This window comes from Mustelus asterias, chromosome 1 (assembly GCF_964213995.1).
Source record: "Mustelus asterias chromosome 1, sMusAst1.hap1.1, whole genome shotgun sequence".
Lineage (NCBI taxonomy): Eukaryota > Metazoa > Chordata > Chondrichthyes > Carcharhiniformes > Triakidae > Mustelus > Mustelus asterias.
Window position 1 is genome coordinate 168,319,812 of NC_135801.1, and position 57,719 is coordinate 168,377,530.

The 57,719-nt window shown below is 43.9% G+C and overlaps 2 protein-coding genes across 2 annotated transcripts; both read left to right on the top strand.

The window, feature by feature from the left end:
- The first annotated feature begins 8,091 nt into the window (after positions 1-8,091).
- Positions 8,092-16,859, top strand: ier3ip1 (immediate early response 3 interacting protein 1). Its single transcript, XM_078222640.1, has 3 exons — positions 8,092-8,272; positions 15,337-15,438; positions 16,533-16,859. The coding sequence occupies exons 1-3, from the start codon at positions 8,182-8,184 to the stop codon at positions 16,586-16,588; spliced, it is 249 nt and encodes an 82-aa protein (XP_078078766.1). The 5' UTR covers positions 8,092-8,181; the 3' UTR covers positions 16,589-16,859.
- A 3,711-nt stretch (positions 16,860-20,570) lies between these two features.
- hdhd2 (haloacid dehalogenase-like hydrolase domain containing 2) lies at positions 20,571-55,155 on the top strand. Its single transcript, XM_078222628.1, has 7 exons — positions 20,571-20,781; positions 38,667-38,787; positions 39,387-39,595; positions 42,256-42,340; positions 48,851-49,067; positions 54,001-54,064; positions 54,687-55,155. Exons 2-7 carry the CDS (start codon positions 38,687-38,689, stop codon positions 54,788-54,790), a joined length of 780 nt encoding a protein of 259 aa, XP_078078754.1. The 5' UTR covers positions 20,571-20,781; positions 38,667-38,686; the 3' UTR covers positions 54,791-55,155.
- The last annotated feature ends 2,564 nt before the right edge of the window (positions 55,156-57,719 follow it).

Consider the following 57,719-nt stretch of genomic DNA (forward strand, 5'->3'; position numbering starts at 1 on the left):
AGCTGGAATGGAATTTCACCACCAGACCAGTTTAGTCAACCAGACATCTCCTGTATTTGTGAAGTGGTGGGCGACATATGGAGAGAGAAGCGTGAGCACAGAGACACTTCGCTGAGTCGCCCTGTTGAATGTTTCACCAACGACACCCACATTACTATTCAACAAACATAATAAGACTTGTGCACATTAGAAAGTTAAGTTCAGCTCCTCTGGGCTCAGGCTGTTCTTTACCCCCTCAACCCTCTGCAAGGAGCAGTTAGTGCTAAAGCTGTTACTGGGGTGCTGATTCACATCTGAGAAATACAGAGTAGTGCAAGGAGCTCGTCAAGAATAACTGAGGGTTTCAAGAATAAGAACAGGGACAGATAACTGAAATGTTGAGTGGAGAATCTTGGTTTCCATGCTTCTGAGACCATGGAAACAGCATTGCAAGGAAAGTAACATTTCCAGAATATATAATGTTAAATCCAAGGCTAGACAGATATTCTAGTTAACAAGTTTCTTACCTTTGGGTTGGGAGGAGAATTTTTGCAGAACTCTCTTTAGGACATTAATTGGGGCAGGCGGGGGTTAAGTGGAGGGAGACTGGGTGCACTCCCTTTAGCATTGGACCCCATGCAGACTGAAGGGTGAAGAACTCCTCTTTCTCTGCTGCCTGTAAAGGCCATACATTAACACACTGTAATGAAGTTACTGTGAAAATCTCCTACTCACCACACTCTGGCGCCTGTTCGGGTATACTGAGGGAGAATTTAGCGTGGTCAATGCACCTCACCAGCACGTCTTTAGGACTGTGGGAGGAAACCGGAGCACCCGGGGGAAACCCACAAGGAGAACATACAGACTCCGCACAGTCAGTGACCCAAGCCGTGAATCGAACCTAGGTCCCTGGCGCTGTGAGGCAGTAGTGCTACGTCACTGTGCCACCGTGCCACCCATGAATTGATTCTTGCTTCCTAATGGACTTAGGCCCATACTTAATAAACCCTTTAATTTCATCCAAATTAACACAGAATGCCACTCAGAGAAGCCACCTTACTTGTGCCATTTCAGTATTGTATGCCTTAAAAAGGTTGCTTTTCGCTCATTCACTTGTTGAGACAATGGAAAAGTTCACATTGATGTAATGAAGTATGCTTTTCCGGAGTTCAGGATTGTGACAGAGTACAGAGAGTTTAACATGGCTGCTGCTGAAATATTCAATTCTACAGTTGGCTGAGAAAAGTGTAATATGTTTTTTCATTCCCTGCCACTGATATCCTTCATTATAATGAGTACAAAATTCATCAAGGTTTAATTTTAAGAAAAAAGTCATGAGAATTGGATCTGGTTATGGAAGCAGAATGATTTGCCAGCCAAAGTATCCTTTTCTCTTTCGGTGCTTTTTCATGTTCTGATCCTAAAATGGTGACTATTGCTTTTAATTTACAAAAATTGTCATTCCCTGGCAGTGCAGTGAGTACCTGAGCCCTACGGTTTCCCTATTCCTGCCACTCCATCCTCAGCTCCAACAAGTGCAAGAAGCTCACTGAAAATAAAGGACTTGCCTTCATAAAGCACCTTTCACAATCCCAGGCCTCACAAAGCACAATACAGACACTTTTGAAGTGTAGGCCAGAATTCTTCCATCCCGCCCACCACTGGAATGTTAGCGGGCGGGTTGCAGAGAATGTAAAACACCATTGACGGTCGGGTGGGAATCTCTGGCTTTTAGACCAGCGTGGCAGGTGAATTCTGCCCGTAGTCAATCGTAGGAAATACAACAGCTCGAGTCCATTTTGTGCAGCTATTTTGATGTTCTTTATTAGCTATGTATTTGTGGTTGGTTCCATTTTAAGAGAATTTGTCTAAACCAATCGGGGTGAACTGATGAAGGGGCAATGCTCCGAAAGCTCGTGATGAAGGGGCAGTGCTCCGAAAGTTCGTGCTACCAAATAAACCTGTTGGACTTTAACCTGGTGTTGTGAGACTACTTATTGTACTTTAATTGCGGTTAATTGTCTTAAGCCTGCCCTTTTTCTAAATTCCACCCACAGCCCAGCTTTGAACTTCGCAAAAGGTGGTAATATTATCATTGCATCTTTGTATTTCTCGTCTCCTCGACAAACCAGAATTTGTGTAACTCCATTGGTTTTTGTAGTGTTGTTTCTTTTATACAATTATTGTATAAAGCGTTTTCCTGGGACTTTGTCCCATTTGTATTAAAGGTTGTTAAACCCTCTAGCCCTCACCACTCTCACACCTTCACTCCATACAACAGGGGCGGCACGATAGCACAGTGGTTAGCACTGCTGCTTCACAGCTCCAGGGACCTGGGTTCGATTCCTGGCTCGGGTCACTGTCTGTGTGGAGTTTGCACATTCTCCTCGTGTCTGCGTGGGTTTCTTCTGGGTGCTCCGGTTTCCTCCCACAGTCCAAAGATGTGCAGGTTAGGTTGATTGGCCATGCTAAAATTGCCCCTTAGTGTTCTGAGATGTGTAGGTTAGAGGGATTAGTGGGTGGATATGGGGGTAGGGCCTGGGTGGGATTATGGTCGGTGCAGACTCGATGGGCTGAATGGCCTTTTTCTGTACTGTGGGATTTCTATGATTATTAATTATGTGAAGCAGTGTGCTGTGTGTTACTTGTGTTTTAATGATATCGATACTGTAGGCTGACTTGATTTGCTTTATTATTGTCACGTATTGGGATACAGTGAAAATAATTGTTTCTTGTGCGCTGTACAGACAAAACATACTGTTCATAGAGTTAATAGGGGAGAAGAAAAGGAGGGTGCAGAATATACTGTTGCAGTTACAGATAGGGTATAGAGAAAGATCAGCTGAATATATAATAGATCCATTCAAAAGTCTTATGGCAGCAGGGAAGAAACTGTTCTTGAGTTGGTTGGTACGTGACCTCAGACTTTTGTATCATTTTCCAGATGAAAGAAAGTGGAAAAGAGTATGTCCAGGGTGTGTGGATTCCTTGATTATGTTGGCTGCTTTTCTAAAGCAGTACAAAGTGTAGACAAAGTCAATGGATGGGAGGCTGGTTTGTGTGATGGACTGGGCTACATTCACAACTCTTTGTAGTTTCTTGCGCTCTTGGTCAGAGCAGGAGCCATACCAAGCTGTGATACATTTGAAAAGAATGCTTTCTATGGTGCATCTGTAAAAGTTGGTGAGAGTTGTAGCGGACATGCTGAATTTCCTTAGCCTCCTGAGAAAGTAGAGATGTTGGTGGGCTTTCTTAACTACAGTGCTGGCGTGCAGGGACCAGGACAGGTTGTTGGAGATCTAGACACTTGGAAACGTGTAGCTCTCGACCATTTCCACTTCATCACCGTTGATATAGATAGGGGTATGTCCTCCACTACACTTCCTGAAGTCAGTGATTATTTCCTTTGTTTTGTTGACATTGAGAGATTATTGTTGTCGCAGCAGTTCACCAGATTCTCTGTCTCTTTTCTGTCTCGTCAGTGTTTGAGATCCAACCCACTACGGTGCTGTCGTCAGCAAACTTGAAAATTGAGTTGGAGGGGAATTTGACCCCACAGTCATAAGTGTATAAGGAATATAGTTGGGAGTTGAGGACACAGCCTTGTGGGGCACTGGTGTTGATGCTAAACATTGGATCACTAATGAGACGGGAAGCTTGAGTTGGTAAACTACTCACTTCATATCAATGGCCTTTCAATGCTCTATTTTCACTCAGGGGAAATAGGGGGGGGATCAGGTCAGGCCTGCTGATCATGGAAGCATGTCGCATGAAGCCATGGAGGTGGGCGAGTGCCAAGGTGGGCTGGTTGAAAGGCCCACCCTGTTTTCCTGCGACTTTGTCCCATTTGTATTAAAGGTTGTTAAGCCCTCTAGCCCTCACCACTCTCACACCTTCACTCCACCACCCATTCCCTGTGCCCCCTTCATGCCACCTCCATGTCCTCCATGCCCACTTATCCATTATGCCCTATTTACAGAACCTTGAGCCATATGGTAACAGTGGCAATTATTTTTAAATTAATTTACGGGATGTGGGCATCGCTGCCTCGACCAACATTTATTTCCCATCCTTAAGTGCCCTTGAGGAGATGGTGGTGAGCTGCCTTCTACAACTGCTGCAGTCCCTTTTTTTTGTTCATTCGTGGGACATGGACATCGCTGGCTGGCCAGCATTTATTGCCCATTCCTAGTTGTCCTTGAGAAGGTGGTGGTGAGCTGCCTTCTTGAATCGCTGCAGTCCATGTTCTGTGGGTTGACCCACAATGCCGTTAGGGAGGGAATTCCAGGATTTTGACTCAGCAACTGCGAAGGAACGGTGATATATTTCCAAATCAGAATGGTGAATGGCTTGGAGGGGAACTTGCAGGTGGTGGTGTTCCCAATTACCTGCTGCCCTTGTCCTTCTAGATGAAAGTGGTCGTGGAAGGTGCTGTCTAAGGATCTTTGGTGAATTGCTGCAATGCATCTTGTAGATAGTACACACAGCATGCTACTGAGTGTCGGTGTGGAGGAATTGAATGTTTGTAGATGTGGTGCCATTCAAAGCGGGCTGCTTTGTCCTGGATGGTGTCAAGCTTCTTGAGTATTGTTGGAGCTGCACTCATCCAGGTAAGTGAGGAGTATAACACCTACAGTATTGTTAGGGATGGAGTTCCAGGATTTTGACCCAGCGACAGTGAAGGAATGGCGGTTATATTTCCAAATCAGGATGGTGTCTTGGAGGGGAACTTCCATGTGGTGCTGTTCCCATGTATCTGTTGCTCTTGTCCTTCTAGTGGTCATGGGTTTGGAAGGTGCTGCCTAAGGAACCTTGGTGAGTTCCAGCAGTGCATCATGTAGATGATACACACAGCTGCCACTGTTTGCTCGTGGTGGAGGGATTGAATGTTTGTGGAAGGGGTAGCAATTAAATGGGCTGCTTTGTCCTGAATGGTATTAATGAGCTGAATTCAGCAGTAGAATTCAAACTCATAGTTCATTTTTCACCACCTCCTCCCACATCACTATCGTAAAATCTTACACCCCAGAAGGAGGCCATTCACTCCTCATCCCTATGCCAGCTCTTTGGCTGTCCAATTGAACTCTACACTCCAGCTTTCCCCCATAACCCTGCAAATTAATCCTTTTCAATGCATGTCCAATTACCTTTCAAAGTTCTTATGGAGCCTCCTTTCACCACTCTTTCAGCTAATGTGTCCCAGATCTTAACAACCCTCTTAGTGAAAAAGAACCTCCTCATTTCTTCACAACTGTTTTTGCCAATTATTTTAAATCCAAGATTTCTGGTTACTGATTCACTTTCCAGAGAAAACAGTTTCTCCCTATTTGTACTATTAAAATCCCTCACTATTTGAGGACCTCGTTCAGGTCTCTACTGGTGTCATTTAGAAAACAACTGGATACTGCAGTACAGTCATCAGACCTTTGGGATTTTTTTTGGATAGATGAACTGAGATCAGTCCAACCTTCCCTTTCATCTTTAATGATCTTGTGAAGAGTTGCATGCATTGACAACCCAAATACGTAACACTTGGTAGGTCTTCAGGAAATCTGGCAAGTTTAAATCAGACGATGTTGAAAGCACACAGGGTCGGGCAGCACCTATAGAGAGAGTAAAGATTTCAGGCACAGCTAGATTTGCCAACTCAGATTGGGAATATTCTGGAGATTTCATCACAACCCCCAATCACACCGCCCCTCACACTCACACCAGGGTCGCATGGCATGCCCATCTCTGCACACCCCAGTCTTCTCAAGGTCAGTTGGAAAAGGAACGGATTCTTTGTTACCAGATTGACAGCAGGAATCAGCCAATCAAACAGCATTCTTCTGCAAAGTTTTAAAAACAAATTGTGACGATACTGTGCCTTTAAGAAATGTATTTATATCATGTTTCTTGTGAAGGGAATGTTTTAAACTTCAGCTCTGATTACGGTGCTGATTTGTCTGCTCCAGGCAGCCCACTTGCCGAGAATGCATGAGAATAATTGCTCCTAGTGTTTGAGGTCTTTATTTTATTCTGAGTTAATGCAGTTTTGTTATTTTCTGGGTTGTTCCCTGGGGTTTCAAAATAGGGGTTTACTTAGGTTGAGTGTCACGTGCTAATGGCAGGAGCTAGGCTTACAGAGTAACAAGCAGGAAGTTTCTGTTTGGATTTTCCAACGAGTAGCAACTCTACTCTCTCTCTCTTGAGATTGAAGTCTGAGACCTGCTAGAAAGTAGATATCTCTCTCCAAAGGTTTTCTGGAGGTTAGAACCCATGTAAGCCTGTGTGTTGTTTGTTAACTGACTCTGAAGAGGAGTTTACGGCTATAAGGAATATTGCCTAAATTGGAACTACTAGCAGTTATGTTTAAGTATTTAAATTGGTATAAGTTACACTAATTCTTTTCATTATAGTTAAATTGTATTGTTAAATAAAGTTTGTTTTCATAAAAGCTTTCTAGTGGGTCAATGGAATCACACCTGGAGTGAAACACCTTATCCTCACGCTAATGCCAAAATCAAAAATAGTTGGAGTCTCATCTAATTTCATAATTTACTTTGGGGATTCCGATCTGGTCCCTAACACTAATAAATGAAAATGATCAATTCAAATGAAAAAAATGCAATTTATTTAATTATCCACCATCGCTCATCAGAGTTTAATCTTCAATCCCTGGAGACTCAAGGTCCATTCTGGAAGGTTGGTAACACTCGCCCTTCATCAAAGCCTGACATTAATGTAGATTTTACAATGGTAAACAAAACCTCACTGAACGTGACAGCTACTTTGTGATTGTACACATGTGGAGAATAATATGAAAATTTACAAGCTGGTGTTAGTGATTATATGCTCCTACAGAGTTTGAGGTCCTGTCAGAGTGCAAACTCTAAGCAATCAGTGAATTCACAAAGATTTCTACTTTGATGCTGTTAGTTTTACTGTAAAAACCCTCAAAAAGTTCAACCTTGTTAAGACCGTTCAGCCTGTTCGGCCTCTTGAGCCTGCTCCGCCATTCAACAGGATCAAGGCTGATCCGACATTCCTTATGTCCACTTTCCTGCACTTTCCCCGTAACCCTTGATTCCCTTACTGATCGAAAATCTATCTATCTCAACTTTAAACATACGCAAGGACTTTACCCCCACAGCTCTCCATGGCAAGGAGTTCCAAAGACACTCAGCCCTCAGAGAAGAAATTCCTCCTCATATCAGTCTTAAATTGGTGTCCCTTTATTCTGAGACTATTCCCTCTGTCCTAGACCCTGAGCATGTACCCTGTCAAGCCCATTAAGAATCCAATATGTTTCAATGAGATCACCTCTCGTTCTTCTAAATTCCAAAGAATAGAATCACAACCTGTTTAACTTTTCCTCATAAAATAATCTCTCCATAGCGGGGATCATCCTAATTAATCTTCTCTGAACTGCCTCCAATGAAATAACACCCGGGTTTTCTCCGGGTGCTCCAGTTTCCTCCCACAGTCCAAAGATGTGTGGCTTAGGTTGATTGACTATGCTAAATTGCGCCTTGGTGTCAGGGGGGTTAGCAGGGTACATATGAGAGATTACAGGAATAGGGCCTGGGTGGGATTGTGGTCGGTGCAGACTCAATGGGCTGAATGGCCTTTTTCTGCACTGTAGGGATTCTATGTCTGACATAGCCAACGTTTGAAGTCTGGATGACCCTTGGGTTGGCTCTATTCTCTCTCAGTAAGAAGTCTCACAGCACCAGGTTAAAGTCCAACAGGTTTATTTGGTAGCACAAGCCACTAGCTTTCGGAGCGCTGCTCCTTCATCAGTGAGCACTCACCTGACGAAGGGGCAGCGCTCTGAAAGCTAGTGGCTTGTGCTACCAAATAAACCTGTTGGACTTTAACCTGGTGTTGTGAGGCTTCTTACTGTGTTTACCCCAGTCCAACGCCGGCATCTCCACATCTATTCTCTCTCCACAGATGCTGTCAGACTTTCTGAGGTTCTCCAGCATTTTCTGTTTTTGGTTTCAGATTCCAGCATCCGCGGTGATTCTGCCTTTAACAAGGGGCAGACCCTTTGGTTTCTAGTTGAAGTGATTTGCTGCAGCCCAGGTTATATTTTGACTTTGGCGTTTCTCGGTGAGGTTTGTCCCTGCTGTGTTCCTGTACAGCTCACTCTGGGAGGGAGGGGGCTGGTGTCTGTGCTGCTGCCCAGTGGGCCCGGTCCTGCCCTGAGCTGCCAGCATGGCGTTCACCCTGTACTCGCTGCTCCAGGCCGCTCTGCTGTGTGTCAACGCCGTGGCCGTGCTGCATGAAGAGCGCTTCCTCAACAAGAGTGAGTGAGTGAGGCCCAGGCCTAGTCTCAGGGCCGGGCCTCTTCAAGGGGAACCCTCCTTAAAGGGACAGGAACTCTAACAGTCAAACAACAACAATTCAGCGTATTATAGCGCCTCCGCTCTCACTCCTCCCCCGGGAACATTTTAAAACTTACAGACAATCTGAAATGACACCCAGCCGCACATTAGGGCGGATGACCCAAAGGGTGGTGGGTGTTTAAGGTGCGGCTGAAGGGAGGGTGGGGAAGTTCAGAGAGGGAATGCCTCACCTCAGGGCCTTGGCCACCAGTGCTGGAGCCTTTCAAAACAGGGCTGCTTATTGTGCTGCCCCAAGCTTATAGACATCATTTACAAAGTGTTGGGAACATCAAGCTCCCCCCCCCCCCCTCCTTCCTTCCTTCCTTCCTTCCTTCCTTCCTCTCTATCCAATTCCCTCTCTAGCTAGATCTCCAATTTATGATGGAAGGGACCTCGGTTCGATTCCTGGCTTGGGTCACTGTCTGTGTGGAATTTGCACATTCTCCCCATGTCTGCGTGAGTTTCCTCCCACAGTCCAAAGATGTATGGGTTAGGTTGATTGGCCGTGCTAAATTGCCCCTTAGTGTCCCAGGATATGTAGGTTAGAGGGATTAGCGGGGTAAATGTGTGGGGTTATGGGGATAGGGCCTGGGTGGGATTGTTGTCAGTGCAGACTCGATGGGCCAAATGGCCTCCTGCACTGTAGGGATTCTATGGGTTTCTATAAAATGGTGAGGGATTACAGCTAATAATCTGTTTTTGATGTGCAGCCGGTGAAGGTTTTTAAAGTATTATTTTCTCATTGCACTGTCTTTTGGATGAGATGTTCAACCTAGCCTCATTTGCCTGCTTATGTGGATCTAAAAGAACCCCTGGCACTTCTTCAAGGAAGAGCAGGGAAGTTGTCTGCTGTCCTGGCCAATATTCATCCCTCAATCAGCATTGCTAAAAACAGATTGTCCAGTCATTATCATGGTGTTATGGGTCAGGATGTTGGGTTTGGGTTTGGGTGAGTTGGAGTACACTCAATGGGCTGAATGGCTTCCTATGCTGTAGGGATTCTATGAAATTAGCTGTTACATTTCCGATATTACAACAGTGATTAAATTTCAAAAAGTACTTGTAGGTGTGGTAATTAGCAATAGTAAATGAGTACAGCAAGAAGTCTCACAACACCAGGTTAAAGTCCAACACGTGTATTTGGAATCACAAAATGTCACCTGATGAAGGAGCAGCGCTCTGAAAGCTCATGATTCCAAATAAATCTGTTGGACTTTAACTGGGTGTTGTGAGACTTCTTACTGTGTCCACCGTAATCCAACGCCAGCATCTCCACCTCATAGTAAATGAGGGGAGGGTGTGTGTGGGATGCCCTTTCAGATAATCAGTGCAAACTCGATGGGCAGCATGGCCTCTTTCTGCACTGTACGGATTGTATGGTTCTATGGTACTTCATTGGCTGTAAAGCACATTCAGACATCTCATCCTGAAGGGTGCTATCTAAATGCAAATCTTCCTTCCTTTCTTTCTGTTTTGGATTATTGTAAGGTATTTCTTTTTCAAACTAGTTTTGAAAAGACCAAGAATTGCATTCTTTATTGACAACGGCGAAAGATGACTTTCATGAAGACACTCATCTTCATCGGCACAGTGGCACTGCTACCTCACAGCGCCAGAGACCTGGATTCAATTCCAGCCTCAGGTGACTGTCTGTGTGGAGTTTGCACGTTCTCCCCATGTCTGCTTGGGTTTCCCCCCACAGTGAAAGATGTACGGGTTAAGTTGATTGGCCGCACTAAATTGCCCCTTAGCATCTTAAATTAGCAGGGTATATAAATGGGGTTATGGGGATAGGGCCTGCATGGGAGATTGTTGTCATTGCAGGCTCGATGGGCCTTCTGCACTGTCGGGATTCTATGATTCATTACTGTGAAGAATTACACTCTGTCCCATTCTCAGTTCTGTTAGGAAGGGATGAGACGGCACTGAACAAAATAAATAGAAACAGGGGTAAGTCATTCAGCTCCATGAGCTACTTCGCCATTCACCAAGATTGTGGTTGATTTGAACCACCTAATCAAGCTCCTTCAGAATCTTATGTGCCTTAATTAGGTCATTTCTCATTCTTCCAAACTCCAAGAGCATGGGCTTAACTTGCTCAAACTTCCCTCAACTCTTCATCCCAGAAAATGACCTAGTGAATCATCTCTGAACCATCTCCAATGCAAGTAGATCCCTCTTTAAATTATGAGAGGCACAGACAGGGTAGATAGAGGCTTTTTCCCAGGGTGGAAGTGTTATTGACAAGGGGCACAGGTTCAAGGTGAGAGGGGGAAAGTTTAAAGGAGATGTGCGGGGGAGGTTTTTCACGCGGAGAGAGGTCGATGCCTGGAACGTGCTGCCCGAGGAGATGGTGGAAACAGGCACATTAGCAACATTTAAGAGGCATCTGAATGGGTACATCAATAAGGAGGGAATTGAGGGATATGATCTGAGTAAGGGCAGAAGTTTTTTAAAAATTTAGTTAGGGCATCATGATTGGCACAAGCTCGGAGGGCCGAAGGGCCTGTTCCTGTGCTGTATGTTTCTTTGTTCTTAAATAAGTAGACCAAACCTATACTGTGGTCTCACCACCTTGGAGAGTATAATATGGTAGCCATTATTGAGACATGGCTGCAAGATGCAAGACTGGGAGCTAAATTGACCAGGTTATGAGGCCTAAAGGAAAGATAGAAGTGGCAGATGAGGAGAAGTAGTCTTAGGCCAGAATTGGCTCTCCACCTGCCCTGGGAATCGGAGTGGGCGAGGGGCGGACAATGGAAAGGTCTATTGACCTCTGGTGGAATTTTACAGTTTCGGGACGAATGGGGCCGTAAAATCCTGCCCTTAATGTTCAAGGATGACATCAGATTAATGATAGAGGATATAAGGTGGCAATGGAGGATATCTGGGTGGAATTAAGAAACAGGAACTTATTTAAAACTGGTGGGAATGGTATATAGGCCCTGGGTAGCAGCTGTGAAATGGTAGTTTGTATAAATAAACTAGCATGTAGAAAAAGCAGGGCAATTTTAATGTGGATTTTAATTTTCATACAGATTAAGATAGACATGTCAGAATGGGAGTGAAATTTGTGCATTCAGGATAGTTTCCTGCAACAAGAGGTACTCAAAATCATGAGGTCTGGGCAGAGTAGGTAGGGAAACCCGTTTCCATTGGTGGAAGGTTGAGAACAGTAGGGCACAGATTTTAATGCAATTGGCAAAAGATGCAATGGTGACATGAGGAAACGCAGCGAGTGGTTAGGAATGCCCTGCCTGAGAGTGCGATGGAAGCAGGCTTAATTGAGGCATTCAAGAGGGAATCGGCTTGTTATCTGTGAGGAAAGAATGTGCAGGACTGTGGGGGGAAGGAGGGGGAGTGACACAAGCTAAATTGCTCCTACGGAAGTGTGGTGCAGACGCGATGTGGCAAATGGCCTCCGTTTATGCTGTAACAATTTTGTGAAGATATCCTACAACCAACAAAGGGCAGGCCATATTAGATTTAGTAATCAGTCTGATTTAGTTAACAGCCTAATGATGTGTGAACATTTATTGAATGTAGTCGTTTTGTAGTACAGAATTTGAATATTGCTTTAAAAAAGAGACTTTTTTGTCAAAGCTTTTCATATTGCACTCATCAGGACAATTTGTAACAATACCAATGTAATTCATACTGTATGAGAAGAGAGTGCTGATTGGTTGGCAAATTGGCGCTGATTGGTACAGATGTTGCCATGGAGAGTGCACTAATTAATGGTGACTGACAGTTAATTGCCAACTTGAAATTTAAACCAGGCAGCTTGACTCTGGTCAATGCATTGCCCTGAGGAATAAACCCAACGACTGGCTGTCACTTACTTTGTTTAACTGAAACAGGCGCAATGTGTATACCTGGTCTTTCTGTTTGCAAAGAACCGGGCCCAGTGTAGCTTCAAGTACATGCAAATGCACAATGCTGCACGCCTGACTGGCGATCTTAAATTGGTTGTCTGCATAATTCTTAACACACTGAGCATTATTTAGCAAATGTCATCCAATTGTGGAATCATATCTAATATTGGGCATCGTGTTTTGAGTTTTGCAAGCATGGGCTGGTTGGGTACAGTCTGTACCTTGTCCGTTGTGAACAGTGGAAGGGATGCTCTGTTTGATACGATCCACCAGTCATCTGGATGTACGACCTACATACCTGGCATCACGCTGGTTCTGAAATTCATATACCATGTTACTCATTTCTGTGATAGGTAAAACGGCTTGATGGCAACACCCTGTTATGGCCGGATACCACTTGTGTTGCTACTGCATAATAGCAGTATGAAACAGCTAACTTCACCTGTTGCTCAAATTTTTGAGATACCTTGTCCTTCCAGGTAATTTGAATTAGACTGGACACTTTTCAGAACTGGAAGTGACAGCGCAAAGTGATCTGATCAGGGTAGCCATTATCCTGCAGAGTGCTTTGATGTGCCTTATTCCAGCATCAAACTTGCATGGTGAGCAGATGACTTTGGCCCTATTTACAAAAGAACAAAGAAAATTACAGCACAGGAAGAGGCCCTTCGGCCCTCCAAGCCTGCACTGACCATGCTGCCTGACTGAAAAAAAACCCCATCTCTTCCGGGGACCATATCCCTCCATCCCCATCCTATTCATGTATTTGTCAAGACACCCCTTAAAAGTCACTATCGTATCTGCTTCCACAACCTCCCCCGGCAGCGAGTTCCAGGCACCCACCACTCTCTGTGTAAAAAAAAAACTTGCCTTGTACATCACTTTGGGAGGTTGTCGATAAGACCAATCGAATAGTGTGTGGAACTGTAAATTCCGTGTATTGACCAGTGAAGGTAGGCTTGTGGTAGAGAATCCTTGGCAGATTTTGTAATTAGTACATCAAGGAAAGGGAGTTAATTTGACTGGCCCATTTCAAAGGTGAATTTGAGTGCAGGATAGAGTCCATTAAGACACGCAAGGAAATTGTTACATTCAACTGCGGTTTAAATATAGCAGACATATCATCCACTTATCGGAAATACTTAGGAGGTTAGGTGTCATTGCATCAAAGACCCATTTCTGATGGAACTCAAAAAAGATGTTTGCACAATCTGGGCCGAGAGGGTAAAGGTCATGGCAACACCTTCTATTTCGACATACATGATGTCATTATCATTAATCTGAGTGAGTTGCCAGGTTCATGATGAATACTCGATGAAGACTGATTCATGTATTGGTGGCAGGTCGAGATAGCCATGATCCAGCACTGCAGCACAAACATCTATGACTTCCTTAAGTGGATCATTGGTGAACAGGCTAGCAATAAATTTGTTATTTCCCTGACATTGATATTCTTGTGAATGTCCTGATGAGTGCAAGACAAAAAGCTTTGACAAAAAAAAGTCTATTTTTTCAGATAATGGCACTAAAGAGTAACAAATCGTCTGGAACAGACGGTTTCCAGTGCAGGATTGTAAATAAAATAAGTGAGAATATTGCAAATGCCCTAATCATAATCTTCCTAAATTATCCTGATTTGGGAACCTATTAGTCAATTCTGATCGGAAAATTTTACATGTCACTCTGCTATTTGCAAAATGTGAGAGAGGGAAACCAGGCAATTATGGACCAGTTAACCTACTGTGGTGTTAGAAAATTTCTAAAAGTTACTGAACATCTCAAAAGTTTTCAGTTGTCAGAGAGACCCAGCATGAATTTGGAACGGGCAGGTCGTGCCTGACAACCTGATTGAATTTTTTTGAAATGTCACTACAATACTGGCCACGAGAATGTCTGGATGCTATTTATAATGTATTTCAGAAGACATATGACACTGTTAGCTAATATTAAAGCTCATGGAATTGAAGTCAGATTATTAACCTGGTTAGGAAATTGGCTGAGGGGAAGGAGGCAGAGAATAGGGATAATGGACAGGTGTCACGCAAGGATACATGCTGGGGCCTCCGCTATGTGCCATTTATATTAACGACTTAGGTGATGGTGGAGAAAATCAGATATCTAAATCTAAAGATAAATGGCATTGTAAGCACAAAATTACAAAGATATTAAGTTAATGGCAAAACTGTGCTCAAAGAATTTCAACTTAGTCAAAAATGAGATTATTTGCTTTTGAGCTAAAAAGTATAGAACAGGTACTTTACTCCTCTTTCACTTACTCCAATTCAGGGTTGTGGGAGTTAGAACCTAGCCTAACAGGCACTGGGCGCTAATAGGATACACCCAGCCAGTCCATCATAGGGCTCACACACCGAGGGGCAATTTACCATGGCTGTTCCACCTCACCTGCATGACTTTAGACTGTGGGGGGAAGCCAGAGCACCCGGAGGAAACCCAGGGAGAAAACATGGAAACTTGACACACTCAGACACCAGAGGCCAGAATCGAACCCAGGAGATGTGTGACAGCAGCGCTAACCACTGCACCACCATGCCACACTGGAACAGTGTACTGCAATTTCTAAATGGAGAAGGGCTGGGAGCAATGGATGTTCAAAAGGACTTGGAGATCCATGTACATAGATCATTAAAATGTCATGACCAGGTGGCACAGTGGCTAGCACTGCTGCCTCTCGGTGCCATGGTTGCCATGATCTTGCTAACTGGCAGAATAGGCTCAAGGGAGTTAAATCGCCTGCTTATGTAACTTATGCTGTCTGTCTTATGAATGCACCAGGTGACCGGTGAATGATGGGGCAGGCTAGGAGAACTTGACTGGTTGCTGTTGTCAGCTCCAGGTACCTTTCCTTGGATTTTTTTAATGCGGAAGAGAGAGAATTTCAAACAGAAACCAGCCCAGAGATGAATAGACTTCTGTCTTTTAAATGTGTAATAGAAAGTCTGCAATGATTAAAAACAAAACTATGTAATAAGGCCGTTGTAAAACTATATTGTTGGTTGTAATTCAGAGTGATTAATTGCCAATCAAGTAGAATGACATGTATTTTTAAGTTTACATTTGTAACTAAATTTCATTTGACAATGTCTTTGTAGTTGGCTGGGGGACAGACCACAGCGTTGGTGGTTTTGGTGAAGAGCCAGGCATTAAATCACAGCTCGTAAATCTAATCCGATCCGTACGAATGGTGATGAGATGTAAGTCTGATAGTTCTGTTACCTGATCTTTATCATATTTAATCTGCAAAGACTTTGACCACGACCATCCTCTTATTTTAATTTTGATCACTTTTTAAAAAAATTATGGCCACCAAGTTTCAGTCGCAATCTCTGACTGGCCATAGGGGAAATGTAAGATGCTACTTGATCTCTTGTATGAGACAGCTTTTCCATTCTTCTGAATAAATGGTTGGGCAATGGAGAATCATTTACCCAGTGTGTGAAGCGCCTTGCATTGGCTTCTCTCCCCAGCTTGTTCACCTCCCACCTCCCTGAAGGAATTGAATCTATAACAGGGACAACTTTTTGTTTTGTTTTGATTTGTTATTGTCACGTATTGGGATACAGTTTAAAGTATTATTTCTTGTGGGCTATACAGACAAAGCATACCTTTCATAGACTACGTAATGGGAGAAGGAAGGGTGCAGAATTTGGTGTTGCAGTCATAGCTTGCGTGTAGAAAAAGATCAACTTAATATAAGGTAGGTCCATTCAAAAGTCTGATGGCAGCAGGGAAGAAGCTGTTCATGAGTCGGTTGATACTTGACCTCAGACTTTTGTATCTTTTTCCCGACGGAAGAAGGTGGAAGAGAGAATGTCCGGGGTGCGTGGGGTCCTTGATTATGCTGACTGCTTTTCCAAGGCAGCAGGAAGTGTAGACAGAGTCAATGGATGGACTTCATAGTCATTAAGTACTCAACAATACTTCACATTGTGGGACCACGCTATTAAATAGCAGCCCGTCACAGGTGAACCTCCTATTCTCTATGGATGCCCCTATTTTTGGCAGGAATCACTAGATAAGGTACAGAAACTTTGGCTTTTCTTCCCCTCTTTTGGTGGTCTATGTTTTCTGAGATGAGTTTTTGCATCCCCTCTGTCCAATGTTGCCTTGGTTACAATCCGCTAATTCAGTATAAACCAGCTGTAGAAATGGGAACCTGCCTCACCTATTTTTGTTCTCTGCATTTGTCAACTGTTGTCATCAGTCTCTGCTATTGAGCTTGTTTTAACATGGCCAAAATGATCAATAATAAAACAACTGACCTGTCCTTTATTTTTTTCCTCTCCAGTGCCGTTGTTAGTACTGAATTCCGTAACAATTGTACTCTTATTACTTTTTGGATGAAGAATTGAAAAAAAGAAAGCATCAATGCTCTCCTCTTATGATGATGAGAGAATGCAAAACTTTCTACATAAGTGGAGATTTGTAACATATTTTGCTGTTTAACTCCATGATCTCCTGCAAAGTTCCTTTGAACTATAATAAAAACAAATTCAAGGCATATATATTTCAATGTTTCATAGACATAAAATTAAAAGAAAATGGGATCAATGCAAAGAATGATTTGAACTTTTCAGTGTCCTGTTCCAATTAAAACTATGGAAATTTGCAGTTAGACTTGTTACTGTGCTGTTTTGACTTACCTGCACGCAGTGATTACATGGTGGTGTAAGTAGAGAAGGAGCACAAGTCATTTTACTACAGAGGGCCCAACATACAAGCCAGAGTTGGATACGTGGAGAAAGATACACAAGGTGGAGTTCTATGGATATGTGAGCTGGAATCAGATACATGGAGAGGAGCACAGTCTAAACCCAGAACGGTCCAGGAATGGAAACTAGTGTATTCCTCATCCCTGTGATTTCAGAGTAATAAATCATCGATTGCTCCACTGTCTCTGAAAGTGTCAGACTGCTTGTCTAAAACATAGCACCGGACGAGTTCCATTTGCTCCAAGTAAACATTGGGAAGGCCATTGTATATCCTCTCTGACACAAACTCTGTTTTTTTAGCCATTGATTCCTTTCACTTCTCTGGCAACTGTCTGAGGCTGAACCAGGCTGTTCACATTAGCCGGGAGAGAATAAAGCCAAAGTTTTGAGTCTAGATTACCCTTCGTCAGAACTGTGACGAAGGGTCATCTAGACTCGAAACTTTGGCTCTATTCTCTCCCCACAGATGCTGTAAGATCTGCTGAGATTTTCCAGCATTTTCTGTTTCAGATTCCAGCATCCGCAGTATTTTGCTTTTATCTGTTCATATTAGTGTCATATTTGACCCTGAAAAGAGCTTCCAGCCACATATCTGCATCATTACTAAGATCATCTTTTCAATCTCTGCAACATCGCCATGTTCAGCCTCTGCCTCAGCCTGCCTGCTGCAGAAACTCCCATCGATACCTTTGTTACCACTAGACTTGCACATTCAACCTACTCCTTGCCAGCATCCCTCTAAACTTGAGATTATTCAAAATTCTGCCAGCTGTGTTCTAACTCATGCCAAATCATGCTCCCCGAACAGCTCAGTGTTTAGTAACCTACATTGTCTTGTAGCTAAACAGTGCCTCAATTTTAAAATTCTCATCATTGTTTTCAAATCCCTCCATGGCCTTGCCCCTCACTATCTCTATAACCTCCTCCAGTCTCACAAGCCTTCGAGCTAAGTTTAAGTTTATTTATTAGTGTCAGAAGTAGGCTTACATTAACACTGCAACAAAGTTACTGTGAAAATCCCCTCGCCGCCACACTCCGATGCCTGTTTGGGTACACTCAGAGAGAGTTTAGCATGGTCGCTTCACCTAATCAGCACATCTTTCGGATGTGGGAGGAAATCCACACAGACACGGGGAGAACATGCAAACCCCCCACAGTAAGACACCCAAAGCTGGAATCAAGCCCGGGTCCCTGGCGCTGTGAGGCAGCAGTGCTAACCACTGTGCTGCCCACTCATGCATCTCTTTATTGGGGTTTACAGAATCCTACAGTGCAGAAGGAGGCCATTTGGCCCATCGAATCTGCACTGACCACAATCCCACCCAGGCCCCATCCCCACAACCCCATGCATTTTCCCCTAGCTAGATCCCTTACACTCGGGCAATTTAGCATAGCCAATCCACCTAACCCATCCACCTATACATTCTGCAAACCAAAAACCTTTGACTTTTTCTGTCCTCTGACAAATGTGGATTAAATTTTGAAAAAGAAAAACCATCTCATGAGGATAACGATAATATTGATGGCCATAAGGTGAGTCTTGAGAAAGGATTATCAATTCAGTCACAGTAATTACAGGGCATTAATTTAAAATCACCACCAAAAGCATAAAGCTAGGGTTTGAAAGGGTGGTCTTTTTTAGGTTGTTCGGACATGAAATGCTCTCCTAAAAACAATGGTGGAAGCAGAATCGTTTTTGAAAGGTAACTACATGCATTTTGAGGGAAAAGGAATTGGAATTAAATAGACCGGGCCAGTCCGGCAGAGGATGATGGACAAAATTCAGCGCGTTGATGGGATTTGATTTATTATTGTCACGTGTATTTGGATACAGTGAAAAGTATTGTTTCTTGCGCGCTACACAGACAAAACATACTGTTCATAGAGAAGGAAATGAGAGAGTGCAGAATGTAGTGTTACAGTCATAGCTAGGATGTAGAGAAAGATCAACTTAGTGCAAGGTAGGTCCATTCAAAAGTCTGATGGCAGCAGGGAAAAAGCTGTTCTTGAGTTGGTTGGTACGTGACCTCAAACTTTCATATCTTTTTCCCGACGGAAGAAGGGAGTGTATGTCCGGGGTGCATGGGGTCGTTAATTATGCCGGCTGCTTTTCCAAGGCCAAAATTGCCTGAATACAGGAAAATCTTGCCCGAGGTCAATGGACCTTACCATTGTCTCCCGCCCCCCCCAAATCTCCCATGGCGGACTGGACGGGAAAATTCCCCCCAGAGAGACAGAGTGGCACCTAAGCTGACAAAGTGAAAGCACAGTAAGAAGTCTCACAACACCAGGTTAAAGTCCAACAGGTTTATTTTTCAGCACAAGCTTTCGGAATCTTGCTTCTTCATCAGGTGAGTGAGGACTTGTGTGTCACAAACAGGGCATATACAGACACAAACTCAATTTACATGATAATGGTTGGAAAGCGAGTCTTTACAGGTGATCAAGTCTTAAAGGTATAGACAATGTGAGTGGAGAGAGGATCAAGCACAAGTATAAGAAGTGTGTATTGTCTCCAGCCAGGACAGTTAGTGAGATTTTGCAAGCCCAGGCAAGTCGTGGGGGTTACAGATAGTGTGACATGAACCCAAGATCCCGGTTGAGGCCGTCCTTGTGTGTGAAACTTGGCTATTAATTTCTGCTCAGCGATTCTGCGTTGTCGTGTGAGAATGCTTATCCGAAGATCAGAGGCTGAATGCCTGTGACTGCTGAAGTGTTCCTCGACTGGAAGGGAACACTCCTGCCTGGTGATTGTCGAGCGGTGTTCATTCATCCGTTGTTGTAGCATCTGCATGGTCTTCCCAATGTACCATTGGACCTCCTTACCTGCAGCGTATGAGGTAGACAACGTTGGCCAAGTTGCAAGAGTATGTACCGTGTACCTGCAGACAGGGAGATCATGCAGACGCTATGACAACGGATGAATGGACACCGCTCGACAATCACCAGGCAGGAGTATTCCCTTCCAGTCGGGGAACGCTTCAGCAGTCACGGGCATTCAGCCTCTGATCTTCGGGTAAGCGTTCTCCAAGGCGGCCTTCACGACACGACAACACAGAATCGTTGAGCAGAAACTGATAGCCAAGTTCCGCACACATGACGGCCTCAACCAGAATCTTGGGTTCATGTCACACTATCTGTAACCCCCACGACTTGCCTGGGTTTGCAAAATCTCACTAACTGTCCTGTCTGGAGACAATTCACATCTCTTTAACCTGTGCTTAACACTCTCTCCACTCACATTGTCTGTACCTTTAAGACTTGATTACCTGTAAAGACTCGCATTCCAACCATTATCTAGTAAATTGAGTTTGTGTCTATATATGCCCTATTTGTGAACACAACTCCCACTTACCTGATGAAGGGGCAATGCTCCGAAAGCTCGTGCTGCCAAATAAACCTGTTGGACTTTAACCTGGTGTTGTGGGACTTCTTACTGTGTTTACCCCAGTCCAACGCCGGCATCTCCACATCAATGAAGTGAAAGACCCCATTGCTCCAGCGTACAGCTCACAGACATGTAGGAGTCCTCCCAGCGCACGTCGGAGGTCACTCCTTCCCAGCAGCTGGGCTCATCTTGACTCTATTTGCCGTCCTCGATTCTTCTGACTCCTCCCACAAGATGGCTGTGTCTTTACCGTGAGCGAGAGCGGTCACCCCAAACAAATCAAAATAAATCACTCAGCGTATGGTTTACAGAGCGGCAGCAAGCAATATTATTTAAACAGCTAAAACAGCAAGGACGGAGCTGGTAAAGAGGGAAATCTATGGGCGGAAGACGCCGAGCTGACGAGACTGGCCCCAGTTGCCCTGGTGACGGACGCGGTGAGTCCTGGGAGCGCGGGGCGGGGCCCAGACCCGGATGTACAGGTGCTGCTGTCTGAATGAATGAAACACAACAGCCAGGGTAACACCAGCCAGTGCCAGGGTAACACTAACCCAGTGCCAGGGTAACACCAGCCCAGTGCCAGGGTAACACCAGCCAGTGCCAGGGTAACACTAACCCAGTGCCAGGGTAACACTAACCCAGTGCCAGGGTAACACCAGCCCAGTGCCAGGGTAATGCCAGCCAGTGCCAGGGTAACACCAGCCCAGTGCCAGGGTAATGCCAGCCAGTGCCAGGGTAATGCCAGCCAGTGCCAGGGTAATGCCAGCCAGTGCCAGGGTAATGCCAGCCAGTGCCAGGGTAATGCCAGCCAGTGCCAGGTAATGCCAGCCAGTGCCAGGGTAATGCCGGCCAGTGCCAGGATAACACTAGCCAGTGCCATGATAATGCCACCACTGCCTTCATCAATCAGGGATTGAGTTTAGGAGTCGGGAGATAATGATGCAGCTTTATAAGACCCTCGTTAGACCCCACTTGGAGTACTGTGCTCAGTTCTGGTCACCTCATTACAGGAGGGATGTGGAAATTATTGAAAGGGTGCAGAGAAGATTTACAAGGATGTTGCCTGGATTGGTTGGCATGCCTTATGAGGATAGGTTGAGGGAGCTCGGTCTTTTCTCCTTGGAGAGACGAAGGGTGAGAGGTGACCTGAGGTGTACAAGATGTTGAGGTATAGATCGGGTGGATTCTCGGAGGCCTTTTCTCAGGGTGGAAATGGCTGCTACGAGAGGGCACAGGTTTAAGGTGCTGGGGAGTAGGTACAGAGGAGATGTCAGGGGTAAGTTTTTCACTCAGAGGGTGGTGGGTGAGTGGAATCGGCTGCCGTCAGTGGTGGTGGAGGCAAACTCGATAGGGTCTTTTAAGCTCGGCACAACATTGTGGGCCGAAGGGCCTGTTCTGTGCTGTACTGTTCTATGTTCTATGTTCTAAGACACTTCTGGATGAGTACATGGAACTTAATAGGATTGGGGGTTATAGGTAAGCTTATATATAAGCCTAGGTAGGTAGGGACATGACCGGCACAACTTGTGGGTCGAAGGGCCTGTTTGTGCTGTATTTATTCTATGTTCTAATGCCGGCCAGTGCCAGGGTAATGCCGGCCAGTGCCAGGGTAAAGTTGGCCAGTGCCATGGTAAAGCTGACCAGTGCCAGGGTAACAGCAGCCATTGTCAAATTTGAAATTTGGCATGTCAGCTACGACTCTCACCAGCTTTTATAGATGCACCATAGAAAGCATTCTTTCTGGTTGTATCACAGCTTGGTATGGCTCCTGCTCTGCCCAAGATCTCAAGAAACTACAAATGGGTGTGAATGTAGCCCAATCCCTCACGCAAACCAGCCTCCCATCCATTGACTCTGTCTACACTTCCCGCTGCCTCGGCAAAGCAGCCAGTATAATTAAAGACCCCACGCACCCCGGACATTCTCTCTTCCACCTTCTTCCATCGGGAAAAGATTCAAAAGTCTGAGGTCACGTACCAACTGACTCAAGAACAGCTTCTTCCCTGCTGCTGTCAGACTTTTGAATGGACTTACCTTGCATTAAGTTGATCTTTCTCTACACCCTAGCTATGACTGTAACACTACATTCTGCACTCTCTCATTTCCTTCTCTATGAACAGTATGCTTTGTATAGCACGCAAGAAACAATACTTTTCACTGTATACTAATACATGTGACAATAATAAGTCAAATCAGAGTAACTCCAGCCAAAGAACAAAGTACAGCACAGGAAACAGGCCCTTCGGCCCTCCAAGCCTGTGCCGCTCCTTGGTCCAACTAGACCAATCGTTTGTATCCCTCCATTCCCAGGCTGCTCATGTGACTATCCAGGTAAGTCTTAAACGATATCAGCGTGCCTGCCTCCACCACCCTACTTGGCAGCGCATTCCAGGCCCCCACCACCCTCTGTGTAAAAAACGTCCCTCTGATGTCTGAGTTATACTTCACCCCTCTCAGCTTGAGCCCGTGACCCCTCGTGATCGTCACCTCCGACCTGGGAAAAAGCTTCCCACTGTTCACCCTATCTATACCCTTCATAATCTTGTATACCTCTATTAGATCTCCCCTCATTCTCCGTCTCTCCAAGGAGAACAACCCCAGTCTGCCCAATCTCTCCTCATAGCTAAGACCCTCCATACCAGGCAACATCCTGGTAAACCTTCTCTGCACTCTCTCCAATGCCTCCACGTCCTTCTGGTAGTGCGGCGACCAGAACTGGACGCAGTACTCCAAATGTGGCCTAACCAGCGTTCTATACAGCTGCATCATCAGACTCCAGCTTTTATACTCTATACCCCGTCCTATAAAGGCAAGCATACCATATGCCTTCTTCACCACCTTCTCCACCTGTGTTGCCACCTTCAAGGATTTGTGGACTTGCACACCTAGGTCCCTCTGTGTTTCTATATTTCCAGTGCCACAGTAACACCAACCAGTGTCAGAGTAAAGCCAGCCCTTGCCAGGGTGACCACAGCCAGTTGCAGAGTAACGGCAGCCAATGTCAGGATGACGCCAGCCAGTGGCAGAGTGATGCCAGCCAATTCTGGGGTGATGCCAGCCATTGCCAGGGTACCGCCAGCCATTGCCAGGGTAATGCCAGCCAGTCAAATGTCAGCCAGTGCCAGGGTAATGTCAGCCAGTGCCAGGGTAACGCCAACCAGATGGATGCACCATAGAAAGCATTCTTTCTGGTTGTATCACAGCTTGGTATGGCTCCTGCTCTGTCCAAGACCACAAGAAACTACGAAAGGTTGTGAATGTAGCCCAATCTATCACACAAACCAGCCTCCCATTCATTGATTCTGTCTACACTTCCTGCTGCCTAGGCAAACCAGCCAGCATAATTAACCACCCCACACACCCCGGACATTTTCTCTTCCAGCTTCTTACATCTGGAAAAGATACAAAAGTCTGAGGTCACGTACCAACTGACTCAAGAACAGCTTCTTCCCTGCTGCCATCAGACTTTTGAATGGACTTACCTTGCATTAAGTTGATCTTTCTTTACACCCTAGCTATGACTGTGATACTACATTCTGCACTCTCTCGTTTCCTTCTCTATGAACGATATGTTTTGTCTGTATAGCGCGCAAGAAACAATACTTTTCACTGTATGTTAATACATGTGACAATAAATCAAATCAAATCAAATCAGAGTAACGCCAGCCAGTACCAGAGTAACACCTGCCAATGCTGGGATGACGCCAGCCAGTGGCAGAGTAACGGCAGCCAATGCCGGGGTGACGCCAGCTAGTGCCAGGGTGACAGCAGCCAGTGCCACACCAGCCAGTGTCAGGGTAACACCAGCCACTGCCAGGGTAACAGCAGCAGGATTGTGCCGAGTGTTGTTTCAGTAGCTGAAGCTCTGGTTATTGTTTTTGTTTAAAAGAAAGACATGTATCTTTAGCATGTGAGGGAAGAGTAAGCAAATACAGGTTATTCACTTGAGCAGAGGAGACTGGGATGACCTAATAGAACTTTTGTTTACAAAATTACCCAGCGGAATTCTATGAATCAGAGGTTTGATGCAGACAAATGTTTACAATGCTGAAAGGGTGAAAAGGAAGCCATATAATATGCTGAATTTCCATTTTGATCTGGTTGTAAGCCAAATTTTTGATTTGATTTATTATTGTCACAGGTATTGATATACAGTGAAAGTATTGTTTCTTGCGCACTATACAGACAAAACATACTATTCATAGAGTACACAGGGGAGATGAAAGGAGAGGGTGCCGAATGTAGTGTTACAGTCATTACTAGAGTGTAGAGAAGGATCAGCTTAATATGAGCTAAGTCCATTCAAAAGTCTGATGGCAGCAGGGAAGAAGCTGTTTTTGAGTTGGTTGATACGTGGTCTCAGACTTTTGTATCTTTTTCCTGACACAAGAAGGCGGAACAGAGTCTGTCCAGGGTGCGTGGGGTCCTTGATTATTCTGGTTGCTTTCCCGAGGCAGTGGGAAGTGTCGACGGAGTCAATGGATGGGAGGCTGATTTGTGTGATGGACTGGGCTACGTTCACAACACTTTGTAGTTTCTTGCGGTCTTGGTCAGATACCAAATTGTGATGTATCCGGAAAGGATGCTTTCCATGGTGCATCTCTAAAAATTGGTGAGAGTCGTAGCGGACATGCTGAATCTCCTTAGCCTCCTGAGAAAGTAGAGGCATTGATGGACTTTCTTAACTATAGCGTGGACGGTCCAAGATAGGTTGTTGATGATCTGGACTAGAAACCTGAAGTTGTCGACCATTTCCACTTCATCACCATTGATGTAGTCAGGGGCAAGTCCCCCACTTCACTTTCTGAAGTCGTGGCTATCTCTTTCACTTTACTGACATTGAGGGAGAGATTATTGTCATCCTACCATTTCATCAGATTCTCTATCTCTTTCCTGAACTCCGTCTTGATGGGGAGATGCCGGTGTTGGACTGGGGTGGCTACAGTAAGAAGTCTCACAACACCAGGTTAAAGTCCAACAGGTTTATTTGGAATCATGAGTTTTCAGAGTGCTGCTACTTCATCAGGTGAGCAGTGTCTCATCATTGTTTGAGATCAGACCCACTACAGTGGTGTCATCAGCAATGGAGTTGGAGTGGGATTTGGCCACACAGTCATAGGTGCGTAAGGAGTACAGTAATGGGCTGAGGATGCAGTCTTGCGGGGCACTAGTGTTGAGGATAATTGTGAAGGATGTATCATTGCCTATCCTTACTGATTGCAATCTGTGTGTTGGGAAGTCTTGGATCCAGTCACAGAGGAAGGAGCTGAGCCCTAGGCCACAGAGTTTGGAGATGGGTTTACATAGGAATTAGGAGCAGAAGTAGGCAAATTTAGCCCTTCGAGCCTGCTCTGCCATTCTATCAAATCATGGCTGATCTCTTCCTGGTCTCAAATCCATCTCCCCATCTGTTCCCTATATCCCCTTATCCCTTTCTTTGTTAGAAATATATTTATTTTGTTTTGTTGGGATAATGGTGTTGAAGGCTGAGGTTGTGTTTGAAGAAATCCCCATCTCCACATCAAAGATGATCTTGGACTCCCACCAAGTGTGATGCAGTCGCAGCCACCATTAAACACATGGAGAATGGAAAAGCCGTGGGAATGGACAGGATTCCAGTGGAGATTTTCAAACTTGGAAAAGAGATTACCCGTCATCTTCATCAGCTGTTCCTGAAAATCTGGGGCAGAGAAGAAATTCCTGCCGACCTCAGGGACGCCGTCATCGCCACCATTTTCAAGAAAAGAGACAAAGTGGATTGTGAGAACTACCGAGGAATCTTCCTATTCTCCATCGCCAGGAAGATCATCGCCCGAATCCTCGCTAGCCATCATCTCCCAATCTCTGAAGAAATCCTTCTGAGCCAGTAAGGCTTCCGACCAAACCATGATACAATGAACATGATTTTCACTGCTCGACAACTTCAAGAGAAATGCCAGGAGCCGCATCAACCATTCTACATGGCCTTGATTGATCTGACCAAGGCTTTTGACTCAGTGAATCGGGAAGTGCTATGGAAGACCCTGTCGAAGGCTAGCTGTCCAGAGAAATTCAGTGACATCCTCCGACTCCCCCACATCAAGATGCCGTGACAGTCATCACCGACGGAAATAAGAAAGAAAGCTTTGAGGTCAAGACTGGAGTCAAGCGCCATCGCCTCCACGCTTTTCTCCATCTTTATTGTCACCATCCTTCACCTTGTCAAGAACAAGCTTCCCAGTGGAGTGGACATTTTCTGCATGGTGGACAAAAAACTTTTCAATCTCAATTGGTTGAAATCTAACAACAAAATGATACTGACATTGCTCGTGGAACTTTGGTTTGCGGATGAGATCCCCAACCCCGCTCTCTCAGAAGAGAATCTCCAAGCCACACTTGACCCTTTCGTGGAAGCACAAAAATTGGTCTCAGCCTCAACCTCAAGAATATTCAAATTCTTTCCCAACCTGCCTCAGGGCAAGATCTGGTCTCCCCCTCCATTAGGATCAATAGAGAAACCCTCCCAAATGTTAAAAGGTTCCCCTACCTGGGGAGCCACCTCTTATCTAAGGCTGACATCGATGCGGAGATCCAATATTGTATCCAATCCATGAACATCGCCTTCAGACACCTAAGGATGAGAGTCTTTGACAATCTCGACATCCGTGCTGATATTAAGATCCTTGTGTGCAAGACAGTTGTCCTCCCAACTCTTCTATATGGCTCAGAAACCTGGATTAAGTACAAACGCTACCTCCAGGCCCTGGAGATGTACCATCAAGGCTGTCTGAAACAAATTCTCTGCATCAGCTGGGAGGACAGGCATACTAACATTAGCATCCTTGAAGGAGCCAAAAGCCCCAGCATTGAGGCCATGATCATCCAAAACCTGCTGGGCTGGCCATGTGCTTAGGATGTCAGAGTCTTGATTGCCAAAGCAAATCTTCTCTGTCCAGCTCAAGGAAGGCTCCTGAGTAAGAGAAGGACAAAGGAAGCGTTTCAAAAACACCCTGAAGGCATACCTCAAGAAATGCAAAGTAGACATCAACGTCTGAGAGACTCTCATTCAAAAGGAACCTACCTGGAGGAACCTCCTCTTTGAAGGGACACAATTTTTTGAGAACATCCAATGGCTAGAGGAGGTCCAGAAAAGGAGCCTGAGGAAGGAATGCCAGTGATCTTGTGTCCATGGACCAATTCTACCTCCCGGAAACACGTGCCAAGTGTGGAGTCGGAGATGTAGCTGCAGGATCGGGCTAATCCCATAGACCCATAGGACCCATGACCAGTGATACAGACTTTATGAGGTGGACAACCATATTCATTTGTGAGTGATCACTGAAGTATATTACAAGATTATGTTTGGTTTTGAGAATTGAATTTTAAAGTGAAAGATAAATGCCGGGAAAACCTAGGTTTGAAAATCTGGTAAAGGCCTGTAAGATGATAATTCAAAGGATGGTCCATGTTTATTATATAAGGGTTAGAGTAGAGGTATAAAAGTAATAAACAATATGTGGTCCTCTCTTAGCTTCATAAGAGTCAGTGAATCTGGTGACATTGCAGTTGCCCTTGTTAAACTTCCTATAATTACCCCTGTTCAAAGAAGGATTTGAAAACAACTGGTAAACCAGTCTTAAAGTATCCATGTACTTTCGCAGATTAAAGGACAGGTCCAGAATTGAAAGTTAATTCGCTTAAATTTCTGAAAATAGAGACACGTTCTGAAGGTTTTCATCTTTTACCCATCAGGACAAACACAAGAATACCAAATTTCAAACAATCAATAATTTCTACTCTGAGGTATTATTTCTCTGAGGTATTATTTTCTTTCTGTTTCTATCGTTAGATTAAAGTATGGAACATACTTTTCGCATCTGATTCTCTTTCAAGCAAAATAACTAAAATATTGCTGCAGAGTTTAATTTGGGTACAAATTTGAGTTTCTCTCACTGATTTGATACTTGATTTGATTTATTATTGTCACATGTATTGGGATACAGTGGAAAGTATTGTCTCTTCACGCTACACAGACAAAACATACTGTTCATAGAGTATTAGGGGAGAAGGAAAGGAGAGGGTGTTACAGTCATAGCTAGGGTGTGGAGAAATATAAGTTTAATATACGGTAGCTCCACTCAAAAGTCTGATGGCAGCAGAGAAGAAACTGTTCTTGAGTCAGTTGGTGACCTCAGACTTTTGTATCTTTTCCCGACGGAAGAAGGTGGAAGAGAGAATGTCCAGGGTGCATGGGGTCCTTGATTATTCTGGCTGCTTTTCCAAGGCAATTGGAAATGTAGACAGAGTCAATGAATGAAATATAGGAGTTTCATATGTACTGAACTATTTATTAAAAATATTTTTTCTTACGGCATTCATATGCCATCCTTCTTGCCTCTATAAGTTAAATAAGTTTATTTATTCATCATGAGTAGACTTACATTAACACTGCAATGAAGTTACTGTGAAAATCTCTGCTGTCCTCTCCCTCATCAGATCTACAGTTCCTGACCTAACAATAAAAAAACGATGCTTACGGTGGAGCTACTACTTGATTATCAAGAAATAATCTGCATTTGAACTCCAACAAAGTTCATCCACTTTGTTCTTCCTAAAATGGAATTAGACAGCACTAAACACTCTTCTCCTTGAAACTTCACCGTAATGAAGTCAAGATATTTTGGACCATTGTTCATTCCAATTTGGTCTTTTTATTCGATGATTTGAACTTCCACTGTCATGCAGTCTGCAGGCTTTTAAAGCCCATCTTGATTTATATTGGCTTCTTGCCAACTCTTTTTTTCAGTTTTAGTGATTTACTACACTGGCAGGCATTGTGTCTCACAAGGCCAGAGGAGTATCATATTTATTTATTTCACTGCCAATTTGATTTGTGAAAAGGAAGAACTTGCATTTAGATCATGATTCAACATGATTCTCAAAGTACTACAGTTACTCTGAAATGCAGTGAGTGCAACGTTGGTGAAGCTGGCAGCCATTTTACCATTGTAACAAGAATGACCAATTGATTACTTGTGGTGGTTGATGAAACAAAACTGGTCATCAAACTGGGAGAAATGCTTTCTTCAAATTGCGTCGTCGGACTAATCATGTTTACCAGAACGGGCAGTAAGGGCTTAAATTTAACAGTTGTTTGCACATTGTCCTCTGTGCTCCCTACTACACTTCAAGAGTACTTAATTGGCTGAAATGCATTTTGGACAGCATGAGGATGTGCAAGGTGCTTAACAAATGCAAGTTCTTTCTCGATCTCACTTGATGGGTGATCCCTGAACATGCAGCATTCCTTCAGTACAAAACTGAAATGGCAGCTTGGTTTGTGTGTTATCATGTCTGTAGACTTGGGTAATACAGCCCCCATTGGATATAGCGAGCATATTTATACTAATGCACTTATATATACTAATACTGTACTTGTTAGATGATTATTGCAAATTTAGTTAATCTCAGCATTTTGTTTGCCTAAACTATTGAATGTAAAAAGATTCTACTGTACTTGCAAAGTCACCGTTTCATTTTTCAAAGCAAGATTTAAATAATTCCTTCCCATCTAGATTGGATTAAGTTTGCAAAGTAACTGCACCTCAAGATGTGGGCTACTCATTAAACACTGCAGTCAGTGCAAACCCCACTCTCTTAGAGATCATTCAGTAGAATAGGTGATTGCTCACAAAGTATTTATTTATTAGTCACAAGTAGGCTTACATTCACACTGTGAAAATGCTCTAGTCGCCACACTGAGGGAGAATTTTAGCATGGCAAATGCACCTAACCAGCACATCTTTCAGACTGTGGGAGGAAACTGGAGCACCCGGAGGAAACACACGCAGACACGGGGAGAACGTGCAGACTCTGCACAGACAGTGACCCAAGCTGGGAATCAAACTCGGATTCCTGGCGCTGTGAGGCAGCAGTGCTGACCACTGTGCCACCCAAGTATGCATTACTAACTAGGTTTCTGCTTGAAATTAACACAAAATACAAGGCAACAATTTTGTGATTGATGGTAGTGGTAAATTTTAAACGGGCAGTTCAAGTAGTTGGGACTCAAATAACAACCAAGGCAAATTGGTAATAAAAGTGAAGGGGATGATGCAACAAGCACCTGACACTGGAGTGTCATCCCTGCCATACCTGAGCCAGTGGCAGCATTCCTGTGTCTCTTCTATTCTTTCCTGTAATCAGCAATACAATTCACCATGTACCTATTGTCATAATCATAAATATCTTATCTGATTCAGGAATATCACCTCCTATCACCAGTCGGTAATTGCAGTCTCTTCTGGAGGCTCACTGCCCATGGCCATGCCTTCCCTTAATTTAAAAAGGTTGTCTCCTGAAGATAATGTGAATGTCATTTTTGTTCGGGTGCAATTAAACCGCTGACACCTGCCCACCATTAACTCCACTAAATGGCCAATATTTATGTTTTACCTGGAACTCGAAGCTGAGTTCTTAGTCTCCTATACTGTAGCAATAGCACTTCATAGAATCCCTAAAGTGCAGAAGGAGGCTATTCGGCCCATCGAGCCAGCACCGACAGCAATCTCACACAAGCCCTATCCCCATAACCCCACATATTTACCCCGCTAATCCCCGACACCAAGGGGCAATTTAGCATGACCAATCCACTTAACCTGCACATCTTTGGACTGTGGGAGAAAACCAGAGTACGCGGAGGAAACCCACGCAGACACGGGGAGAACGTGCAGACTCCACATAGTCACCCGAGGCTGCAATTGAACCTGGATCCCTGGCACTGTGAGGCAGCAGTGCTAACTGTTGTGCCACCATGCCGCCCACTTAATGCATGCAAGCGCAAGGAAAAGTATCTTGCAACCTTCTGGCCTCAACATTGATTTCAATGACTTCAGAAGATAAGGTCATAGGAAATAGGAATGGGAGATGCTGAGATAATGAGTGCAGGACTGCCTGTGTTACCATGAGCTCTGGCGCTACTCATCTTTTAATCCTTTCATTTATCCTGATGCACAGCCCATAAGTACCTAATCTTGGAGTGAAAACTCCATATCACTTAAAGATTTCTGGTTAAGTTTTGGGACAAAGTGCTGAGTAAAGTTTAGCGGGTAGGGCCTGGGTGGGATTGTGGTCGGTGCAGACTCGATGGGCCGAATGGCCTCCTTCTGCACTGTAGGGTTTCTATGAAAGTCATGAAAATCCTCGATGGAAAGAAGTAGTCAGAAATAACCAAGGTGGCGCCGAGCCGTCAATGTGGTGGATTTGGTCAGTGAGTGGGCTCTCGACACAGCAACGTCAAAGGCATTGTAAATGATAACTGCCAATATGATTAAGGTTTTGGATGACAAAGCTGGCTTTTTGGTACAGAATCTCAGTGCTCATATTGCTGAATTGTAGAATACCGAAAAGAAGCTTGATGAAGCGGAGGAAAGAATCTTTGTCAAGAATGCAGCTTCCTTAGTTCAGGCCCTTTTTCAATCCTTGGAAAATCAACTAAATGGTGTATGTCAGATATCCTGATCATTCTGGACAGTCAGGGCCAGAGGAGGAGTGTCCATGTGACCAGCTTTCCAGAAGGAGCTGAGGGCCAACACCTGGATAGATTTTTTTGAGAACTGGCTACCACATTTCCTTAATCTCGACACGAAGGCTGGGCATATCAAACTTGCTGGGGCATGATGTATTCGGTTTGAGGCCTGACCCTTGGCCGGTAATCATGCATTTTCATAGTTTCGGTTTTGCTGAAACTGGAAAGTGATTGAAATCTATCTGAATGTAGATTGTGCTGCTTTACCCTGCAATGCTGAGGGTGATATCTGAATTATCCTGAAGGCTGTTCAACAATCCCATTAATGCTTTAGCCTCTCTGAACTCAGTGGATGCAATAATTTGGAGTCACAATCTAAGGTTCATCACTAATCCTTTACTCTTTGTCGTTGTGTTCCTTTTTTGATTTTGTGTTATTTATCGGGTTGATAGGGGTGATCTAGTATATGAGCACTGAGGCGATTTTCACCTGCTGTCCTTTGAAAACCAGGAATGTCCATTTGTTGATAATGGAATGCATCTCTCAGCATCTTCCTTTAATTACTGCAAACTTAACACACAGATATGATCATACTATATCCTCGTTGCGCCAGAGAGCAAGGTGGCACGGCGGACAACCTGCATTGCTCCTGGTCCTGTGTCAAAATTGACTCCTAGTCGTTTAATATACTTAAAAGGCCTGAGCATGTTGGGGAGCGCGCTGGGTAGGGCTATGTGATATTTATCCCCTGGTTTGGTGTAGAGTTTGCAGGTATAGCCCAATGGGTCCTCACAGCTGGTGAGGTAAGCCCCCTTAGAGCTTAGAATTATTTCCATATTTTGATGTCAGAGAATCTCTGACGGACTCGGGTAAAGGTACAGACTGAACATATATCCTGGGAAAATACATTATTTGATATCAGTGGTACTCCTGGTGTAGCTGGAGATGGGGGAAGTATCCTTTGGCTGATCAGTCTTTTCTATACCTGTGTCGATATCCTATATTCTCCTTGGTTGAATACACAATGGTAGTAGCTACACTGCAAATCCTGGAATGTAAGTTACATGGCTCTGTCTCTAGTATTCCGTAAGTGAGTGCATGCACTGTTAAGCCATGTACTCATGGCTTTATCTTATCGTGTTTTCCCCCAATCTCTGAAAATTCTTTCATTGTTTGTTTGTAACTTTGGATGTACTGTTTGTAATTTGTAATTATTCGAACCAGCTGTGTTGGTGCTCTCTTGTCTGTATGTATATGTGGTTTCTGCCGTACTGTACCCATTCTCGCGGGTTTGTTGCATTGTTTGTAAAAATGGGAAAAGACTTCAATAAAAATAGATTTTTAAAAAAAAGAAATGGGCCATTTGGCCCCTCGAGCCAGCTGCATCATTTAATAAGATCATGGCTGAGTGGAAACATTCCCAGCACAGCTCCAGCCGGGATTGTAAATACAGCACTGACTGGAGATTCAACTCAGAACTCGTTGTAATCCCTGTGGCTCTGTGCGGCAGTACATGCTACAGATACTGGGAGAGAATTCCTTTGTGAGTGTAAATGTTTCAAGGACATCAAAGAACAAAGATAAGTACAACACAAGAACAGGCCCTTCGGCCCTCCAAGCCAGTGCCGATCATGATGCCCTAACTAAACTAAAAAAAAACCTTCTGCCCTTACCCGGTCTGTATCCCTCTATTCCCTCCCTATTCATGTACACATCCAGATGCCTCTTAACTGTTGCTAACGTGCCTGCATCCACCACCTCCTCTGGCAGCGTGTTCCAGGCACCCAACTCTGCCTGAAAAACCTCTCCCCGCACATCTCCCTTAAACTTTCCCCCTCTCACCTTGAACCTGTGACCCCTTGTGATTGACATTTCAACCTGGGAAAAAGCCTCTGACCATCCTCTGGCACATCACCACCTGGGCCAGTTTGCAACCAATAGAATTTCTCCATGGAGACAAAATGATCCTCACTTTACGCCTAAATTTAACAGCTTAATGAAGAACAATAGTGTTGTTTAAAGTGTTTGTCTTCACCCATTAACATCTTTTGACTGGAACTACTATTGGCTGCTGTCTGCCTTGCTGCTGTGACTGGATCACACTGTCTTTAATATTGGAAATTCCACAGTGAGAATATTGCTGTATCGTGTACCTCTGTCATCTTACCAGTCCATACATTTTGTATCCACCCTCAGTCCTCTCACGAGAGACTGGGTATTAATTAATAAGTTAGTACACTGACCCTTCAAATCCCATTCCAGGGTTCGATTCCAGGCCCAGCCACAAGGACCACCAGTGTGATAAATTGAATAATGTAAATGTAAGTTTAAACATATGAGATTCTCAGGGGTCTTTACAGAGTAAATGCTGAGAGGTTGTTTCCCCTCATGGGGTAATCTGGAACTTGGGGTCAAGTTTAAAAATAAGTGGTGTGCCATTTAAGACAGAGATGAGGAATTTGTCTCGAAGGGTTGTTAACTTTTGGAGTTGTCTTCTCTAGAGAGTTGTGGGACTTGGGCCATTGAATACATTCAAGGCTGCGTTAGACAGATATTTGCTTGATAAGGGAGTCAAGGGTTATGTGGGGCAGACAAGAAAGTGGAATTAAGGTCACAGTCAGATCAACCATAATCTTGTTAACTGGCAGCGCAAACTCAATGGACCGAATGACACCCCTGTTTCTTCTGATTTTTTTTTATTCATGGGATGTGGGTGTCACTGGCTGGGCCAGCATTCATTCAGAGGAAGCAAGGTGGCACAATGGTTAGCATTGCTGCCGCACAGTGCCAGGGACCCGGGTTCAATTCCGGCCTCGGGTGACTGTCTATGTGGAGTTTGCACATTCTCCCCGTGTCTGCATGGGTTTCCTCCGGGTGCTCCGGTTTCCTCCTACAGTCCAAAGATGTGCTGGTTAGATTGATTGGCCATGCTAAATTGACCCTAGTGTCAGGAGATTAGCAGGATAAATATGCGGGGTTACGGGAATAGGGCCTGGGTGGGATTGTGGTCAGTGCAGACTCGATGGACTGAGTGGCCTCTTTCTGCACCATAGAGATTCTATGATTCTATGATTTATTGCTCATCCCTAATTGCCCTTGAACTGAGTGGCTTGCTCGACCATTTCAAAAGGCATTTTAGAGTCAGCCACATTTCTGTGGGTCTGGACTCACATGTAGGTTAGGTTAGGTGGAATTGATGGGGCAAATATGTAAGGATGTGGGATGGGCCTGGATGGCACAGGGCGACACAGTGGTTAGCACTGCTGCCTCACAGCACCAGGGACTTGGGTTTGACTCCCAGCTTGGGTCACTGTCTGTGTGGAGTTTGCTTGTTCTCCCCGTGTCTGCGTGGATTTCCTCCGGGTGCTCTGGTTTCCTCCCACAGTCCAAAGATGGGCGGGTTAAGTGAATTGGCCATGCTAAATTGCCCCTTATTGTTAGAACAGTGTTAGGCCAGACCAGGTGAGGGCAGCAGATTTCCTTCACTAAAGGACACTAGTGAACCCGATGGGTTTTTACGACAGTCAACGGTGGTTTCATGGTCACCATTAGATTTTTATTGAATTCAAATTTCACCATATGCTGTGGTAGGAATTGAACCCAGGTCCCCAGAGGATTATCTTGGGTCTCTGGATTACTAGTCCAGTGACGATACCACAACATCATTGCTTACTCTTAATTTCATAGATTTATAGAGTCATACAGCACAGGAGTAGGCCCTTCGGCCCACCATGTCTATGCCAACCATCAATAACCAATCTATGCTAATTCCATTTACCAGCACTTGGTCCATTGCCTTCTATGCCTTGGCAATTTAAATGTTCGTCCAAATGCTTAAATGTTGCACAAGAATCTGCCTCCAGCAACCTCTCAGGCAGTGTGTTCCATATTTCTAACACTCTACGGCTGAAAAAAAATCCTCAGATCCCCCCTAAACTACTTACTGTCTTTAAACCTATGCCCTCTAATCTTAGACGTCTCTGCCATGGAGAAAAGATTCTTAAGATCTACCCTATCTATGCCTCTCATCTATCAGATCCTCCCTCAGCCTCCTCTGCTTGAGGGAAAAAAACCCAACCTATCCAGTCTCTCCTCATAGTTGAAACTTTCCATCCCAGCAATATCCTGGTGAATCTCCTCTGCATTGTCTGCAGTGCAATCACGTCCTTCCAGTAGTGTGGTGACCAGAATTGCACATAGTTACTCAATCTGTGGATAAATTAATGTTTTATAAAGTTGTACCAAGACCTCCCTGCTCCTATATTCTATGTCCCAGCTAATGAAGGCAAGCATTCCGTATGCCTATTTCACCACCCCATCTACCTGTGTTGCCACCTTCAGCGATCTATATACTTATACACTAAGATCCCTTTGTTCCTCAATACTCCCCAGGGACCTACCTACCATTCATTGTGTATATTCTACCCTTATTAGACCTCCTGAAATGCATCACCTCACACTTATCAGGATTAAATTCCATCTGCCATTGCTCTGTCCAGCTTACCAGCTGATCAATATCAGTCTGTAGCCTAAGACTATCCTTCTCACTAGCAACAACACCACCAATTTTCATGTCATCTGCAAACTTATACCTTCTACATTCACATCCAAGTTAATGTATATAACAAACAACAAGGGTCCCAGCATTGATCCCTGTGGTACGCTGCTGGTCACAGGTTTCCAATTAATGTCACAATGATAAATTAGGTGGTCTTTTAATTTGGATTTGGAGTGCATTATTGGAGCAAAACTAAGTGAACATTCCTGCATATTTTACCAGATTGGCTGCTTAATCTTGCTTCACATTCCCCACCCCACAAACCCATTGCTTTGGCTGGGAAATGATATGTGACTTCAGACACATTGGCCGGAACTCTACCACCTCGCCCGCCACAGAATCGGTGAGGGTCCAGCGCGGAAATCTCTGTCGACCTCGGGCAGGAATTTCCGGTCTCGCCTAAGTGAGGCCGTAAAATCCTGCCCTGCCTCACAATTCCAGGGACCTGGGTTCGAATCCCGGCTTGGATCACTGTCTGTGTGGAGTTTGCATGTTCTCCCCGTGTCTGTGTGGGCTTCCTCCAGGTGCTCCAGTTTCCTCCCACAGTTCAAAGATGTGCGGGTTTGGTGCATTGGCCATGCTAAATTGCCCCTTAGTATCCCGGAATTATTAGGTTAGAGGGATTAGCAGGGTAAATATCTGGGGTTACGGGGTAGGGCCTTGGTGGGATTGTTGTCGATGCAGACTCGATGGGCTGAATGGCCTCCTTCTGCACTGTCGGATTCTATGGATGAAAATTATTTACCAAAGGAAAAAAATGAATAGACATGGAATTGCTTGGACGTGACAGAAAAATTAAAATTGAATTCCACCAGGTATATGATTTGGTCTTGCTGTTGGTGTGGTTTTGCTCTGCTGTTTTTCTTCTGGACCAGTAAAAGCATAGATGTGGATCTGAGAATCAGTGTATTCCTTCATGACTGGGTCAAAATCCTGTCATTCTCTCTCTAAGATAATTGTGGGAGCAATATCGCCACAAAGACTGCAATGATTCAAGTGGCAGAATTCTAAGTTTACCCTGCCAGTGGTGGTTGGGGTGGGGGGGGGAGGTGGCTGTAAAATTTTCTGGGCAGCCTTCCCCTGGGCCCCTCACCTACCCCAACATTTCTGCAGTTTTACAATGAGGCGTGTGAGGCCTTGGCCAGCCGTGCCACTCTTTCCCCAATTGAGGCCCTTAATGACCACTTAAGGGTCATTACCCACCAGTGGGCGGCACGGTAATGGTTAGCACTGCTGCTTCACAGCTCCAGGGACCTGGGTTCGATTCCCGGCTTGGGTCACTGTCTGTGTGGAGCTTGCACATTCTCCTCGTGTCTACGTGGGTTTCCTCCGGGTGCTCCGGTTTCCTCCCACAGTCCAAAGATGTGCGGGTTAGGTTGATTGGCCAGGTTAAAAATTGCCCCTTAGTCCAAAGATGTGCGGGTTAGGTTGATTGGCCAGGTTAAAAATTGCCCCTTAGAGTCCTGAGATGCGTCGGTTAGAGGGATTAGCAGGTAAATATGTGGGGGTAGGGCCTGGGTGGGATTGTGGTCGGTGCAGACTCGATAGGCCGAATGGCCTCCTTCTGCACTGTAGGGTTTCTATGATTTCTATGACCAGCCTCAATTTTCAGGCTGGTGAGAGGGGTTCAAAGGCAGGATGAAAATCCAAAAAGTCACCCTGCTCAAGCCACAGGTGGGACAAAGGCATCTCCGTGTTCACCAGCAAACCTCCTTTTAACAACATATGTGCCCATCCTGCAAAAGGTCTGACCCAAATGGGTGCTTCCAACCCTTGCTGCCTTTGCAACAACACCTCTCTGCCCACTCCCCAGGCCTCACTAACCTTCTATGGCCTGAGACCCCCAAAACTTACTTGTCCTGCACTCCTGGCACTTGGTCTCTGTGGACTGTTTGCAGTCCCACTGCTGCTTCTGGCATTGCTGGTCTTTGAGGTGGGACTTCTTTTTGAGTGAGAGGCAGAAGTCCCATCTCCAGTCAATTAACACTCCTTGAAGCATTAAGATGTTGATGGTCAGCCAGTATCGGTGGCCTCGGAGGGCAAGGAGGGAAACTCTGCTATCTGAGAAATCCTGGCACTGACACTATTTTCAGGACACAGATGAGTAATAAATGTTGCCTTATCAGAGCCATCCATCTCCCTAAAACAAATAAAATGGGTTCTGCCAGTCTGAATCCATCTTTATCCCACACCAGAACCTGATCAACCATCCTGTATCCCTGCTCATTCTGAAATTTCTTTTCTCCTTATGTTAACAGATCCAGCTTGTCAATAGAGAATGGCAACTCGACAAGCATTGAAAGCTGTTCTAATAGATCTCAGCGGAACGCTGCATATTGAAGATACGGCCATATCTGGTGCCCAGGAAGCACTGCAGAAGTAAGTCCTAATTTATTGATCTATGGAAATCTTGTTTTGTGTGCACGCTCTATTACCTAAGCACTCCTGCTGTTCCGTACTCCACATTCAGTTAAGTTTTTTTTTGCAAACGTTTTAATTCCAGTTGTCAGTACACATTATCCTTCACTCAGTGGACTCAGGGCCAGCTGAGTTGAGGGCAGCCCGATTTCAGAACAGTGGGGAGGGCGGCACTATAATATGCTTTGGGCCCTTTGTACATGAAAAGAAGAGGTTTGATGTCAGTTTGGATCCTTGACTCTGCTGAAGCCTTTATCAGTATGGCAGGCAGCATAGTTCCAGCACCGAATATGCACATGCCTGACCAGATTTGTGCTGGGCACTCGGTTTATGCTTATAAAGTGTGTATAACATCAACAAATTTCTTTGCTCAGCTCTCATTAACAATCTCATTGTTTAAAAAAGAAAATTGTGGACACTGAAATAGCAAGATTCCTTTGATGCCCACAGCCACACCTGTTACCAATGTTTTATTTTAATAAAGAAACTCTTGTTCACTTGGCTAAAAAGAGAGCTAATATTGCTGTAGTTAATATTGCTTGATGTAATACTTTACATAGGTTGCGCAATGCTCCTGTGGCAGTGAAGTTTGTGACTAACACCACCAAAGAATGTAAGCGAACACTTTTTGAACGACTACAAAAACTTGACTTTGACATCCATGAGGATGAAATCTTCACTTCCCTGACTGCAGCCAGAAGCCTTGTTGAGCAGATGCAGGTCCGACCATTACTACTGGTGGATGATAGTGCAGTCGAAGACTTTGAAGGTAAGCTGACTAATGTTTGAAAGGGTTGGTGCAATGGGTAAGATTTTGTGCTTTGAATCCTGGAACTGGGACTTGAATCCAAACTCTGCCATTCTGAAGTTAGATATAAACACTGACCGTTTGAGAAGATTGTGGGTCTCAACTTCATCCCAGAATCTTGAGTGTATAGGCTGGGCTGTCTCTTGTTGCAGTGTGATGGAGTTGAGTATTGTCAGAGGTGCTTTCTTCATGATTAGACTAAACCAAGGCCCCTTTTTACCCATTCAGCAGGGTGAGAAGAGCCCATGACACTTTGTGAAGAAGAGCTAGGAGAGTTATTCCAGTGTCCTGAGCACCCAGATTAACTGGTCATTTCGATGGTTCCAAGGATGAGGAACTTCAGTTACCTAAATAGTTTGGAGAAGTTGGGACTGTTTTCCTTGGAGAAGAGAAGGTTGAGAGGAGATTTGGTAGAGATATTCAAAATCATGAGAGGTCTGGGCAGAGTAGACAGAGAGAAAACTTTCCCATTGGTGGAAGGATCGAGAATGAGAGGACACAGATTTAAGTTAATTGGCAAAAGAAGCAATGGCGAAATGAGAAACATTTCCACACAGCGAGTGGTTAGGATCTGGAATGCACTGACTCAGAGTGATGGAAGCAAGTTCACCCAGGGCATTTAAGGGGAATTGGATTATAATCTGAAATGGAAGAATGTGCAGGGCCACAGGGAGAACTGGCACAAAGTGAATTGCTCCTCCAGAGAGCCAACACAGAAACAACAGGCCGAATGGCCTCTCTGGGTGCTGTAACAATTCTGTGATTTATACCTGCTGATTGAGGAACTTTGCAGTGCATAAATTGACTGCCACATCTGCCTACGTAGTAGCTTTGGCTACACTTATTTACAATTCTTTGACTGAGGTATTTTGGGGCTCCCTGAGATCATAATTGCTGCTTGAAATGCAACTTCTTTCCAAGTTCAAGTGTGTGTGTGTGGTGTCCAAGAGAGATTTATTCTGCTGTGGCTCAGCTACAAGTGCTCAAAGTGATGTTTAGACTGAGCTTTAATCTCTCTCTCTCATTGTTACATTTGGGATACTGCAGAGAGCGTTTTACTGTGCATCTGAAGAATAATCAGATTGTGTTTAATGATATTTGATAACTAGATCAGGAAGACCAAAAGCCATTAGCCTTTCTCTTGCCACCAACTCCAACCACCTCCTTGGCAACTGAGGCTGGACCAGACCATTTGTAACCTTAGTGTTGTATTAGACCCTGAGATGAACTTCTGAGTCTATTTTCCTTGCTACCCTCAGTGCTTCTTCCAAGCGCTGTTAGCCATGGAGGAGCACTGATTCATCAGCTGAGGTAGGTCAATGGTGAGTGGTCAGAAAGAGATTTCCTTGCCCATGTTTGATCTAATGCTACGAAAGATCATGGGATCTGGAATCGATGTTGAGGAATCCCAGGGCCACTCCCTCCCCACTTTATACCACTGCGTCACCGCCAGCTCTGGTGAGTATGCCCTGCTAGTGGACAGGACATATCCAGGAATGATGATGGATGAGTCTTGGACTTTGCCTGTAAGGTACGATTCTGTGAATATAACTATGTGAGGTCTTTGCTTGACTAGTCTGTGAGACGGTTCTCCCAATTTTGGCACAAGCTCCCAGATGTTAATAAGGACTTTGCAAAATTGACTGGGCATGGTGTACTGGTGTTGTTTCCGATGTCTAGGTCAATGCCATATGGTCCATCAGGTTTTATTCCTTTCCAGCTTTTCTGTGGCTGTTTGATACAACTGACTAACTTGGTAGTTCATTACACAGGGCTGTTAAGCAGTCAACCACAGTGCTGCGGGTTTAGAGAGACATGTAGGTCTGACTGGGTATGGACGCAGTGACTAGTGAAGGTTATACTGGTGAACCTTCAAATTAGTGGCAGCAGTCCCATTTCAAGCAGAAGAGTTTGAGGCCCAATCTAGGCAGTCTGGCAAAAGGAGACTAGAATATATCTAAATACTTGGTTGCCATCTTTACCCAATCTGGGCTACATACGACTCCAGACCCACAGCAATGTGGTTGACTCAGTTTGAGGGCAATAGGTAATGAGTAACAAGTGCTGGACTTGCCAGCAAAGCCCATTGAAGGATTTTAAAAAATCATACTTGTGTTGGTGCAGAAAGGCTCAGTGGTATTATTCCCACCTTTGAGTCAGAAGGATGGGATTCAGACCCCACTGATGATGTAGAAACCAGATCACCAATTGCTATCTAGCAGGGATTTCTGCATCCCATGACTGCATGGAGGTGAGACTTCTATATTTATTCTATGGTATGTGGGCAACACTAACAAGGCCAGCATTTATTGCCCATCCATTATTGTCTTTGAGAAGGTGGTGGTGAGTTGCCTTCTTAAACTCCTGCAGTCCATGTGGTGTAGATACACCCACAGTGCTGTAAGGGAGGGAGTTCCAGGATTTTGACCCAGCAACAGTGAAGGAACAGCAATACATTTCCAAGTCAGGATGGTGAAATTTTGAAGAAATAGAATCTGGGTTAATAAAATTGAATTGAATGAAGAACTTAATTTTAAGTAATTAAACAAAATTAAAAATTGTGTCTCCTAAAGTACTTTCAATAAACTTCAAAAGGTTAATTTGATGGATTTCTTTTACAGGGATAGACAGAAGTGATCCTAATGCTGTCGTTGTTGGATTAGCTCCTCAACATTTTAATTACACCACAATGAACAAGGCATTCAGGTAAGAGTGTAAATGAAATAATATTGTTTTGACAAAAAAATCCTGGTGACACTCTCTGTCTAAGCTTAGAGATGAAGAATGTCTGAGGTTATTTGCGAACTATGAAATCATTGTCTCGTATAAGTCATTACCTTCAGGGAGAAAGGAAAGCGCTTTCAGTAACTGATATAGAGTTATGTGGGCCACATTTTAAAATAAACTATAGGAGGCACTCCAGGTATAAACAAAGAAAATGACCGTCTTCATGCCAACAAAGCAACCCAAATGGCAGGAAACACCTTGCCTCACCTATTTTTAAAATAGATGAATTTTCTTTTGTTTCTCCTCCTCAATGTTAGAATGTCATGGAGGAGAATCTTGAATTATACTTTCTAAAATGTAGACCCTTTTTGGTATTGCTGAAAAATACATTCTGTTGAAGCTTTTGTCTTGCACTCATCAGGACAATCACAAGAATACCAATGTCAGGGGAAGCACCAACCTTATTCTGTTATGAGAAGAGATTGCTGATTGGTTGGCAAGTGGACTCTGATTGGTAGTGGTATTACTATGGAGAATGCATCTGTTAATGGTGACTGACAGTTAACTACCAAGCATCGTTTGAAATTTAAACCAGGCAGCTTGACTCTGGTCAAGGCATTGCCCTGAGGAGTGAACCAGGAAATGGCATCGTTACACCCTTTTCTGCTTTTCTGTTTTATGTTTTTCTGGGGTTTTTTTGTTCACGTGCTTTCTCTTGTTCTTTGTCTGTCTTTTTCTTTAATTCTTACACCCCTTTATTTATTGCCTCTTTTCCTTCATTTTCTGATGCCCTTAGATACAAGCTATGGTGTGTAATAGTCAGGATCTTGTTTGCTGTAAATTGTCTCAGCTGGGCATGTGGCTCAAACCTTGTCATGTTTCTATCTGTAGGCCATAGGGTGGCACAGTGGTTAGCACTGCTGTCTCACAGGACCCGATTCCTATCTTGGGTCTACATCAACTCAGTTTCTTGCCTTATCGCCAGATCACTTGTTAATGTCCAATCTTTCCATCTTAGTTTTGAATAGACTCAGTGGCCAGGAATCCACCTACGGTTTGAAGCTTTTTCCCAGGTCGGTGGTGACGTTCACGAGGGGTCATAGGTTCAAGGTGGGGGGGGGGGGGGGGGAGGTTTAACACGGATATCAGAAGGACGTATTTTACGCAGAGGGTGGTGGGGGCCTGGAATGCGCTGCCGGGCAAGGTGGTGGAGGCGGACACACTGGGAACGTTTAAGACTTATCTAGATAGCCATATGAACGGAGTGGGAATGGAGGGATACAAAAGGATGGTCTAGTTTGGACCAGGGAGCGGCGCGGGCTTGGAGGGCCGAAGGGTCTGTTCCTGTGCTGTATTGTTCTTTGTTCTTTGTTGTTCTTTGGTTCTTGTTCCGGCGGTGGAGGCAGTTTGCCATTGGCTGTCACTGGGATCTTGTGGTCTTGCCGAAATCAATGGCTATTTGTGTTGCTCGCTGGCTGCACCACCGGAGTTTCTGCCATGGGTGATCACCTTCGGCAGGACTGGAAGATCTCGCCGGCAAGAAGGGCTGGAAAATCCTGGCATATTTTAATTTCCTCTTCCCTGTTGTGAGTTTGGTGACGTGGGGCATTTAATCAGATGGGTGAATGGTGGTTGGGGACTTGCTACCTTCCTGCCTCTACCCCGATTTAACCCCATGGTGGGAAGGCCCATGAATGGACTTCCTGCCTTGCTGCCATATGAAACCCTTAAGTGGGAAATAAATGTCCACTTAAAGGCTTTATCCTGTCACTTCTGGTATTAATCCATCATATGAGTTACTATAAGCAGGGTTGCTGGCAGGCTCCTGGGGAGGATTTCCTCATGTAAAACCATTTAGTATCTGATTGAGTGTCCCAGCATCGGCATGAGGGGTGACCCACTGAGAATCGCCCCCACCTTTGGTGCCAATACTCTGTCCTGTGACACCCCCTCCCGCCATCACTCACATATGGTCGAAGATTCAGCGATGATATGAGGCCTGAGATAGTTGTCCGACTGGCTTTGATCCCGAGGAAGGCCCACCAATGTCCAGTTAAGTGCTTGTGTGCCACTTAATACAGCAGGCCTTCACTAAAAGAGGCAATGCGGGGCTCTCACCGACTCTCCGAGTGAGATACCAGTTGCCTCCATTAAATACCAACCATCAACTGACCATTGACAGCCTTCTGGGGTAGAGGATCCCGAAGATTCTCAGAATGAATAAATTTCTACGTATCCATTATCCTGAGTTATCCTAACTCTAGAGTCATCAGCCAGCCAGAGGAAACAGCTGCTCAGCATCTACCTTGTCAAATCCCTGAAGAATAATCACTCATTGTTTAGAAATTTAGTTTTTCTATGCTTCCTATTAGAGTCAATAACAATATTTATCCACCGCCTTCTTGTCCAATACTACAACCAGTCTGTATCCTTGTGCATCCCCCTCATTGCTTACTTTCCCACCTGGTTTTGTACTGTCAGAAAACTTGGCTATATTACACTCCATCCCCTCATCATTGCTATGGATTGTAAATAGCTGAGACTCAAGCTCTGATCCTTGTACCACTCCAATTCTAACCCCCCCGCCCTCCCAAAAATGCCCATTATCCAATCCTCAATTTGTGCTAATATATCACCCCCAATCCCAATCATCTCTCTTGCCTCTGCAAAGCATATTTAGCAGGGGTTTCCTCTCTTTATCTCTTTCCTAATTTGTTGTGTGAATATCATTCCTGATTCTTCCTTTCCCTGAGATTTTTCTTTCAAGGAATTTTGCTTCTTTGTAACATACCCAACATCTTTAGACAGTCTGGTTTGGCTATCTCTGCTGGCAAAGGACAGCTGGCCAGCTTCTTTCCAATGACCTCTGGAGCCATGTGCTGCTAAATGTGTCTCATCTTCCCTCTGTTGGTTGATATCACATTTTTGTACACTAATAATTCACCCAACAGTCCAGATGAGTTACCTTCATCCCATGTTCCATGATTATGAACAACATGCACCAAAGTTTTGTGCTATCGCACTATTCTGCAAATACCTGCACACATTGAGGGTTATGAAATGGAAAACCACAAAGTTTAGACTATAACCTGAGAGCTCCAAAGGTTGACAAATAGCAACTACAAAGGATGAAGATGTCTCATCTATGAAATATTCAACCTGAAAGTTGTAAAACCCTTAAATCTTCTGATAAGTGCCTTATCTTTTTAGACCATGTCACATGTTAGATTCTGGCACCCAACCAGAAGATCAGGGTTCTGAGTAGGTGGAATGAGTGCTTGGTACAGTTGGGCATTGACTACATGGGAGAGCTTATCTATCCCACATATCTTATCAGGTACAATATCTGGCTCACCACATTGTTGCACCTCGGATTCAGGTCAACTGATACAGCGGACTAAGAAACTTGTACAGCAATCTTCTTTATTATATCTTACTAGTTACTGATTTAGGCAAAGTTATCACAAAGTATCAAAACTCTATCTCACACAGTATCAAAACTCATGGCTTGGACTTCAGTGATCGGTGTCCCTCACAATGGATTCCAATGTCTGAGTCCTGGACTTGGGGTTCCTTCACGATGGTTGTTCTTGCAGGTTATCACTATCGATGTCTCCAATGTTCCTTCTTTTATCTAGATCGTGCCAACACTGATCGTGCTAACAGGGGTTACAGTCACTGTCCAATCCAAAGCATAGCAACAACCACATCTCACACTGCAGACCGCAACAACCACATCTCTCACTGCAGACCACAGCAACTTCGCTGCCCACTCAGTTCTTAGGCTTACACAGAGTTAGCCTTTTTGACCATTAGGCTTTGCTGGTATTGTACAGATACCCATCAGGCTACAACATTCAAGAAGACTAGGCATTTTTTTCTTCTTGTAAAGAGAGGGGACGATAGTCTAGTGGTATTATCGCTAGACTGTTAATCCAGAAACTCAGCAAATGTTCTGGGGATCCGCGTTCGAATCTCGCCATGGCAGGTGGTGAATTTGAATTCAATAAAATATATCTGGAATTAAGGATCTACTGATGATCATGAAACCATTGTTGATTGTCGGAAAAACCCATCTGGTTCACTAATGTCCTTTAGGGAAGGCCAGCCAGTGATGCCCATGTCTCATGAATGAATAAAAAAAAGTGATATTTACACATATCAGATTTGGACACATGAAATAATTGGGTTAATATTCTGTGATTGACCATGATAGAAAAACTTGCTTTAAAATAAAAACAAACCGATGAATATATGAAATAAGAATGAAAATAGTAAGCTGCTGTGCATTACAGATCAACATTTGAAAGAAGAACATGGTTAAGCAGCTTGGATGGGAATTTACTTCAGTACTGTGACCTGGAGAAGGACAAGGAACTGAACAAAAAGGAAAGCATCTGCCATAAGCTCACAATGTCCCAAAATGTCTGACAGACATGAAATACTTTGAAGTGCAGTCACTAGTAATGTAGAAAACAAGGCAGCCAACTGTACACAGCAAGCTCCTACAAATTTCAATGTAATGCTTATTTTTCTTATTTATCCTTCACCGAACATTACTTCACGTGAGACAGATGGACGACTGCATTATATGATTATGTGAACACAAGTGACATACCAGTGTTGCTGCTGACCAGTAGCTTATTACCATTGTTAAAGACTTTGCTAAATGCAGTGGTTTCATTTGGATTTATTAATCTAGTTTTACTGAGGAAAGGACCTCAGGAAGGACATACTGGCACTGGAGCGGGTCCAGCGGAGATTCACACGGATGATCCCAGGAATGGTAGGCCTGACATACGATGAACGTCTGAGGATCGTGGGATTATATTCATTGGAGTTTAGGAGGTTGAGGGGAGATCTGATAGAAACTTACAAGATAATGAACGGCTTAGATAGGATGGACGTAGGGAAGTTGTTTCCATTAACAGGGGAGACTAGGACGCGGGGGCACAGCCTTAGAATAAAAGGGAGTCACTTTAGAACAGAGATGAGGAGAAATTTCTTCAGCCAGAGAGTGGTGGGTCTGTGGAATTCATTGCCACAGAGGGCTGTGGAGGCCGAGACGTTGAGCGTCTTCAAGACAGAAATTGATAAATTCTTGATTTCTCGAGGAATTAAGGGCTATGGGGAGAGAGCGGGTAAATGGAGTTGAAATCAACCATGATTGAATGGTGGAGTGGACTCGATGGGCCGAATGGCCTTACTTCCGCTCCTATGTCTTATGGTCTTATGGTCTTATTAAAGGTTTTGAATTCTCAGAAAAATACATTTTAACAGAGAAAGTCAATTTAATTGTTTCTTAAATTGGTAGCTATGCCTTCTGCTGTCCAGGCCCTAAGTTATGGAATGCTCTTCCAAAACCTCTCTGCTTCTCTCACCTCCTTTAAGATGTATCTCAAAAACTGACTCTTTGATTAACCTATGGTCAAATAATATCTGCTTGTGTGGCTCAGTTTGTCCAGTGGGACCTTGGAATGTTTCACTATATTAAAGGTGCTATTATAAATATTTTCAATTGGTTGCTGCTTTATACTTGTATTGTTGGAAAGGAAAGAAGTCATGATTTATTGGAGGTAGAGAGTAATATTTTACAAATGCACCTTAAATTATTTTTTTCCTGAAGAATTTGACTTTCCTAGCAGTTTATAAGGATGGCGAAGTGGTATTGTTGCTGGACTAGTAATCCAGAAACCCAGGGTAATGATCTGGGGACCCGAGTTCGAACCCCTCCATGGCTGATGGTGAAATTTGAATTCAATAAAAGAAGTGGAATTAAAAGTCTACTGATGACCATGAAACCATTGTCAATTGTCGGAAAAGCCCATCTGGTTCACTAATGTCCTTTAGGGAAGGAAATCTGCCGTCCTTACCTGGTCTGGCCTACATGTGAATCCAGAGCCACAAGAATGTGGTTGACTCTTAAACTCGCTCTGAAATGGTCTAGCAAACCATTCAATTCAAGGGCAATTAGGGAATGGTAATAAATGCTGGCTCAGCCAGCAATACCCACACCCAATGAATAACAAAAAATAGTGGGTAAATTACATTGTAGCATTGAGACAAACTCACCACATAAAGCACAGATTTAATACCTGATCCAGGCTGACCTTGGGCACGATGAGCATCACACTAATCTTCATTCCTTTGTGCAGTGAACAGGAAAGATGGTGTATTATTGATTTCTTCATGTATCATCATGTATGGCTATTGGGTGATGATAGGTCTTGGCTTTTTAAAAAAAAAGTGTGGGCCAACAACATATCTGATAGTGTTGTTGATACTGCCCTTTATTGGTTTGCACTCCACAAATTTATAGCATGCTGGTGTATTCTGGGTTCATACAAGGAAAACAGTCGTCCCAGCAAAGGCACTGGAGCCATATTTGCAGCAAAGGACAAAAGGGGAAAAATAAAGCATTTTGCAGAGAAAAGTTACCTATGATTACTGATCATACACACTTCAACAATGTTCTGCTCTTTTACCTAGGTTAATTTTAGATGGTGCCCCTCTAATTGCCATACACAAGGCAAGGTACTACAAGAAACTGGATGGCTTATCACTTGGGCCAGGACCTTTTATCACTGGGCTGGAATATGCAACAGATGTCAAGGCCACAGTAGTGGGAAAGCCAGAGAAACCATTCTTCCTTGAAGCTCTCCGAAGCATTGGATGCCAACCAGAAGAGGCAGTCATGATTGGTGATGTATGCACTGAACCGCTGTTTGTGTCTCTTTCACCTCTTCCCCTCCTATTCTTTCATTCAACTTTTGGCATTATCTCTGCTCCTTTGGTCTGCAAAATAAACAGTCTGGGCCAGTGACATATCTAATGATGTCCAGATGCCGCTTGATTGCTTTGTTTTCTTTCTAGGTTAGATTCTGCTGGTATTTTCAGTTCCAGAACAAGAGCCTTATAAGAGTTGTTCAGTCACTCCTGTCACACGGTGGAACCTTTGTTTAATATCTTTTGGTAATTGTGTGACCTTGCAGGTGAACAGTGTTTTAATCGAGAAAAGAATGGAACACATTTAAAGTTTTAAAGTTTAAAAGTTTATTTATTAGTGTCACAAGTAGACTTACATTATCACTGCAGTGAAGTTACTGTGAAAATCCCTTAGGCACCACACTCCAGCGCCTGTTCAGGTACACTGAGGGAGAATTTAGCATGGCCACTGCACCTAACCAGCACGTCTTTCAGATTGTGGGAGGAAACAGAAGCACCTGGAAGAAACCCATGCAGACACGTGGAGAATGTGCAGACTCCACAGAGACAGTGACCCAAGCTAGGAATTGAACCTGGGTCCCTGGCTCTCTGAGGCAGCAGTGTTAACCACTGTGTCGCCATCTATCTTTGGCATTGAGTCTGGGTAGCATGTCCCAGGCAGGCAGAAGGTAACATTTCTTGGCCCTGGAAACCTGTTTTGACCCACGACACCCACATCGGTCATCCAGTGTTAAATATTATTAGGGGAATCTCATTGCCAGGTCTGGTTTGCTGAGTAGTGATTTTCTTTCACTTCAGTTAGTTGCAACTACATCAGCACTTTGGCTGTGTTTAATGCATATCTTTACAATGGTGTCAGGATTGCTGCAACCTGCCTTTCCTTTGAAATGCATTGGTAAGTGCTTTTAGGGAGGTTTTACACCGGAGGCCTCTGTTTTTGTGCTGCAAAACTCTGTGACTCTGTTTTCCTCGGGTTCATTATAGGAGACGACTAGTGAGTGAACCCGCACCCCTACTCAGTCAGAAATACTCTTATACCTATCTGCAGTAAATGTTGTCAGTCCTGCAATCTAACAGCATCCTCAACACTATTTACCACATGTCCAGTGACGTCCCCTCACATGCTGGATAGGCCAGTATTTAAATTATGGTGTTGATTTTTATTGAACAGGATACTCAAACAAATGATGGAGAAAATAAATTTACAATAACTATCTGAGTTATAGGAAACAGCAAAGTCACTTCTCCTATTCTAATGGTCAATATTAATCTAACCTTCAAAACACAACGTCTGATTAGTTTTGAGTCACTTTTGCTACGATGGAATTTCTAACTCGACTCTAATGCTTTCAGACTAACTGCTGAGAGGGAGAAAGTCATCTTCAGAAACACCATTCAAGGTGCTTTGAAGATGTATTGAAATAAATGACAACTGTAGGTGTTTAACCTAAAGGATTTGAATGGCTATCAATCAACCAAACAACCCGAACTTACTTGATTCATAGATTCCTACAATGCAGAAGGAAGCCATTCAGCCCATCGAGTCTGCACCGACCACAATCCCACCCAAGCTCAACCCCATAACCCCATGCATTTACCCTAGCTAGTCCCCCTGACACTAAGGGGCAACTTTAATGGCCAATCCACCTAACCCGCACATCTTTGGACTGTGGGAGGAAACCGGAGCACCCGGAGGAAACCCACGCAGACACGGGGAGAATGTGCAAACTCCACACAGACAGTGACCAAAGCCAGGAATCGAACCCGGGTCCCTGGTGCTGTGAGGCAGCAGTGCTAACCACTATGCCACCATACCGCCCATTGATTGTTGATGCAAAAAAATCTTAATCTCATTGGTTTGCAACAGAATTTTAAAACCTAAAAAAACTAGGCCATCAATCATGGAATTATCAATCCACGGTTGACCAAATAAATACCCTACCTGTATAGATTTTCAGCAAAGGTACAAGTTGAACCCCAATAAAGCATCGGTGATGATGATGGTAAGTGGGGAGGGCATTGACTGTCTTGCATGGACTAGCCAATTTATCATAAGCAAACCAGGATTTTTAACCCCATAGGTATCACAGCCAGCTAGTTGGAAGCTAATTGAAAATCCATTGCAGAGAACAGTGATTATTTTCATGGCAGCAATTTTTTGAAAATTAATTTACGAGATATGGGCATTGCTGGTTAGACCAGTATTTATTGTCCATTCCTCGTGGTAGTGAGTTGCCTTCTTGAACTGCTGCAGTTCCTGAGGTGCAGGTACACCCACAGTGCTGTTAGGGAGGAAGTTCCAGGATTTTGACCCAGCGACAGTGAAGGAACGGCGATATATTTCCAAGTCAGGATGGTGAGTGACTTGGAGGGGAACCTCTAGGTGGTGGTGTTCCTAGGTATCTGCTGCCTTTCTAGATGGTATCAGTCATGGGATTGGAAAGTGCCTAAGGAACCTTGGCGAGTTCCTGAAATGCATCTTGTAGATGGTACACATGGCTGTCACTGTTTTTCAGTGCTGGTGGAGGGAGTGGATGTTCGTGGAAGAGGTGCCTATCCAACTTGGCTGCTTTGTGTTGGATGGTGTCGAGCTTCTTGAGTGTTGTTGGATCTGCACTCATCCAGGCAAGTGGGGAATATTCCATCACACTCCTGACTTGTGTCTTGTAGATGGTGTACTTGCTTTGGGGAGTCAGGAGGTGAGATACTCACTGCAGAATTCCTATCCTTTGACCTGTTCTTGTAATCACAGTATTTATATGGCTAGTCCAGTTCATTTTCTGGTCAATGGTAATCACTAGGATGTTAATAGTGAAGGATTCAGCAATGGTGATGAACGTTAAGGGGTGATGGTTGGATTCTCTTGTGTTGGAGGTGGTCATTGCCTGGCACTTGTGTGGTGCAAATTTAATTGCTACTTGTCAGCCCAAACCTGGATATTGCCCAGGTCTTGCTGCGTTTGGACATGGATTGCTTCAATATTTGAGGAGTCGCAAATGGTGCTGAACATAGTGCAATCATCCCTATTTCTGACCTTGTGATGGAGGGGAGGTTATTGATGAAGCAGCTGAAGGTGGTTGGGCCTAGGACACTACAGAGAGGGACTCCTGCAGTAACTTCCTGGAACTGAGATGATTAACGATTTTTTTTTACAGAGAGTGGATGATAGGAGTACCATAGGGAGCCAGGCAGCTTTACCACCCTCTGGCATTTCTGCTTTTTTCAATACAGCAGCTCAGTCAAACTGGGTATTTTCAAATTAATTCTAAGTACTCTGTATGAGATCAGTTTTGTTTTATCAGTGAACCAACTTTTATGAGCTGAACTAACTTAAATCTCTGTCCAGGCTGATCTTGATAAGGATACAAGATCTCAGATTTGAAATGTGAGGCATATAGGTTCCAATAAACTTCAGACGGTTGATTAGTTCACAGTTGAAATAATGTGTCCAATTTTGATACTGTTTTAAGGAAGGAGGTTATGACCCATTAGACTTGCATTATTTTGTTTTTATTCATCCATGGGACATGGGCGTCACTAGTTGACTGGCCAGCATTTATTGATGTGGAGATGCCGGCGTTGGACTGGGGTAAACACAGTAAGAAGTTTAACACCAGGCTAAAGTCCAACAGGTTTATTTGGTAGCAAAAGCCACAAGCTTTCGGAGCCTTAAAGCCTTAAACCCCCTCCTCCTTCAGAGTTTAAGGCTCGGAAAGCTAGTGGCTTTTGCTACCAAATAAACCTGTTGGACTTTAACCTGGTGTTGTTAAACTTCCTACAGCATTTATTGTCCATCCCTTGTTACCCTTATTCAGAAGGCAGTTGAGAGTCAACCACATTGCTGTGGCTCTGAAGTCACATGTAAGCCAGACCAGGTCAGGATGGCAGATTTCCTTCCCTAAAGGACATTGTCGGTTGTTCCGACAATCGACAATGGTTTCATGGTCATCAATAGATTCTTAATTTCAGATATTTCTTATTGAATTCAAATTCTACCATCTGCCGTGGCGGGATTCAAACCCGGGTCCCCAGAACATTCGCTGAGTTTCTGGATTAATACTCTAGTGATAATACCATCATCTCCCCCATTTATAACAGGCTGAAGGTATCGGATATGCTTGTTGAAATAGAGAATTTGAGAGCCTATAGATTCATTCAAAATTCTGAAAGTTTGATCAAGTAAATCAGAAAAAAAAATATTTCCATTGGTTATTGAAATGGGAAACACAAAGCATAAATTTAAGATCAAAGGAAGATGAGAAAATTATATATTTTTTCAGTTAGGTCCTGGAACATCAGAAACTCCTTATCCACTGATTTAATATCCCTTTCTCAGTACATCCTCATTTTTCCCGTCCCCTTTCCATGCCCAACTCCCCTTCCCCTCTCCCTGCTCTTCAACCCCCTCCTCCTTTCCCTGCCCTTCACATCACTTATTTTTAAACTGAGATACTACATTGGCAACCCTCCCACCCTCTGGCACAATTAAATAACAGTTGAAAAATTATGGCCAAACTTCCTATTATTTCATTTTTCACTTCACTCAGCATTCTAGGAACAGATCTTCACAGCCTAGTGCCTTTCTCACTACAGTTGCATCAATTCCTTATCTGCCATTAGCCACCACTTTGTCTTGTACTGTTTCATTACACAGTGCAATATGCGACTGTGAAAACTGATGGAAAGCTTTAGCATCCTTTACCCTCCAGAGGATGACATTGTCTTAAATCTCTAATTAATTCTACCCTTCCTTTAACTATCCTTTTACTTTCTACTTTTTAAAAAATTCTTTGTGATGTACCACTTTCTTCACACCACCTCTTGGTCCTTTTAATCTTTGTTGTTCCCCCTCTATATTTTCTTTTTGGTCCAGAGGAAGAATGTTAACTAGGAATAATTCTTTCTGCCTATAGGATGTGAGAGATGACGTTGGTGGAGCACAAAATGCTGGCATGTTGGGTATCTTGGTAAAAACTGGTGAGTATGTTTGTAACTAGTTATTTGCAAAGCTTCCAGTGAATAATTTGTTTTGTTCTTGCCACTTTACCCCCCCCCCCCCCCCACACACAATAATTCAGTAGAAAGGGTAATATCCTGCACTCTGAATCCTGAAGCTTCTTGCAAGTTTGTATGTTGCCTTTCAGTGACATTTACATTAAAACTCGTTAAATTTTCATGATGACAGAATCTCTTCAAATCCTGTGTTAGAATGTAACCCGGTGGCAATGTTGTATTGGATGTAATGTGACCAATGGGAACAAGATGTAAGGGTCAGCTGAACCATGGAAACAATTACAGAGTTATGTAATAGCTTGACCAGCTGATTCACTATAAATAAGAACCTATGTAGAATTGTGTGGAGCTTGGAGTGGCCCAGGGCAAGGCCCAAGTTTGGAGTAATGATGTTTCTTTATTAAACCCTTTCTTTGATTTATAAGTTGGAGTAAGTTTTGTTGTATTTTCATTATCTGCATTTTTGAAGAGTTCCTTCTGAGGAAACATTCTGAAATACGGATTCTAGTTCAAATGTCCTAACTGAAAAATAACCAGCGCCTTTGATATCCCTCCTGACATTTTGCTCTTGTTTCATTCTTTTTAGGCAAATACCAACCTGGAGATGGAGGCAAAACAAGCCCTCCTCCATATTTAATATGCGATGCGTTTCCACAGGCTGTTGACCACATACTACAAAAACTACTGTAAAAATTCATAAAACTGAAAAAGTCATCTATGATAGCCAGACTCTGTAAACATTCACCAAACTGCTGCAGGCTGTTGTCAAAACACAGAGGGGGGAATTCTCCCGTCCCACCCGCCACGGGAATTGTAGCGGGAGGGGGGGGCGGACCACGCAAATGTCCATTGACCTCAGGCGGGATTCTCCAGTTTTGGGGCGAGCGCGGCTGGAGAATCCCACCCAGAATATCAAAATTATTATGTTGAAATTTTGCCGAGAACTATTGAACAGAAATTCATGTGGAAATATTATGCAGTTGCCAGTGGGGATCGAAAGGGGTCTGTAGTCATATTTCCGTTTTTATGATCCTGAAAAATAAAGATGATTTTGGAAGAAGACACTTGATTTCATCTTTCCAAGGGCCATCAGCATACTGTCTTCGAGTGAGTAGCTGTTTGGAAAGAGTCTGGTACTCTAGACTGTCTCCTAAACTTTCCCCTGACATTTCTAAACCTGTGTCCTCTTGTCTTGGTATCTCTTAATGTTAAATGGATAGTACCCTGTGGACGTCTCTTTTGAGGTTGAAGAGCCAGAGTTTATCTAAACATTCTTCCTATTCCATCCTTATATCAGCAAGAATCAACTTCATTGTTCTTCCCTCGGCTGTTATTAAAGGACCTACCCCTTCCCCACCAACCACTCCCCACCCCCTGCTATGTCACAGCAACTAAAACTGCTTTGACATGCATTCAAATTATATCTGCGATTTGAGCCCAACTGATTTGCTAATGTAATCCAGTATCCTGATCATTCTGTTTATTACAGGTTCACACAGTTACGTTGAGTCACCTAAAATGCCAAGTTTATTTCAACTTCTTGACAAATTCTGTTTTCGTGCTTCTAAATTTACTCGCAACATGCCAAGCTTGGCTTTGGTTTGTATTGCATTTGATTTGCTGATCTATGCTGATATATAACCTGTTGATTCTCTGCAATATCTTGCTCGTTTCCTCACTGCTCCAAGCTTGGTGTCAGTTACAAATTAAACATTGCATTCAGAAATTATAGAGTCCCAGTAGGGAACACTGAAGCACTCCATTCACATTCCCGCCCATTTCAACTTAGCTAGCCACTGACCATAACTTAAGGACTGAACAAGGGTTGGATGTGAGCTGAAAGAAAAGTGGCAGAGCACGAAGAAAAGGGGACATGATCTCTCTCTGTCCGACCCCAAAAACATAACTTAAGGACTGAAGTCAGAATAATGAATCTGTAATTGCAGGGTATGGTTCTTGTCGTCTTTCTGGAAAAGGGAAATTCTGCTGGTGTGTGATCCCAGCAGTCAGACCAGGAGTACATCTGTTGTGATACTCCACCACTGACCCTGCCAAAATTTATGGGTCTTTAGCACTGCTATTGGTTGGATTGTAGGGCTGCTTTGCTGACTGCACTCCTGTTTTGGTTGGAAATGAAATGTATTTGCCTGACTTGAGAACACCAGAAATAAGAACAAAGAAAATTACAGCACAGGAACAGACCCTTCGGCCCTCCAAGCCTGCACCGACCATGCTGCCCGACTTAACTAAAACCCCCTCCCCTTCCGGGGACCATATCCCTCTATTCCCACCTCTATTCATGTACTGGTCAAGCCTCCCCTTAAAAGTCACTACCGTATCCACTTCCACTACCTCTCTTGGCAACGAGTTCCAGGCACCCACCACTCTGTAAAAAAATCTGCCTCATACATCTCCTTTAAACCTTGCCCCTTAAACCTAATGCCCCCTAGTAATTGACTCTTCCACCCTGGGAAAAAGCTTCTGACTATCCACTCTGTCCATGCCTCTCATAATCTTGTAGACTTCTATCAGATCTCCCCTCAACCTCCGTCGCTCCAGTGAGAACAAACCAAGTTTCTCCAACCTCTCCTCATAGCTAATGCCCTTCATACCAGGCAACATCATGGTAAATCTTTTCTGTACCCTCTCCAAAGCCTCCACATCCTTCTGGTAGTGTGGCGACCAGAATTGAACATTATATTCCAAGTGCAGCCTAACTAAGGTTCTATAAAGCTGCAACAGGAGTACTTGAAATTGCTAGAGTTCCCACTCACTCTCCCCTTCCCCAGCCACCAATTATTCAGTGGACAGGATCCTTGCCTATCACTCTTTTTGTAACCTTTGCCTGCCAGTCACTTATGGGCACATTGATTGTAAATGTATGCAAATGACAGAAATGTGCTATTTCCCATTTCCCATAATTTGCATTGTAGGAGCACTGAATGAAAGGGGTGCCTGCTTCGCCCAGGGTTGATAAGGCAGTGGAATTTATTTTTGATCCAGAAGACCTGGATATGGTTCATTTTATAAAAAATATTCCATGTTTTGGACGTTGGTTAGAGGCTGGTCGTGAGACCACACTCCAGCAAATCTCTCTACTTGTCGCACTCATTTCTCAGTTTCATTCCAAACAGATTTCTCAGTTGAGATTAAGGTGTTTGCCAATGTTTTACAAATGTCTGAGTCACAAAGTCAGCTGAGATCAAGGTTGGACCTTTATGGCAGTTCAAAGTTGCCCCATCGGAAAAATGTGCCCAATTCTGCTAATGTATAATATTTATTGTCTGTGTAATAAAACCAATTTATACGTACCATCGATTTTGAAAAGTTTTGTTAATTACATTTCATGCATAAAATTGTTGGGTTCAGCTGACACGGAACACAAACCTAACGCTATGTATTTTTAAAATTTCATCCTTATTACTATTTCTTATTTTTAAATGGGACCTTTCTGCTGAATAAAGACAATTAAGATGTTTGACCCTCTGGGAGTTATCTTCAGCAGTCTCCAGAACAAAAGAATTCTCTGAGTTTTGCAAATGTCACACCTAGTTATGCTGAAGGAGCTAGTAACAGACAACCTGGGACTGGTCAGATGAATTGAAAAAGGAGCAACAGG

Bases quoted from the DNA above. Each gene is read 5' to 3' on its own strand.
- ier3ip1 (XM_078222640.1), top strand. From the start codon at position 8,182: ATGGCGTTCACCCTGTACTCGCTGCTCCAGGCCGCTCTGCTGTGTGTC. The intron at 8,273-15,336 runs GTGAGTGAGTGA...ATGTCTTTGTAG, and splicing joins AGAGCGCTTCCTCAACAAGA to TTGGCTGGGGGACAGACCAC. The intron at 15,439-16,532 runs GTAAGTCTGATA...TTTCCTCTCCAG, and splicing joins CGTACGAATGGTGATGAGAT to TGCCGTTGTTAGTACTGAAT.
- hdhd2 (XM_078222628.1), top strand. From the start codon at position 38,687: ATGGCAACTCGACAAGCATTGAAAGCTGTTCTAATAGATCTCAGCGGA. The intron at 49,068-54,000 runs GTATGCACTGAA...TTCTGCCTATAG, and splicing joins AGGCAGTCATGATTGGTGAT to GATGTGAGAGATGACGTTGG. The intron at 54,065-54,686 runs GTGAGTATGTTT...CATTCTTTTTAG, and splicing joins GGGTATCTTGGTAAAAACTG to GCAAATACCAACCTGGAGAT.